Genomic DNA, 72,089 nt, shown 5'->3' with positions numbered 1-72,089 from the left:
AATGGATTTCCTTTCATGCTTGTTACCCTGTTATTTAACACAGGATTCTGTAAGTGGCTGCATTTTGCCAGCTCCATAAATGGCATTAGCCCTGGAGCAAAGTGGACCATGCCAGATCCATGTAGTTTTGATGCGACCCTGATGGTGGAAGCCCACCATTTCCAGCATTTCAAAAGGCCGGTGGGGTCCCTCAATTGTTATGATTGACTAATGGTATGGAACTGGTATTGACAATAGGGCAACAAGAAAAAAAATCCCCCCATACGCTGGCTGTGGAAGACGGGCACTGCTGCCAAGGCCCCACAGCACAGCCTCTGCCACCTGAGGGAACAGAGATAGGAGGGGAAGAACTGGGGACTGGCTCAGCTGTTTCAGAGTAAAGGAGAGAGATCCGGACAGCCACATCCCAGTTCAGTCAGTCGCTCCATGACCAAGGCATAGTCTAAGGAACCTGCCCGAGATCTCAAGACAGCTTCCCCAGCTCTGCACTACATGGGGCTAAGAACTCAGTCCATCGGCTCTGCATCAACCTCAACTCTCATCGTCCTTCTCAGAGCGAGTCTGTAATGAAATGCTGGTCTAATGAGTAGTCAATTTTTAATATCAGAAAGCACTCCCGTCTCTTTAAATGCTTACAAATCGTGTGATGTACTTAACACAGGGCAGGTTTATCCTCAGGACAAGGCTATGACCTACCTTGAATGACACAGTTTCAACTGTTTCCTAGGCCTGAGTACTATTTGCAAAATGCTTTAAGGACTTCCTTATAAACAGAGGCTGGAAAGCCAAGATAAGCTCGTGTTTATAGCATTCAAAATCTCAGCAAATATTCTAGCTTGTGAATGATGAATTGGCAAGATTTCATTATCTTCCTCAAAGAAAATGAGAGGTATTGGGTCCTACACAAACCCTACACAAGTCCTGGGAACTCTGATAGTAAAAAGTCTCCCGGTATTTAAAGGGCTATATGTGGAGAAAGGTCCAGACTGTGAGGAAGCACACATTTAAAGGAAAGGGACTTCCCTGGTGGTCCAGTGGTTAAGACTCTGTGTTCCCAATGCTGGGGGCCTGGGTTCGATCCTTGATCAGGGAAGACCCAGCACAGCCAAATAAATACAAGAAAAAATAGAAAATACCAGCAATTCCTCTGAAATATGTTCTGTACCTTGTCCCCCAGGGAAGGAGCAGTTGTCTTCATCACATACAATGTAGTGTGTTCTACCTGTCCTTCTGATAGGGGGGTAAAGGACTTAAATCTGAGGTTTATACTCATCATCCTTTTCCTGCCCTGTTTAGCATTCTTCTACCATCTCTTGGAACTCCAAGTCTCTAGAACTCCTTTGGTTTCCAACAACCAGATCTTTTTCCTCATCTTCCTCACATTCATGCTTTCTTGTATCCCATTCTGCTCTTCTAAGGGAGCTTAGGATACAAACAACGATCCAGAGTTTGATGACATTATTATTCAACAAAGCATGGGGAAACACTTTGTTCTCTCAAATGGAGGGGACATAAAATATCTATGGAGAACAAGTTAGCAACAGCAGGTGATGTCATTTGGCCTAGCCACACTCTTTAATAGCACACTTTCAGGCATATGACAAGATATTAACACATGTATGAAACTGTTCATGCAATACTGCTTCTAATACTAAAATATAGAAATCAACCCAAATGGCCAGGAAAAAAGAGGGGTTGTTTTATTAAATTATAGTTTATCCACACAGTGGAGTAACCTGGCTTCCATAAAAGATCAATGAAGTTTCTTCATGTACTGACACGTAATGACGTCTAAAGAAATAAATAACAGTGTATCATAGTCCCTGTACGGCTGTACTATTTGATTTTTTTTTTTTTTTAATGCAGAGGGAGTGGAGCACTGATTTTCCTTGCTATCTAATCTTTCGGTCTCAGAAGAGTCACTGTAACAACTGCCAAATTGTTCTATTCAATATTCCCTATCTAAATTGAAAAACTACTATAATGATGCAAACACAAGCATTCCCAAGCATTATGCATGGTTCCAGGAAGATCAGAGAGCCGGGCGATTACTTCTCAGGTGTTCTCTACATAGAATGAGTCTAGGCTGATGCTATCTAGGCAAGTTCTACATCACTCATCTTCCCTCATCTGAAGCAAAAACATCTCCTAAAAGTAGAGAAGGAGAAAACAGCTAAGCCTAGGAGATTCAGAAGTGTCCACACATAAGAAGAAAAGTTTGAAATGATAAAGTCAAGGGAGGGAGGAGATCTCAGCGAAATGTAGGTTCTGATTTACTGGATTTGAGTTTGGGCCTGCGGGGCAACATGTCTCACAAGCCTTCAGGTTATGTCAGTGCTTCTGGTCCTCCTATCTTGAGTGGCAAACTTTGTTACCATTGTGTACTGCATGTAAACACAGTCAGTAATGACTTCATTAAGTTTTAAATATTTCTGTTCTTGGTGTTTTATGCAACAGACATCCTTGCTCAATAATACACAACAATTGGAGAAATAAATTGAGGTTTCTGATTGCCTGGGAATATATAATTTTTTCCTTTTAAAACAGTGGATTATCAGCTCAAGCTAGCCAAAAATTTGCAGTCCAGTAGGTTTTCAGAAATATATGTATATGCATGCCTGTATGTTCATTTGATACAAGTAAAATAACTCTGAAAGGCTCTAGAAGAATAACAGGTTTAACACTGAGTACCTGGGAAACATGAATAGCATGTGAACTTTATTATATTTCCTTTTAATGCCTCTTGAATTTGAGTCATATAAATACATTATTTATTAATGAATAATTTTTTAGTTATTTCAATGACCTCTTGAAACTGAAAAAAGAAAGGAAGGAGAATTCATGCATATCTAGACCTACAACAAGCTTTTCCATGAAAGACATGGTGCTGGATTGAGTGCCCAATTTGAAATACCTTCAAATCTACATACAGAAGCAAATAAGTGTCCAATGGTTGCATAATCAGTGACTGAGAGTTTTGTATTTTTTATAGCTTTTTGAAAAATACTTGTTAGAATTATATAAACAAAAAAATATTAAATCACTTTCTAAAGAAGGATATAATGAAATGATCCATCTAGAATGGATCCACAGGAGAGACCATTTTTAATACTTTCTTCCTATGATTACATCCATGTTGACATATAGTGTGTTTACACATCTATTTATAAATTCAGGAATTGTACACATGAAGCATCAGCTTCTTGCTTTGATGAATTAGAATTATGCTCATCTTACATCACTCCCATCTCCTCCCTTCATCCACTTACAATGATCATATCACTATTGGGGGAATTTACATGATTATATTCATGACTGTAAAGAATATGTTTTCTTCTCTATTTCTTATTCTGTCAACTGATACAGTCTCTCCTGAATCCTCACTGTCTTATGAAAACATTCCTGCCTCCAACCCTTTAGCAGTCTCTCTACCATTGTTCCTCCAAACACGGGGGACACCTCCAAGGTGATAATATTTACATTCTGTTTTCAATAAATCATAAATATGGCTGAGCACTGACGAATTTATGCTTTTGAACTGTGGTGTTGAAGAAGACTCTTGAGAGTCCCTTGGACTGTAAGGAGATCAAACCAGTGAATCCTAAAGGAAATCAGTCCTGAATATTCATTGGAAGGACTGATGCTGAAGCTGAAGCTCCAATATTTTGGCCACCTGATGCGAAGAGCTGACTCATTAGAAAAGACCTTGATGCTGGGGAAGATTGAGGGCAGGAGGAGAAATGGACGACAGAGGACAGGATGGTTGTATGGCATCACCGGCTCAATGGACATGAGTTTGAGCAAGTTCCAGGAGATGGAGAAAGAACAGGGAAGCCTGGTGTGCTGCAGTCCAGGGGTTGCCAAGAGTCAGACACGACTGAGAGACTGAACAAGAACAATGTCCATATTTTACCCTAAAAGGTACACATTGAAATTTCATGCAGTGTTCACTTAATCATGCCCATAAAACTATCATTCACTGTATAACCAAATAACATATTTTATTTCTTGAACAAGTTTTTATTTTTCCTAGCAGCCCAGGTTTCTTATTTTCCTTCCATTACTTAACTTTTTCATAATTTTAAGACCTCATGACTTTTTCCCAGTGTTTTCATTCTTCCTCTGTAATATCCAGTCATATCTTTCCAGTCTCTTCTATCCCAGCGCCTGGCTGCTGCAATCTGTACCACAGTCTAGGCTTGTAACACAATTCTGTTCCTAAACTTACCTTCTGCCTTTTTTTTAAAGATTTTTTTGTGGATGTGGACTATTTTTAAAGTTTTATTGAATTCGTTATAACATTGCTTCTGTTTTATATTTTTGGTTTTTTGGCTGCAAGGCCTGTGGGATCTTAGCTCTCCGACCAGGGATCAAACCCACACCCCCAGCATTGGAAGGTAAAGTCTTAACCACTGAACCACTGGGGAAGCCCCTAAACTTCCTTTCTTGTTGTCCTGGGTTACATTTGAGCAGGTCTTCCAACAAGAGGAAAATCTGGCCAACAGATTTTTCCAGCACCTACAATGAGAAACTCCTCAGCCTATCAAGGGCATTTTGAGGAAAAGGACTCATTAACATAAAAAGCCAAAATATCGTATTTTATGCTCTTTTTTTTTTTTTTGCATGCCACCTAGATAGCAATGCAAAAAAAAAAAAAAAGCATAAAATATGGTATTTTAGCAACAGGATTTCCCTGACAGTTCAGTTGGTAAAGAATCCACCTGCAATACGGGAGACCTGGGTTCAATTCCTGGGTTGGGAAGTTCCCTTGGAGAAGAGAAAGGTTACCCACTCCAGTATTCTGGCCTGGAGAATTTCATGGACTGTATCATCCATGGGATTGAAAAGAGCCGGACACGACTGAGCAACTTTCAAGATAGCAATATGCCTTTTTGAGATGATCCTTAACTTGATGATTCTAAGACAACAATGGAGAACTTAATTTTAATTTAGTTATTTAACTCATGCCAGTTGTGACTTATTCTGTTTCATATTGAGTGTACTTTATTTTTCTTTCCAGAATTATTTGACAGACGTTCAATAGAACCTCTTTTTTATATAATAAAGAGCGCTTAATTGTCAAAGCAGTAAAATATTATCCATGGACTAATGATTAAGATTTTCCTATATTTTAGTTAAGGTGCTCTGATTCTGAGACGCTCAGTCTATTTCCTGTGAGTCTATGAAATGGAGTAGGGAAATATAGTTGGAATGATTTACCAACTTGATTAACTTTTTCTTCTTTTTGACAAAGTACTGTGTCATGATTATGTACAGCCCTGATTCCATTTAAATATCTGTGTGACAAATATTCTGCAGAGAGAAAAGAACAGGACTTGAGTAATAAGACTAACTCACCATACACAGAAGTATGAAATCCTCAGAATTAATGTAATGCATAAAAGATAGACAGTCTAACTTTTACTTCTCTTATAATGGTTCAATTTATATCAAATCCTACTCTTTTTATGCAGAGGTCGATGTCTTGAAGACATTTGAGGTACAAATGGCTTATTTTATTCATTTTAATTTTAAAAAATCTGACCTTGAAAACTTGTTTACAGAGCTCACAGTCCTACCTTTTATATTTGGTTAGTGAACATTTACTAAATGGTTAGGATGTATAGGTTTATCTGGTGCAGTACTAGGTTCTTGGAAGAATAAAAAGACTTAAAATACTAATACCTCACTCCTAGAGATTTTATAGAAACATAAATGTGAATTTGAAACAACAACAAAAATATTCAAAGCAGGGACTTCCCTGGTGGTCTCTGATGGCTAAGACTCTGTGCGCCCAATGCACAGAGGCCCAGTGCACAGGCCAAAGTTTGACTTCTGGTTGGGGAACTAGACGCCACATGCCACAACTAAGAGTTTGCATGTTTCAACTAAGATCCAGTGCAGCCAAATAAACAAATAAGAAATAAATAATTTTTAAAATATTCAAAACAGTTAATAATCAAGGGTTATATTGTATGGCACAAAGGACTGTGTGGCACTTAGTGAAATCTGAAGAAAAGAGAAATGAGGGCTGGGGTACCCATGTACAGCTTAGTGAACAACGATGGGATTGCAGAGTCACCTGTGGGTTATTTTGATACAAACACTTCATGCCAATTTATTGACTATGAAATACAAACTTTTCCCCTGCATCTGGAACACTATTTAACTTCTTGGGGTATGTTCTCAGTTTCTATGTGTGATGGAAACAAGATAAAATGATTCATGGTTGCTTTGGTAAGTTGACTCTAAAAGTCAATATTTATGTGTGTATATGACTTTCAATAGTTCCTGTCATTCTGACTAAAATTCATGCAAGTAGAACTCTTTATTCTCTTCAAGCACCTTGGGCTCAGAAGGCAAGATCGTTTTAGGAGATGTATTAACAGCATCCTGTGACTAGCCTAATGCAATAGAGACGTCATCACTCAAGGTGTTCCAGGTAGGCTTAGTTTAAATATTAGTCCTGTGGCCAAGAATTTATGATAGAGGATATTTCACTTAAAGAAATAGGTATTTCCTGGAAACTTTGAAGACTGAAAAGCAGAAGCATTGAGTTAAACAATAAGAAAATGCCAGTTCTGTAAGTCAAAACGTCAGCAATTTTCTATGGTTGATCAGAAGGTAGGAGACTCTTCCAACAGTGTTCTTCTGGTAGTCACCACTTACAGATCAGACACCATCCTCCTCCCCACAGAACTAAACCTATAAAGGAAAGGCCACTTTTATTTCTAAAGCTGGGGGCTGATAAATAATCTCTGGGGCTATCAAAACAAGAAACTGACCCTTTGTAAACTCCATGAAGTTGCTTTGAGGTTTCCTTTGTAGATCTCCTAGCTAAGAATAAATAGGTTAACAATGTGTATATTCAGTTTCAATAAATTGAATAAAATTGCTAATTCTGGGCCTTTTAGACTCTCATACAGGAAATAAGGAAACGAGTATAGAGACAGAGATATCTGTCAGCCTTGACGCAGAGTTCTTAAGACAAAGAGGAATAATATACTGCGGTCTATTCAAGCTTTGGCTTCTCCACAGATCATTACAACCAAGATGCCAATTAACACTAATGTGACAGTGGCTTGTGTGACGTGGACAGCTGGCCACTCAAAAATACACAAGGACCACCTGCTCATATAACATAGGCCACCACACAGGCACCAGATGGTGACAGCATTTGAGTGTTATTACTATAGTCACTTTCACCTCAGCTCTCTATTTGAACTGGACATTTAGGAGGAAGCTGTAAAATTTGCGTTTGATTTTTAGAACAATATGGTTCTCTATAAACCTCACATGGATGACTTACTTGAGGCCAAAGGATCATCAATGGGCATCAGAGGCTCAGTAGAAAGTTCTGCATCATGTGGCAGTTAGAAGCAATTGGCTTAACCAAGATGTATGGTTCCTGCTGAGATACCCTTCTGGAAAGCTTGGAGAAGAGAAATGCAGAAAAATTATCGACAGGGAAAAAGCGGCTTGAGATGCTGGAGGTGGGGGTTGGTTAAAAAAAAAAAAAAAAAGTGAAAAATGGTTGTCAGAAGAGAAAAGTGCCAAAGTAGCAAGAGAAGCCAAAACATGCACAGTTTTTGGCTGCATATCCCAAGCCCTTGAAATTTGCTCCCGGCTATACAGATTTTCAAGGAAAAACATTCTATAAACGTTTAGACATGCTTATAGCTCACCAAAAAAAAAAAAAAAAAGATGTAAATACAACTTTTTTTTTTTTTTCAATAAATAGGCACTAGGACATTGAAAGAACATTCAAGAGTTCAAATCATTTCCACAAACTGGGAAATGTTCTGGGAAACTTATGATGTCCCAAGCTTGGCAGAATAGTTATGAGGTAAAACCTGGTTAGGGCTTCCCTGGTGGCTCAGCAGTAAAGAACTCGCCAGCCAAGGCTGGAGACGTGGGGTTTGATCCCCGGGTCAGGAAGATCCCCTGGAGGAGGAAATGGCAACCCACTCCAGTATCTTGCCAGGGAAATTCCATGGACAGAGGAACCTGGGGGGCTACAGTCCATGGAGTTGCAAAAGAGTTGGACACAGCTTAGGAACTGAACAACAACAAAAACTTGGTTAGCAAATTCTGGAAATAATTTGTACTTTGGACAAAGAGAAATCCATGGTTGTATTTCATAGGGAAGAAGAGCCTTGGGATAGCATAACCAAATCCTCAGTCAAGTTAACAACACTGTCTAAGGAGCTAGGGATCACATGTAAAATTGTTCAGCAAATTATAAAACAATCAAAAGAACAAAGAGATTCCACTAATGTTACTGCATTACAGACTGATGTGGTCTCCACTTATCCATGAAAAAATTGAATTCCATTTCCCTAACAACATACGTAATCCTTGCTGAAAGAGCAGCCAAATGTCCAATAAGATTTCCTGAATTTCACAAGGCAGCAAATTTAGCAGGTGGTCCTAAGTCTATAAATCAAACTGTTAAGGTTTCTTGGGGGTGAGAGGGATATGGGTTCCCAACTTAGGAAAACAGGATCAGTATGGGAAAAAAAAAGTTGGAAAAAATCTAGAGAAAACAAAGGGAAAGAACAAAGAAAAAATATTGGTAAAATTTTACAAATACATTTCTCAGTATTATGTCAACCATGTTTACCAAGCAGCACAATTAATACAAAATATTCTGTACTAGAGTCCCTAATTATTATTCCACACAGGACAGAACACCTCTTCGTTATCCCTTTTTGAATTGATTGTGTACATCAAACAGTCGAGATATAAATAAAATATGCCTGCATGCATAATACCCTCACATTAAAGCTGGAGGCAATTAACCTATGATTTCTCATTAATTAAATTAAAATAACCTTCTAAAAAATGCCTAAAATCAAAACAGCTTTCTTTCAGTTTAGATTTTCTCCACAGTGATGCAGAGAAGCTGTTTACCAAATTTATCACACCAATAAAAAAAAAAAAATGCTGTTTCTGATTTTATCCCAGGCTTGTCTCTAGCTTTCTCCTGAGGTTCCAGTCTCATTTAGCTAAATCTGATTACAATGTCAGGGTTTTACTTTTTTCCCCTCTGTGTTTAAAAATACCTGTTGTCATCAAGATGTTTTTTTCTTATTGAATTGTCCAAACAACTTCTCCCTGAGTTGGATTCATATCAGATAATGGAAAGCTGCACATTATTTGGTAAATCTGCTGAATTTAGAGAGTTGAAGCACATAAATGAGATAGGAGAGGGCATAATAGGGCCTGAGTCCAGGGCAGCCCTCAGCAAGGCTGGGAAGTTCTCACTGACTCCCTGTTCAAGAGACGCAGGATCGATCCCTGGGTAGGGAAGATCCCCTGGAGGAAATGGCAACCCACTCCAGTATTCTTACCTGGGAAATCCCATAGACAAAGGAGCATAGCAGGCTACAGTCCACAGGGTCAAAAACAATCAGACATGGCTGGACTCACACATACCCACACACACACACACACACACACACACACATACACAAGCTCTTTCCAATTCTCCCTCTCATTCCCTGATTCCGAAGTTACACCAAGTTGTTAAGTATTCATATTTCAAATTTCAGTAGTCTCCCCTCTACAGAATATTTTCATTATAAAACAGGTATAAAAGGATATGTTTCACCAAGGAATATATCCTTAATAGTAGAACATTTTTGCTTTCCTTTTCTATGAAGTCCTTTGCCGTATCCCCTAAAATCCCACTAGATTGAGAGACTCCACAGTCACAGATCGACCCCACCTACAGCCTGGCCTTCTGAGTATACAATCGGGTGCTAAAATGTTTCTTAAATTTCATGCACTGATTGATCAATCCCTTTTCCAATGGGCAAAGTATACACATATTTCCACTTTTTCTCATTTCCTGAGAATCTAACACAGTGTTTTCTCATGGTTCAGTTCAGTTCAGTCACTCAGTCGTGTCCAACTCTTTGCAACCCCATGAATCGCAGCACGCCAGCCCTCCCTGTCCATCACCAACTCCCGGAGTTCACTCAGACTCACGTCCATCCAGTCAGTGATGCCATCCAGCCATCTCATCCTCGGTCATCCCCTTCTCCTCCCACCCCCAATCCCTCCCAGCATCAAAGTCTTTTCCAATGACTCAACTCTTTCCATGAGGTGGCCAAAGTACTGGAGTTTCAGCTTTAGCATCGTTCCTTCCAAAGAAATCCCAGGGCTGATCTCCTTCAGAATGGATTGGTTGGATCTCCTTGCAGTCCAAGGGACTCTCAAGAGTCTTCTCCAACACCACAGTTCAAAAGCATCAATTCTTCAGCACTCAGCCTTCTTCACAGTCCAACTTTCACATCCATACATGACTACTGGAAAGACCATAGCCTTGACTAGACGGACCTTAGTTGGCAAAGTAATGTCTTTGCTTTTGAATATGCTATCTAGGTTGGTCATAACTTTTCTTCCAAGGAGTAAGCGTCTTTTAATTTCATGGCTGCAGTCACCATCTGCAGTGATTTTTGGAGCCCCCAAAAAATAAAGTCTGACACTGTTTCCACTGTTTCCCCATCTATTTCCCCTGTCCTCAATAAATGATGCTGTGCTGAACTGAGTTTAAGCCTGGGTTCATTCCTTTCCCCCAGTCAGCTCCCTACTTCCACTACCACAGGCTGTTAGTGACAGCCCTTGTCTTCAGGACCCATGGATTAGAAGTGGTGGGAATGTCTTTCACTCCAAGTCACCTTTTTTTAGACGACTCATTGGAAAAGTCCCTGATGCTGGGAAAGACTGAGGGCAGATGGAGAAAAGGGCGTCAGAGGATAAGATGACTGGACACCATAAACTTGGCAAACTCCAGGAGATGACGAGGAACAGGGAGGCCTGGTGTGCTGCTGTCCATGGGGTCTCAAAGAGTCAGACACGACTGGGCAGCTGAACAATAACAACAACAACTAAGTCCTTTTATTGATTTCTTCATGAGCTGCTATCATTTTTTCCTGCAAAAGATTGGACTACCTTTTTCTTGATTCCAACCACCACAGCCTAATATAGACACATTACTTTGCCTTTATAAACTTAAAGCTTTCCCAGAAAATTCTCTATTTCCTCTTAACAGTCCCTCTACAATATACACAACTTGTACTCCTTAACAATAATTCTTCCTTCAGCCTTGTTTTGCCCTTGACCTCTTCCTCACACACCTACAGCTGTAAAGCACACAATGACCATTGTCTATTCAGCAAACATTATCACCTTCCCACCTAGTAGAGCCATGGATTTTGTGTTCTAAAGGAGGGATAGTCTGTATTCTTACAAAAGAATGGCCCCTCCTCTGCTCTCTGATTGGTCTAAACTAGCCAATGGTCTAGGGAAAGGCATTTGACCCAGTTTCTGTCCCCAATGAGCTCTAAGGGAAAGTTGCTGGGGAAGATAATAAAATCCTAAATAAAATGGCAAAGCTTCATAAGGTCAAAATATTATGCCTCAGTCTCTTCCTTATGGCTTGGAATGTGACTGTAAGTTTGTGATGTCTAGAGCTATACCAATAGGTAAGTATAATAGATCAAAAGAACAGAAAATCTCAGGTCTCCATGGCATCACTGAGCTGGGAACCCACTCTTCAAGACTTTTGGCTAAAGAATAAGAAGTTTAGATTGAATATTTTTAATTTAGTTGAAAAGGATCAAAAGAAGTTATTTTACTATATACGGTTGAATCTGCAAGAGTGGTTCTTCAATGCCCGATTTGGGAAACCACTGGCACAAAAGACCATGAGTCCTCTGAATACTATGTAGCTTCATGATAAATTCTTTAGGAGGCTGATAACATGCAGGATTTAATGTCAGGGTACACACAATCTCCAACCCAACAAAGGCATCTGAGAAATTCACTAAGCACATATTTAAACAATTGGATCTGTCATGTGTGTTCTGAGAAGTCCCTAAAGAAGTAGAAACTTGACAGGATACAATGGCATTGGAGAAGCTATTATAGTCAATTCTATGAATCAGGTACCCTGATTCCCCAAGGCAATCTTTACAAGAGCAGGTCAATGGCTTGTGTTTAAGGCTTTGTTTTAAAAATGATATGAGGGATTTGAGAAAATGGTTCCCTTTTAGTTACAATACCTTTTAATAATACATTAAAATTAGACAGGTGCTACTGATACAAAGGTACATTTTGACAAAAGCGAATTTTATGACAAATAAATCTTAAAATGAAGTACTATTTCAATTTTTACTGCAGACCATCATAAATATAATGAAAAAGCCTCGAAAGGCCTGAAGTATGAAAGTAATGTGACTGAGATCTGTACATATGATTTTTAGTCACTTCAATGTAGTCATCTTATACATGGTGTGAGAATGTAGTTGAAGTTTGATTCTCTTCCATGAAGCAGTCCAGTTTTAAAACACCTTTTATTGATAAGACTATTCTCCTCCCCATTGATTATTCTTAGCTTCTTTGTCAAATATAAACTAACGATATATACAAGGGCTTATTTCCAAGCTTTTGATTCTATTCCACTGGTCTCTGTGCCAGTACCATACTGGTTTTTTTGGTTTGTTTGTTTTTTGTTTGTTTGTTTGTTTGTTTTTTACTATGGTAGTTGTTTTGCCTCTGTTTCAGCCTATCAGTAGTGACTTTATCAGCTAGGAATGCCTGAGGGCACTGGGGACCATACTATTTGTAGTGAGACTGCACAATGTTGTGACTGGATCACTCTTACATTTTTTATTGTGATTATAAGACACATTTCAGCAACAACCACCAGGGAACTTGGAAAAAGCAATCCACCAATCCTTAAGGGTTATTTATCTTTTTGTATGGTGGCAAGGTGTGTATTCGAGATGAGTGACTTTGGAATGGATGCTTTGACATGTTTGTGAGTTGATTTTCCATATTGATATACTTTGATTCTCTTCTTCTTTTATCTTTTGTGAATCTGCATAGGTTTTTGCCTTGTGGTTATCATGCATGCTAAGTCACTTTCAGTTCAGTTCAGTTGCTCAGTCATGTCCACTCTTTGCAACCCCATGAATTGCAGCATACCAGGCCTCACTGTCCATCACCAACTCCCGAAGTTCATTCAAACTCACATCCCTTGAGTCGGTGATGCCATCCAACCATCTCATCCTCTGTCGTCCCTTTCTCCTCCTTCCCCCAATCCCTCCCAGCATCAGTTTAGTTATGTCCAATTCTTTTGTGACCAGAGGGACTGTAGCCCACCAGGCTCCTCTGTCCATTAAATTCTCCATGCAAGAATACTGGAGTGGATTACCATTTTCCCCTCCAGGGTATCTTTCTGACCCAGGGATCAAATCCATATCTCCTGCATTGGCAGGAGGGTTCTTTAACCACTAGCACCATCTGAGAAGCTCCGTGGTTATCATGAGGCATATATAAAACATCCTTTACATTTAATGTCTAGTTTACATTGATAAAATCTTAACTACAATCACATATATACACACACATACTACATACACATACATACAAAAACTCTACCCTTTTGCCCTCTCCCATAATTTTATGTTTTTGGTATCATAATTTACCTCTTTTTATACTGTATATTCATTAACAAATTATTGTAGCTATGGTTATTTGGGGGCTTCCCTGATAGCTCAATTGGTAAAAAATCCACCTGCTATGCAGGAGACCCTGGTTTGATTCCTGAGTCAGGAAGATCTGCTGGAGAAGGGATAGGCTACCCACTTCAGTACTCTTAGGCTTCCTTTATGGCTCAGCTGGTAAAGAATCCACCTGCAGTGTGGGAGACCTGGGTTGGGAAGATCCCCTGGAGAAAGGAAAGGCTATACCCTCCAGTATCCTGGCCTAAAGAATTCAATAGGCTGTATAGTCCATGAGGTCACAAAGAGTCAGCCACAACTGAGTGACTTTCACTCACTCACTCACATAGTTATTTTTAATACTCTTGTTCTTTCATTCTCATAATAAAATTAAATGGTTAACACTATACCATATTACAATATTAGGGTATTCTGAATTTGCTTATTTATCTATCTTTACCAGAGTGCTGTATATGTTCATGTTTCATGTTACTAATTAGCGTCCTTTCATTTCAACTTGAAGGACTTCTTTCAACATTTCTTGTTAAAGCAGTTCGAATGCTGATGAATTCCCTCAGCTTTTTTCTGTGGAAGCCTTTTATCTCTTCTTTATTTATGTAGGATAGGTTTGCCAGGTAAAGTAGTCTTGGTTGACTTTGTTTTTCCTTTCAGCAATTTGAACACATCATCTCACTCACTCTTATCCTATAAGGTTTCTACTGAGAAATCCACTGAGAGTCTTAGAAGAGTTCTAAATTATGAGATTTTTTCTCTTGCTGCTTCAAAGATTCTGTGTTTGATTTTTGTCAGTTTTATTATAAAGTGTCTTGAAGAGTATCTCTTTAAGTTGCCTTTGTTTGGTGACTTATGAGCTTCATTAACTGGATATCCAAATCCCTCCTCTGATGTCAGGAGTGCTAAGCCATTGTTTCTCTAAATAAGTTTTCAGCCTCCCTTTCTTTCTCTTCTTCAGAACTCCAGTAACTTATGAATTGGTCTTTTTGATGGTGTACCACAGATATGATTTTCTTCAGTCTTCTTCACTTTTTTTCTTTGCACTCCTCTGATTTACCATCGGGTGGAGAAATGGGGGTGTGTGTGTGAGGCATGCAAAGTACTGCTGCTGCTGCTAAGTCGCTTCAGTCGTGTCCGACTCTGTGCGACCCCAGAGACAGCAGCCCACCAGGCTCCCCCATCCCTGGGATTCTCCAGGCAAGAACACTGGAGTGGGTTGCCATTTCCTTCTCCAATGCATGAAAATGAAAAGTGAAAGTGAGGTTGCTCAGTCGTGTCTGACTCTTGGCAACGCCATGGACTGCAGCCCACCAGGCTCCTCCATCCATGGGATTTTCCAGGCAAGAATACTGGAGTGGGGTGCCACTGCCTTCTCCAATGCAAAGTACTAGAAGTGCCCATAGACCAGCTGGGGGATCCACAGATGAGGTGTTTCTAGAGGCTCATTAGCAGGCTTCTTCACAGGATCCCTGACACAGTTAGGATTTGTGTCCATTTAATACCCTCCCACCCAAGAGTTCTGTGTGCTAATTTCCCCACCTCCACTTGCCCCTCGGCCATGTAGCTCACAATTCAGCACTCTGGATGGTGTGGAAGAGCAATGAACCTTTTGGCAGCATGTTGCCAGAGACAAGAGCTGAGGACGGTATTTCTTGGCCCTAAGTTGTGCCACCTAGAGAGAGTGGTGACACAAAGTCAAACTATTCCTTCTACACATTCCAGTGTGTCCTAACTTGTATTTTTTGTTCCAATGGAGTACTGGAGCTTCTTCTATGGAAACTTGGACTTCCACAAGGACTCTCTGTGAGTGACTAAGTCAGTGAGCTCCAGGGACTGACAGAGTGTCAGGAAGCATTTAACAGGAGGCTTCCTGTGTGCTGTTTTGGATCTGTCAGGAATTCTCTCTTCCTTATTAATTCCTGAATATTCAGGAATACCCTCTTCCTTCTTGTGAACCATATGGTAAAAGTGATTGTTTACAACTCTCTCTCTTTAATATGGATCGCCTATGCTTTGTAAGTCTGGAATTTTAATCTTTATCTTTGCTGAGAATAACTACCTTGTAAGACAGTATATGGATCACAATAAACTGTGGAAAATTCTGAAAGAGATGGGAATACCAGACCACCTGACCTGCCCCTTGAGAAATCTGTATGCAGGCCACGAAGCAACAGTTAGAACTGGACATGGAATAACAGCCTGGTTTCAAATAGCAAAAGGAGTACATCAAGGCTGTATATTGTCACCCTGCTTATTTAACTTCTATGCAGAATACATCATGAGAAACGCTGGACTGGAAGAAACACAAGCTGGAATCAAGATTGCTGGGAGAAATATCAATCACCTCAGATATGCACATGACACCACCCTTATGGCAGAAAGTGAAGAAGAACTAAAAAGCCTCTTGATGAAAGTGAAAGTGGAGAGTGAAAAAGTTGGCTTAAAGCTCAACATTCAGAAAATTAAGATCATGGCATCTGGTCCCATCACTTCATGGCAAATAGATGGGGAAACAGTGGAAACAGTGTCAGACTTTATTTTGGGGGGCTCCAAAATCACTGCAGATGGTGACTGCAGCCATGAAATTAAAAGACGCTTACTCCTTGGAAGAAAAGTTATGACCAAACTAGACAGTATATTCAAAAGCAGAGACATTACTTTGCCGACTAAGGTCCGTCTAGTCAAGGCTATGGTTTTTCCTGTGGTCATGTATGGATGTGAGACTTGGACTGTGAAGAAGGCTGAGCGCCGAAGAATTGATGCTTTTGAACTGTGGTGTTGGAGAAGACTCTTGAGAGTCCCTTGGACTGCAAGGAGATCCAACCAATCCATTCTGAAGGAGATCAGCCCTGGGATTTCTTTGGAAGGAACGATGCTAAAGCTGAAACTCCAGTACTTTGGCCATCTCATGGGAAGAGCTGACTCATTGGAAAAGACTTTGATGCTGGGAGGGATTGGGGGTGGGAGGAGAAGGGGATGACCGAGGATGAGATGACTGGATGGCATCACTGACCCAATGGACGTGACTCTGAGTGAGCTCCGGGAGTTGGTGATGGACAGGGAGGCCTGGCATGCTGCGGTTCATGGGGTTGCAAAGAGTCAGACTCGACTGAGCAAATGAACTGAACTGAACTGAACTGAACTGAAGACAGTATATATGCCCACACCATGTTGATTAAAACCCCTTTGCTCCATCAGAGCTCTGGTCCCTGTGTCTCTCTTTCTCTCTCTCTCTCCCTCTTTCTCTTTTTCAGGCTGATCCCCTGGAGCGCAGAGGCTCTCTGAGTTCACTTTCCTGCCCGGGCTTCTAAGACCCTCCCAAGAAGGCGCTCTGCACCTTCACCCCATTGAGAGAGCACCTGAGGCCTTCGTAAACAGAGCAAGCCCCATGCAGGGGCTTTATTGGCTTTCTGCATAAACCAAGGAATATCAGCCTCTTTCTCTCCTTTACTTTCTTATCATCAACTCCGGACCACCAGGTTCTGGTCCATTAAAAGACCTCAACAAGTGGCACCCGAATAGGAGCCTGGTACACTTGGCAGATCGGACAGAGTGACCTCGAAGGCCTACTGAGGCCGGTAAGTACTAACACATGGGTCAAAGGCTGGAAAGCCCATCATTTTTCTACTTTACTTCATCACTTATTTAAAGTTCAGGGATCTACTGAAACATATGCTGATTTTTTATCTAGATTAGAATTGCTATTTCCCGTACTGTAATTCGAGAAGAAGCCAAAAGGCAACTAGAGAAATTACTTGCTTATGATAATGCAAATCAGGAATGCCAAAAAGCTATAGCTCCAATTCGTGAGAAAGGGACTATTATTGATTATTTGAAGGCTTGTTGCAATCTAGGATTATAAACTCAAAAGATGCAAATGGTAGCTGAAACAGTAGCTGCTGCCTTAAGAAAGGGAAAAAAAGAATGCTTTACATGTGGAAATAAGAACCATTTAAAAAGGGACGGCCCTAAGAAGGCTAAAACAAAAAAAAAAAAGAAAAAATATATAAAAATAAAAAACCCTCCAAAAATCTGCCCTCGCTACCATAGAGGAATACATTGGGCCAAAGATTATAAGTCTAAATTTGACACTGAAAGAAAACCTATTCCAGAAAACTCCAAGCAGGGACCCCCCAGGTCCCCTTCAACAAAAACCTGGGGCAAATTCCATCTTTTACCTGAAGCCCTCAATATCTGGCAGTGTTGCCATTGATATACCAGCTTTGTTTTTAGATAATATGAAGTTAATGAGCTCTATTTAAATTCAAATTCACGTGAACTGAAAAATATTAAATATATATAATGTTTATTTAAATATAAATAAAATTTAAATATAATTGTTTGCTAATCTAATTAAGACATGTCTTAAGTCATCAACATTATATAATACTTTTATTATGCCTAGGTTTAAGGTAAACTAAATTTGTCAACAAAAAGGTAACTCTCTCTCTCTCTCTCTCTCTCTATATATATATATATATATATATATAATGAGATAAAAACTTTTAGATAAACTCTATTAAAATAATTATATTTTATTAGAATAATCTGTTATTATAATCTAAAATAGTCTCTTAGGATTGAGATAACTTAAATTTATAGAGTCGTACTAAACTAAATGATAAAAGTTTATTAAATAGCTACGTCATTTCCAAATAAAACAAGATTTTAAACCATTAGTTACTAATCATTAACTTCCTCTTATAAAAAGTTTTTCTTACAGAAAAACTAGAGATTTTAAACTATTAATAAATATATTATATAATGTATAATATATTGGTATATATAAATATATTTTTATATATAATTAATATATATTATAATATGATATAATATATTCACCAATATATAAAATGCTAATATACAAGACACTTCATAGTTGCTAAGAAAAAGTAAGATATATGCTTTTAATAAAAAGATATAAGGTATGACAAACTCAGATATACATTTCACATTTTTCCTGGGGGCCACTGCTCATTTAACAAACAACACAATTATTAAAGTGAAAGTGAAAGTAAAGTCGCTCAGTCGTGTCCGGACTCTTTGCGACCACATGGACTGTAGCCTACCAGGCTCTTCCATCCATGGGATTTTCCAGGCAAGAATACTGGAGTGGGGTGACATTTCCTTCTCCAGGAGATCTTCCTGACCCAGGGATTGAACCCGGGTCTCCCGCATTGTAGGCAGACTCTTTACCGTCTGAGCCACGAGGGCAGTCCTTTCCCTTCTCAATTATTAAAATAACCTGAAAATATGACAAGCCTATTTAGACAGAGCAGTGGCCCCTCACGAAAGAGAAATTATAGGCGGCTAAGAAACTTATAGATATACAACTAAAATTAAAGCATATTGAAGAATCTTGTCCTCCTTGAAACTCTCCTATTTTTGTCATTAAAAAAAAAAATATCTAACAAATGGCGTCTCCTAAGAGACCTTAGAAAAGTTAATGCATCCATGAAACCTATGGGTAGATTACAACCAAAAATCCTATCACCTACCACTATTCCTTAAAATGGACATATTATTTTATTGATTTACAAGATTGCCTTTTTAATATACCTTTACACCCTTTAGACCGAGAGAGATTCACTTTCTCTCTCCCTTATCCTAATCATATTAGACCTCATAAACGGTATCAATAGACTGGACTGCCACAAGAGATGATGGATTCTCCCACCATGTGTCAGTGCTACGTAGCCAAAGCCCTTGAGCCTGTGAGAAAGCAGTTTCCTAACTTTCTTGTTATTCACTATATGGATGGTATATCGTTTTCGGCTCCATCTATCTTAAAAACTGAACACGTTTGATATAGCTCAACTATGCTTTAAAAACTCTAGATTAATCATTGCCCCTGAAAAAATTCAAACCTCTACACCTTACTATTACTTGGGGTTCGTTGTTAACAGACAACGCATTACTTCCCAACTAACTCAAATTCGTACTGATAAATTGTCAACCTTAAATGATTTTCAAAAGCTCTTAGGTGATATTAATTAGATTAGACCTTCTTTAGACATGGCTAATTATCAACTGAATAACCTATTTAATACTTTAAAAGGAGATCCTGATTTAAATAGCCCTCGTTCACTTTCTCAAGAGGCAAGAAAGAAACTCTATTTGGTGCAAAATAAATCACAAAAACAATTTCTTACTCACATCAAACTAGATTCACCTCTAGAATTGTTTATACTCCCCTCTCCTCATTCTCCCACAGGACTTCTTGCCCAACAGAACACCTAGTAAAATGGATCTATTTTAGAAAAATAAAGTCATTTACACCCTACCTTGATTTAATTGCTCTAATCATTATCAATCGAAAAAATAGGACTGAAACTCTAATTGGCTGCAATCCTCATAAAATTGTAATACCTATCAATAAATCTCAATTTGAGAACGCTTTACAAACTTCTACCAATTTCCAAATAGCTTTTCTGAAATATTTTGGAGAAATTTCATTTCATTATCCTTCTGGTAAGCTGTGGAATTTCTTCAAAAATACTGAATTTATTATTTCTCATATTATCAGCTCACAGCCTATACCACAGGCCAAGGTTTTTTATATAGATGAGACTGAAAACGCCAAAGCTTCATTCTGATCTCTTAAAGAATATAGTCTTTTATACGAAATTTCATTCTGCTCAACAAAATAAATTATATGCTCTTATTTATTTGCCTACATCCTTACCCCATCAATATAGTCTCTGACTCTATATATTCTGTTTTTGTATTAAAAAATATAAAAACCTCCACCATAAACTCCAATCAACCTATTATTCAACAACTCTTTTTCAAACTACAATCTGTTGTTAAAAACCACAATTCTCCCATTTATATTACACATATTCCAACACATTCTTGTCTTCCAGGCCCCGTGACTTATGATAATGAACAAGCTGATAAACTGGTTTCCTTTGCTACTCCAAAAGAACAGCACGCTCTGTTGCATAACAATGCCGGCTCCCTACACCAGCTATAGAAAATCCCATACCGCCAGGCTAAAGAAATTATTAGTAATTGCTCTACTTGTAGACCCCTACATCTTTGACCCATCACACAAGGTATTAATCCTCGTGGTTTACAACCTAATGAACTATGACAAATGGATGTAACTCATTGCCCTGAACTCTCTCCATTTTCTTTCCTACACATCTGTATAGACACAAATTCCTCTTTTATCTGGGCCGCTCCTCTTCATAGTAAAGCTCCACAACATGTTATATCCTGCCTATATTTCTAGACACTTAAAACAATTTTTACAATCTTTTCCTATTATACATATACAGGTATTCCTTGTAATCCACAGACACAAGACATAGTCAAACAAACACATCACACATCAAAGTTACAAATAAAAAAATTTTTAAAGGGGGAATACACAGGTATACTACTGTCTTCCTTATCTAAAGCAGACTTTACTTGATTCCAACATACTTTCTAAACCTGTAACTATTGTTAATACAGCTTTATTTGTTTTAAATTTTTGAACCTCTTCTTAAGATTCAACCCAAGGGGGCCCCCGGCATTCAAAATGGAGATGAAACAACAAGAACCCCAGAAGAAGAAATTCCAATATGGGCTATGTCTGCTCTAAAGATCTCCAGAAAGCACCACCCTCGGCCGCATCACCCTGATGATCTCCCCACTTGGGGACAAATAAAAACCCTTACTAATCAAGCTGAAAATTTGGTCTCTCAACAGGGATTGCCTCTGAGTACTAAATACATTCTCCTGACAATGGTCAATCTTTTGGTCTGTACCTCCCCCGACTCGAGCTCAGACTAATACCCAACCCCCCTCTATTCCAGGTGGTCAAATGGACAGAGAGAGAATCAATCGTTTCAACAAATGACTCTATACATATGCCTTCTTCCTAGTACGTGAAAGGGCCCTCACACCCTGGACAGGAAAGAAAACTAATTAACATTTCTTTAGGCTATGAAGTCCTTCCCTTGTGCATGGGCCCAGCAAAATTGTGCATAAATGTCAGCCGTTAAACTTGGGCTTTCGTCCTGCCTCCAAAAGAAGACTTTCAGACATTGCTTGGATTATTTACTGCCCTTTCTTTGTCTGTAAACCATGTTTATACTACTTTAGGGAAAGAGTTAGCGAAATATTTAGGGAAAGAACAAAGAACATTATGCAAAGGGTTTACTTATAAAAACTTTACTTATCCTCCCATTCGTTTGGACAAATGTCAAAGCAAATCAAGAAAATCAATGTTTGTGGCTAATCATACAATTGTTGATTGGGGACCCCATGGTATGTGGTTACCTGATTGCTCAGATGATATTAACAACACTGTGTGTGATATGGAAGGTCACTGACACTATAATGGAACATGACTATGACAAAAGACTTCTTGAGTGGCTTGACGGTGGATTAGCCCCACCTCGACCTAAGATCGTCCATGATAAACAGAGTGGGCCTGAACAATGGGACATTTAGAAACTTGCTGTGAGCACCAGAGCATGGAAAAACTTGGAACTTGGACCGGACATTTCATAGGGACCAGTTGTGGCCATAGGAACTATTTCTTTCACTATAATCAGCCATATTTTATACAGGCCTGTGTCCCACTTCCTTTTGTTATAGCCATAGAAAATTTACAATTTAATAAGACTTTTACGGTCTGTAACTTGTATTAATTGCAAACTATATACTTGTCTTAACTCTTCTGTTTCTTTAAGCTACTCAATTTTGTGTTCAGTTCAGTCACTCAGTCGTGTCCAACTCTTTGAGACCCCATGAATTCCTGTTCAATTCAATCATACTGCCTACAACTGGGAAGAAATCAAATTTCATTTACAAAATATACATGATAATGCCTCTCTGAATGTACAACTACTGCAAAAGAAAATCTTTAAAACTTTTTCTAAAATCTGCCCTCTTCCCCTAATTTGGAAACTTTAGCTGAACAAGTTATCCGGGCTAGACCCACGAAGATGGTTTCAAAGTATTACCCACAGTATCAGGTCTGGAACTGTAACTTTGGTGATTGTCTTGATAATTATATTTGTTGTTTACCATCGCCTTTCTATATGGTTGGTTAATACTAACCAAACTCATTTGGTCAAGACCTTTTTTACAAATATAATAAAATAAGGGGAATTGTCAGGAAGTATTTAACAGGAGGCTTCCTGTGTGCTGTTTTGGATCTGTCAGGAATTCTCTCTTCTTTATTAAGTCCTGAATACTCAGGAATTAAGAGGAGAGGCAAACCTCTCCCAGGACTGAGGAATCCAAGCATTTCCTTCATTAGTGTTTCTATATGGTGATAAGTACCCTCTTCCTTCTTGTGAACCATATGGTAAAAGTGATTGTTTACAACTCTCTCTCTCTTTAATATGGATTGCCTATGTTTTGTAAGTCTGGAATTTTAATCTTTATCTTTGCTGAGAATAACTACCTTGTAAGACAGTATATATGCCCACACCATGTTGATTAAAACACCTTTGCTCCATCAGAGCTCTGGTCCCCGTGTCTTTCTCTCTCTCTCTCTCTCTCTCTCTCTCTCCCTCTCTCTCTTTTTCAGGCTGATCCCCTGGAGCGCAGAGGCTCTCTGAGTTCACTTTCCTGCCCAAAAAGTGAAGACCCTAAGACCCTCCTGAGAAGGCGCTCTGCACCTTCACCCCATTGAGAGGGCGCCTGAGGCCTTCGTGAACAGAGCAAGCCCCGTGCAGGGACTTTATTGGCTTTCTGCCTAAACCAAGGAATATCAGCCTCTTTCACTCCTTTACTTTCTTATTGTCACCTCCAGACCACCAGACCACCAGGTTCCAGTCCATTAAAGGACCTCAACACCAACGCATGGGCCAACAGGGGTTGGAGCCAGCTAACAGGCTACTGAGGTGTCTGCAGGTGGGACTCGGGTCTGTCTATTATTTGATGTGCTGGTAGGTAAGACTTCTCCCAGACTCCTTGGCATACAGTGCTGGATCCACAGTGCCTGGCTCCCTCACAGGCACTTTTGTCCATGGATAGAAGATGAATTTTTATTGTTGAGGGAGAAGAGACAAAAATGAAGGACTTCTTGGGCTGCCATGATGCTTCTGCTGCATGTGTGCTCAGTCATGTCTGACTTTTTGCAGCCCCACAGACTGTAGCCTGCCAGACTTTGTCTGTGGGATTTTCCAAGCAAAATATGGGAGTGGGTTGCCATTTCCCACTCCAGGGGATCTTCCCATACCAGGGATTAAACATGAGTCTCCTGCATCTCCTGCACTGGCAGGCATATTCTTTACACTAGCACCACCTGGGAAGGCTTATGACCATTAGATTTTAATTGACTTTCTGTGTTTATCCTCCTTTGGGAAAAGAATGTCCTGACCATGCAAATATAAGTGTTTCAGTTCAGTGTCAATTATATATCTTGCTACACATATCAAATAACTCAAGTCAAATCTAAATAGTGAGCACATACAAAAAAGTTGTGAACATAGATGAAAATAAGGACAAATAGTGCAGCATAAAGGAAAATAAGAGCTTGGGCTTTAGAATCAAACCTGGAATTAAGTTCTAGCTGTGCCAGTCTATAAGCTGTGTGATTTCAACAAGTCACTTGATCTCTCAGAAACCAAGTTTTTTCATTCACAAATCAAATATTAATAGGGGACTGTTGGGAAATTAGCAAGGATGCATTTTTAACCCAAGTGTCAGTAGTGATCACCCTTTCCTTTCAAGCTGTGATCTCTGAAAACTCCAGTCCCTGGGATGCTTTGAGTCACACAGGGTCTTTAACTCTACAGTCCTCTCTCCTCAATTCTTGTTTCTGATAAATCTTGATCTTTTTCACATTCTGCCTCCTCTATCTCCCTCTTTTTTCAAATTGTGTCACCTCACTGAGAGCACAATCTGTTTTCTCTGATTTTTCCCAATCTTCCAAGGCATTTATGCCTAGAAGACACTGTCAGAGTACTTGTGCATGTGTAGTCATTCAGTCGTGTCCAACTCTTTGTGACCCCATGGACTGTAGCTCCCCAGGACCCTCTAACCACGGAATTTTTCAGGCAAGAATATTGCAATGGGTTGTCATTTCCTCCTCAAGGGGATCTTCCCAACCCAGGAATCCAATCCAAGTTTTCTGTGTCTCCTGCACTAGCAGGCGGATTCTTTCCCTGCTGAGCCATCAGGGCAGCCTTGACAGAGTATTCAGGGACTTAAACATAAATATTAGAAATGTTGTGGGTTACTTCCCATTCCCAACCAACTGTCCTACTAACGTTGCTCCCTCTCTTCACCTTTTCTTCATATCTCCTTCTTTAACTCCCAGCCACCAAAATTTGCTTTATATCATTTGAAAATCAGTGTATCAGCTTTGCTTCTCACTCCCAAGAACATTCTTGTTATGCCCAGAAAGGCTGATTTTAAGAACTTGGTGGGCAGCATTTAGAGTAATGCTTACTCTCAGCTACATTCCTAAAATTCCTGAAAGAGCAGACATTCAATTAGTGCAGTGGTTACCATTGTGTGTATAAATCCCCAAGGTAATGACCTAGAAATGTTATTCTTATTTGAATATGCAAATTCTTTTATCTTTGTTAAAAATCTGGCCCCATTATTTTATGCCTGCCCCTTACAAATCACCATTCTGGAGGCCACAGAGGGTAATTTGATGCTTTTGGTTTTTAGAGTGCTGAAAAAGTACTCACCATCATTATATTTTAAATTAATTATATATCAATAAACACACCTTTTTTTCCTTGCTTTGTTCCAACAATCACCTGATTTTCTGTGTTGGTTGTGTTCTGTTGTTGTTGTTTGGCCACTCAGTTGTGTCCAACTCTTTTGTGACCAGATGGACTGTAGCCCACCAGGCTCCACTCTCCGTGGGATTCTCCAGGCAAGAATACTGGAATGGGTTGCCATTTCCTCCTCCAGGGGATCTTCCCAGCTCAGGATTCAATTCCACGTCTCCTGCCTTGGCAGGGGGATTCTTTACCACTGAGCCACCAGGGAAGCCCATTAATTGTGTTCTGCTTTGGTCCTTAGAATATCACCTCTCTGTGCTCTCAGCCTTCATGCTCCTCTTGCCTTGCTGACACCATCCCCACAGCCAAGGTGTATCATGTAACAGAGGCTTAGAAAAACAGTACATTATACTCCATGGCTTCAGGTCAAAAACAGGTCAAGGATGGACACACTACCAAAGTCAAGTGAATCAGACCAAATGAGACAATTCTAGGGACTTTTAAGAAAGTCAACCACAATAGTTAATGCTATGTAGCAATTTGACAGGAATGAGGGGTGCCCAGATATCTGACCTAACATTATTTGTGTGTGCCAATGAGAATATTTCTGGATAAAATTCACATTTGATTGGTAGACTGAGTAAAGCAGAATGCTCTCCCTAAGATAGGGGGCCTCATCCAATCAGTTAAAGGCCCGAATGGAACAAAAGGGTTTATCTTCCTCTAATAAAAGAGAATCCTTCCAGCCAGGCTGCCCCTTTGATCTCGAATAACAGCTTTTCCCCTGCCTTTAAACCTTAATGCTAGCTCTTACTGAGTCACAAGCTTGCTGGCCTGTGGACTGGAATGAAACCATTAGCTGTACTTCAGCTTGCAAACACACCCTGCACATCTTGGGACTTGCCTGCCTCATGTGAGCCAGTTCATATATATGTGAATCATTTCTCTGGAGAATCCTAATACATCAACCCTACAAGATGAACCTTTTATAGATACATTGTTGCTGTCAAACAAGTAGATAATTCTGAATATAAAGCCAACACAGGAGAAGCCTGCACTGAGAAGTAGAAAGAGAAAAATATCCTTATGGCCTTTACTTGAGCCCTTGGTCAAGCAAAATTTGAAACCAACTCTATCTCTGGATTTTTTTCTGTTACATAGTAGAATAAACTTCCTTTTTGCTTAAAGGAACTTCTCAAAATTCTCCAAGCCAGGCTTCAGCAATACACGAACCGTCAACTTCCAGATGTTCAAGCTGGTTTTCGAAAAGGCAGAGGAACCAGAGATCAAATTGCCAACATCTATCAGATCATTGAAAAAGCAACAGAGTTCCAGAGAAACATCTACTTCTGCTCTATTGACTATGCCAAACCCTTCGACTGTGTGGATCACAATAAACTGTGGAAAATTCTGAAAGAGATGGGAATACCAGACCATCTGACCTGCCTCTTGAGAAATCTGTATGCAGATCAGGAAGCAACAATTAGAACTGGACATGGAACAACAGACTGGTTCCAAATAGGAAAAGAAGTATGTCAAGGCTGCATATTGTCACCCTGCTTATTTAACTTATATGCAGAGTACATCATGCAAAATGCCAGGCTGAATGAAGCACAAGCTGGAATCAAGATTGCCGGGAGAAATATCAATAACCTCAGATAAGCAGATGACACCACCCTTATGGCAGAAAGTGAAGAACTAAAGAGCTTCTTGATGAAAGTAAAAGAGGAGAGTGAAAAAGTTGGCTTAAAACTCAACATTAAAAAATGAAGACCATGGCATTTGGTCCCATCACTTCATGGCAAATAGATGGGAAACAGTGGAAAGAGTGGCTGACTTTATTTTGGGGGGGCTCCAAAATCACTGCAGATGGTGGCTGCAGCCATGAAATTAAAAGACGCTTACTCCTTGGAAGAAAAGCCATGACCAACCTAGACAGCATATTAAAAAGCAGAGACATTACTTTGCCAGCAAAGGTTCATCTAGTCAAAGCTATGGTTTTTCCAGTAGTCATGTGTGGATGTGAGACTTCGACTATAAAGAAAGCTGAGCACTGAAGAATTGATGCTTTTGAACTGTGGTGCTGGAGAAGACTCTTGAGATTCCCTTGGACTACAAGGAGATCCAACCAGTAAATCCTAAAGGAAATCAGTCCTGAATATTCATGGGAAGGACTGATGCTAAAGCTGAATCTCCAATACTTTGGCTACCTGATGTAAAGAATCAACTCATTGGTAAAGGCCCTGATACTGGGAAAAATTGAAGGCGGGAGGAGAAGGGAATGACAGAGGATAAGATGGTTTGATGGCATCACTGACTCAATGGTCATGAGTTTGAGTAGGCTCCAGGAGATGGACAGGGAAGACTGACTCTCTGCAGTCCATGGGGTTGCAGTCAGACATGACTGAGCAACTGAACTGAACTGAGGAACACTTAAGAGAAGATCTACTCCCTTAAGAAATGTTTAAGCTTATATTACAGTTGACCCTTGAACTATTCAGGGGTCAAGGGCACTAGCCCCCTGAAGTTGAAAATCTGATTATAACTTTTGACTCTCCACAAACATAATTACCAGTAATCTACTATTGACTGGAAGCCTTACCAATAATATGAACTGTTGACTGATACACATTTTGTATTACATGCAATATATGTATTATGGACTGTATTTTTATAATAAAGTAACCTAGAAAAGAGAAAACATTATTAAGAAGATCACAAGGAAGAGAAAATACATTTATGGTACTGTACCATATTTGTTGATATGGTAAGTTTGTGTCATCTTTTTGCAAGATGAATCATCTGTCAGTATCTAAATTAATATTGCCTTATATGATACAAAACATTATATGCTATATGTATTACTAACACTAGACATTAGACATTAAAAGATAATGTGAAAGAGAACTCAGATTTTGGAGCCCAACAAAATAAAATCACCTGCAATGCAGATGTGAGTTCAATCCCTGGGTCAGGAAGATCCCTGGAGGAGAAAATGGCAATCTATGCCAGTATTCTTGCCTGGAGAATCCCATGGAAGGAGAAGCCTGGTGGGCTACAGTCCATGGGGTCGCAAAGAGTCGGACATGACTTAACAACTGAACAACAATAAGTAACAATTCATGCATTAATAACAGCATTTGCAGCAGCAGTATAATTACTTTATAATAGCCTACCCTAATCAACGAAATTGTTTCACAGTAACCTAGCCTGTACACTAGTGAATGAATCATTATAGTATTTTTATGGGTAACACTTTACCACTGGAGTAAGTCTCTTCCCCATGCATTAGAATAAATGACCTGTTTCTCTGTTTGCTAATCCCTACTAGTTACTGCTTCATAGTGTTAGACAGGGCAGGACTTCAAATGTGTTTCTCATGTGGGCTTAGAGAATGTGAGCGTTGAAAGACATCTACTCCAGGATCTTCCTCTGTGCAAAACAGAAGAAATACAGTGTATCACATTTATAGACTGTACTAAATACAATCAATATCAGAGGAGTAATATGAGCGATCTTCTTTTAGAAATTTCATCTTGACAATGGGGTTGGTAAGATAGTGAAGAAAGAGGGACTGAAGGAGAGCAGTAAAGATGCTTTGCCACAGTTTAGAGGAGAGAGATTGTGGGTCTTACATATCTAAGAAAGACATGATGGGAATTTACAGTGGGTCAAAATTAAGGTGCTAATGGCAATAAGGTAAGGAGCGGAATAGATGGCAAGAGTCAGTCAGAGATGCTGACTACGACATGAAGATTGGTGATTTTGGGACTATGGTGCCTGTAGTTAAGGCAAGAAGTACAGGTGGAACAGAGGATTTTTTTTTTTTTTTTTTTTGAAGAAAGGATGGCATATGACACATTTGATTTTGAACATGTTGCATTTGAATTTTCTTCAAGGGATCCATGTGGAACTTTCCAGAAGGAAGTGTAAATCTGGGTCTGGAGCTTAGAATAGAGATTGGAAATGGTCATATACATTTGGCAGCATATGGTCCATTCTAGCCTTTCCACTTTGAATATTACTTGCAATAAAGAAAACATGCCAAATAGAATGTGCATTTCTTTCTTTCCATGATCCCCAAAATAGAGGTTATCTCGTTTTTTCTTATTCCTCACAACATACTGAATTTCTGAGAGAAAGAAAAGAATCCCCCAAGATTACATACTAAGTGATTTCATTTATATAACATTTTTGAATAAATGGAGACCAGATTAATGGTTTCTAGAAGTTGGGGAGGGGGTACTGGAGGGAGGTAGGTGTGGTTATTAAAGGGGTAACATGAGGGAGTCTGTGGTGATGGAACTACTGTGGATCATGACGGTGGTGGTGGTACCCACCAACATGCACGTGTGATATTTACATAATGAAACATACACACACATGCAAGTACAAGCAAAATTGGGCAAAAGAAATGAAAACTGATGGATTGATCAGTGTTATCAGACTTGATCGTGATATTGTATGTTCATTTTCAAGATGTTACCACTGGAGAATACTAGGTCAAGGGTAAATGGGATCTCTGTATCACTTTCTATAACTGCATGTGAATCTACAACTATCTGAAAATAAAAGTTGGGATTTTTTTTTTAAATAATGAGGCAAGATTATTTTGAAACAAAAAATAGTACTTTCTCCTTATTTTTCCTCCATTTGTTTCCTTGATTTAGGAAACATTTGTGGCAAGCTGGTAGAGTCAATAGGATTTAAGGAGAAAAAATACTCCCAAGTCTAAAAATAATTTGCCCTCATTTAGATAGAATAGAGTGAGGGAATTTGAGAAGAAAGCAAAGAGAAGAGAGAAAGAGACAGACTGAAGAGTTCTGAGACAATACTGGACAACTGAGACAAGAATCAGGGATGTTTCAACAAAGGTCCTTGTTAGTATGAGCACACTGCTTGAGGAATCAAAAGTTACATGACAATTAAGCCATGGTCCACAGACCACTCAACCTTCTCTAAGGTGGGCACAACCTATCTCTACCCTATGCCAGCTGTCCTCACTACCAGTGGCCAAAGAGGGCACTTCTTGGTCAGCAGTCAACATCTTAATCAGAGAGTGTGCAAAGTAATGAGAAAGCACCGCCAAAAGTTCCAGCATTTCTATAAACCAAACAAGGGAGTCTCAGCCCAGCTGCATGTCTTTCTGTTTCTTTAAGCATTCATCATGGGTGTGTGCCAGTCATTTCAGCATGTACGACTCCTTGTGACACTGTGGAGGATAGCCCCCCAAACTCCTCTGTCCATGGGATTCTCCAGGCAAGAACACTGGAGTGGGTTGTCATGCCCTCCTCCAGGGGATCTTTCCAACCCAGGGATCAAACCTGCATCTCTTATGTCTCCTGCATTGGCAGGTGGGTTCTTGGCAACTAGCACCAGCTGGGAAGCCCAAGCATTCATCATAAGCCTATGCTGTGCTGTGCTGTGCTTAGTCGCTCAGTCGTGTCCGACTCTTTGCAACCCCCTGGACTGTAGCCCACCAGGCTCCTCTGTCCATGAGGATTCTCCAGGCAAGAATACTGGAGTGGGTTGTCATACACCCCTCCACGGAATCTTCCCAACCCAGGGGTTGAACCCAGGTCTCCCACATTGCAGTCAGATTCTTTACCAGCTGAACTACCAGGGAAGCCCTCATAAGCCTGTAGAAAGCCTATTATTTTTCTATTGTTCCATCTGCTTTTTGTCGTGTAAACCTCATTTCAACAGTAAATCCTCCTTTGCTGCTGCTGCTAAGTCACTTCAGTCGTCCAACTCTGTGCGACCCCATAGACGGCAGCCCACCAGGCTCCCCAGTCCCTGGGATTCTCCAGGTAAGAACACTGGAGTGGGTTGCCATTTCCTTCTCCAATGAATGAAAGTGAAAAGTGAAAGTGAAGTCGCTCAGTTGTATCGGACCCTCAGCGACCCCATGGACTGCAGCCTTCCAGGCTTCTCCGTCCATGGGATTTTCCAGGCAAGAGTACTGGAGTGGGGTGCCATTGCCTTCTCCGAAATCCTCCCTCAGAGGATTCCTTATAAAACTGGAGCTCAGCAAAGAGACTTCTTTGCAGTCACACTGATTTATTTATACACATATAACTTCCAAAGCACAGGGAAAATGTATTCTGTTTTCTGATACTCTATTTGGGGGGCCTTTTACCTATTTTAAGTCACATTATTCTCTATAAGCACCCACCAGCAACTACACTTTCCTCTGATTTTGTTTTATTTTGATTTCCCTCAACACTAACTTATATGTCTGGTTATTCTTGGAATTATTTTTTTTCTTTGTTATGAAATCTGAGATGTCTTGTATTACTTCTACATCATCAGTGAGTTCCTCTTTCCTGACAAGAATTGGTTCCAAAGTTTTGCATGTTACAACTTCTGTCTTCTTGGAGAACAAAGTCTCATCAAGGCAACTGAAGAGTTTATCAAAACCGTGCTTTCGGCAGAGTAAGGCTTTCAGCAGATGTCTGGAGAGTTCACGTTTTCCTATCACAACTAGATCATGTCGCTGCACCTGCTTTATAATCTGTGTGAGAAATACATCACTCCCTTCCTCTCACAGCCCAGCCCCTCCACAGTGATACTACATCTGTTTCCTTCTCAATTTACCCTTAACCAGATGTTCTCAACTGTGTTTCCAAAATCAGGTTTATTAACGTCAGTAGGAAACTTTGATATTCCCCAGCCATTGCTGGGAGTATTTTTCTTGTCAATGTTTTATGTCATTCTCATTGCCATTTATGGTATTGGTGATTGTTATGAGCACCTGTGTATCATTTTGTGGTTTAAAAAAACCACAAAATTTATTTTATTACTCTATGCAATAGTAGGTAGGTGCCTGCAGTCATAAGTGTCAATCATAGCCTTCTTATTTACTTTTTCCCAAGAGTCAATAAGCCCTCCCTCCTCTAAAGGAGAAAGCTATTGACACATCATAGCTGTAATTATTGATGATATCAAAATGTAATAGAGTTTTTTGAGGACATTTTCTTCTTTCCCCTCAATTTTCACTTTTTAAAGGCTTTTTCAAACAGTTTGGTGAGGGCTCCTGTTAAACATCTTCTTTTCAGGCAATTGCCCAATGAGTCAGAATGGGCTGAATTTCATAAAATGATAAGAAGGATCATTCTCATCTGAATCACTGTTCAACTTGTTTGACAGTGAGCATACAAATTTAAAAGAGAGAAAAAACTTTCAGTGGCACTCGTGGTAAAGAATCAGCCTGCAATGCAGAAGACATGAGTTCAATCACTGGATCGGGAAGATCCCCTGGAGGAGCGCATGGCAATCCACTCCGGTATTCTTGCCTGGAGAATCCCATGGACAGAGGACCCTGATGGGCTATGGTCCCTATGGTCACACAGAGTTGGAAATGACTAAAGTCGCACACACACACACGTCAAATGAGTCAGAATGGCCTGAATTTCATAAAACGGTAAGAAAAACCATTCTCATCTAAATCATTGTTCAGCTTGCTCAACAGTGAGCATGCAAATTTAAATGAGAGGAAAAAAAGCTCAATTCTCCTTGTGGCTCAAAGTAACTGATTCTGAGAGAGACAAGATGAAGACAAATTGTATTACATGAGCGAGGCAGGAATGTTTTCTTCTTTTAACTGCACCACACAACTTCCAGAATCTCAGTTCTCTGACCAGGGTTTGAACCAAAGCCACAGCATGGAAAGCTCTGAATCCTCACCACCAGGCCACCAGGGAACTCCCCAAGAATTTTTAAATAAAAATGTTTTCATTGTTTTTGGCTCCCTTTCTGTGGGTTTTTTTGTTTGTTTGTTTACATTTTGCAGCATGCTTTATGTTGTTGCTGCTGCTGCTGCTAAGTCACTTCAGTCATGTTCAACCCTGTGGGACCCCATAGATGGCAGCCCACCAGGCTCCCCTGTCCCTGGGATTCTCCAGGCAAGAACATTGGAGTGGGTTGCCATTGCCTTCTCTAATGCGTGAAAGTGAAGTCGTTCAGTCGTGTCTGACTCTTAGCGACCCCATGGACTGCAGCCCACCAGGCTCCTCCATCCATGGGATTTTCCAGGGGAGAGTACTGGAGTGGGTTGCCATTGCCTTCTCTGATGCTTTATATTATGTTACTCAAAATGTAAACAACAACAACAACAACAACAAACCCACAGAAGGGAAGCCAAAAACAATGAAAACATTTTTATTTAAAAATTCCTGGAGGCTTCCCTGGTGGCTCAGAGGGTAAAGTATCTGTCAGCAATGAAGGAGACCTGGGTTTGATCCCTGGGCCGGGAAGATACCCTGGAGAAGGAAATGGCAACCCACTCTGGTACTCTTGCCTAGAAAATCCCATGGACGGAGAACCCTGGTAGGCTACAATCCAGGGGGTTGCAAAGAGTCTGATATGACTGAGCAACTTCACTTTCACTTTCAATTTATGAGTAACAACATCCTTGTCCAAGCTCCTCACAGATGTTAATGATCCAGAATGATAAGCTTTCATTAGAATCTCCACTCATAGCTGCTTCGTATCATTCCAAAAGACAACCCCATATATTCTAGTTCAGTGCTTGTGTATATAACACAAAGTGATTTTTGTAGTTTTGCTTCGATTATTCATATGCTTGTTTTAAACGGTATTTAAAACAAAAACTAAAAAAAGACTATTTTGTTAGCACTCACAATCCCATAACAGGTGTCTCTTTTGATCCTGTCATATAGCAGTAGGGGTACAAGTTGTAAAATGAGGACCTTGGTGACATCTCGATATGGGGGATTGTTTTCTTCCAAGGAGGAGAGTCCCCTTCAAGAAAGTCACAGAACAGCTAGATGACAGGAAACTCAGTAGCCTAAGTAATCAGACAGCTAAGATGTAAATCTTACTTGGCAAGTCCAAGTCACCTGCTTTCACACATGGCCAAAACACAAGCAGAGGAGAGAAACAAAAAACTGAAAAATATAAAGATGAGAAATGTAAACACAACATACATTCTGATGAATGAAAACCAGGGGAAGCATCAAAATCAACAGTGAAGTGCAAGGCAAGAAATACAACCGCAGGATTGCTAGAGAAGAAAAAGAAAAAGGAAACATAAGAGGGAAAAATACCAGAGAGGCAACAAAGCCACGGTAACCTAAGATTCAGAACATAACACTGTTTTAATATTTAGTTAGTACTCTTTTTAACTGTATAAAACAACAATAACGTATAATGTTAATGGAATTTAAAGTATATTGTGACATGGAGGCAAACTAAATATCCACCAACAGATGAATGAGCAAAGAAGATGTGGTATATATATGTACATATATATACAGTGGAACATTACTCAGCCATAAAAAAGAAATAATGTCATTTGCAGCAACATGGATGGACCTAGAGATTATTATATTAAGTGAAGTAAGTCAAAGACAAATACCGTATGATACCACTTATATATAAAATCTAAAATAAGATATGAATCAACTTATTTATTAAAAGAGGGAAAAAAAAAAAAAGCCAGACTCACAAACATAGAAAACAGATCTATGTTTGCCAAAGGGGAAAGGGGGTATGGGAAGGATAAATTAGTAGATTCAGATTTGCATATACAAACTACCATATATAAAACAGATAAACAATAGGATCCTACTGTATAGCATGGGGAACTATATTCAATATCTTGTAATAAACCATAATGGAAAAGGATATGAGAAATCACATATTGTAAGGAAGAAAGAAATATGCAAAAATATGGCAAAATTACACAAATAATAAATAGAGTCAAAGTAATCTAAGATTCTTTTATTATTTAGGAGAAAAGTAAAAGTTTTATTAACATTAAAACTTGATATCACAAAACCTCACTAATTTCTAGGAACAATCACTAAAAGAATAGCAAATAAGTATAGACTTCCAAATTAATAAGGGATTGGTAGAAGAAATTAAATGATTTGAAAAAATACTCAAGTCAAATGAAAGAAAGGGAATAAGATCAGAGAAAAAGCAGAACAAATCAAAAGCAAATAGCAGATTTAAAATCAACTGTATTAAGATGCACATAAAATGTAACTGGATTAAAAACTTTCAATTAAAAGACAGAGCCTGTTAGCCTAGATATAAAATGTATGGTGTTTTAAAGAGATATCTAAAACATAAGAAAACAGAAGGGCTAAGGATATAACAAGATATACCATGAGAACATGGTATATCAAAAGCAATGAGGTAGCATATAAATACCACACAAAATAAAAGAAAGAAAAAGCCACTAGCGAAGCTAAAGAAGCTCCTTTATAATGATAAAATATTCAATTTACCAGGAAAATATACTAATTCTAAAATATAGTCATCTAATAGCATAACCCCAAAACAAAACAAAAAGTAACAGAAATACACAGAAAAATTAATTCATGATGAAAGTTTAAAACATGATTAAAATTAAGGAATCTTAATATACCTCTCAGAAGAACCAGACAGAAATCAGTAAGGATGTTGCAGATTTGAACAACACAGTTAATACACCTGAATCAGGACCTCTCTAGTGGCTCAGTGGATAAGAGTCTGTCTGCCACTGCAGGGGACATGGGTTTGATCCCTAGTCTGGGAAGATCCCACATGCTGTAGAGCAACTGGGCCTGTGCACCACAACTGCTGAGTCTGCACTCCAGGGCCCGGAAGCTGCAACTACTAAAACTCACGTGCCTAGATAGAGCCTGTGCCCGGCAACAAGAGAAGCCGCCGCAATGAGAAGCCCACACATCTCAACCAAGGGTAGGCCCTGCTCTCCACAACTAGAGAAAGCTTGCACAGAACAACAAAGAACCAGTGCACTCTAAATGAATAAATAAAAATTTAAATAAATAAACCTGAATCAGTGGGTGATACAGAACAGCCAACCTCAAAAACTGCAGAATATACTTTCTTTTCAAAAACACATGAAACAGCTTTAAACAGAACAATATACTCCACCATAAGAATTACAATCTCAGAGTATATTCTCTGATCACAGTGTAATTATGCTAGCAATTGACAAGCAAAAGATATTCTAAAATCCCCCATATAGAACAAATGGGTCAAAGAAGAAATCATAAAGATAATCAGAAATTCTTTGAACTCATGGATAACTAAACTAGTATATGTACAAACTTGTGGAACTAAGCGGGGGAAATAGGATTTAAAAGAAAATTTCATTTAAAAATGGCAATAACCTTGCACAAAAATTTTTTAAAATTTAGATAAAATTGACAAATTATTAGGAAAGCATAACTTAAAAAGCTGACATAAAAACAAATAGAATGTCAAACATCCCCAAAAAGAAAACTCCAGGCCTAAATGGCTTCACCAACAAGTTGTTCTAAATATAAGAAATAACTCTAATCTTATAAAAAAAATCTTCCAGAGACCAGAAAAGGAGTCACTTTTCAAGTAATTTTCACAAGGTCAAGATAACCTTGGTCCCAAAACTCAGCAAGCAAAAATTGCAGGCCAATCTCACTATGAACAGAGTTTCAAATATTCTAAATAAAATATTAACAAATTGCATCCAGCTATGCAGAGAAATAATACAAGAGGACCAATTTTGACTTGCCCCAGGAATTCAAAGTTGTTTTAACGTTAGAAATCAATGTCATTTAGTACATTTACTCAATATTATGATGATTTGCACAGAGGCAGAAAAGGCATCTGATAAAATTCAACATCTTGTCAAAATAAATATTAGCAAACAACCGAAAAAATAATCAAGTGTTGTATTTAATGATGAAACATTAAACATTTCTCTCTCAGATTGGGGACCAGGACAAGAATGCCATTGTTATTTCTACTCAACATTATGCTGGAGGTCTTAGCCAGGGCAGTAAGATGAAAACAGAATGAAAGGTAAATGGATTAGAAAGAAACAAAACGTTCACTATTCACATATGATATGTATGTACATGTGCATGCTCAGTCCCTAAGCTGTGTCTAACTCCTTGCAACCCCATGGACTGTAGCCTGCCAGGCTCCTCTATCCATGCGACTTTCCAGGCAAGAATACTGGAGTGGGTTGTCATTTTCTTCTCCGGGGGATCTTCCCAATCCAGGGATCTTCCAGAAATATGGTATTATTTCTCTGCATAGCTGGATGCAATTTATTAATATTTTATTTAGAATATTTGAAACTCTGTTCACAGTGAGATCGGCCTGCAATTTTTCTTTGTTGATCCACATTGGTAGGTGGATTCTTCTACCACTGAGCCACCTGGGAGGCCCTGATATGTATCTGTAGCAAAATCCAAAAGATTCCACCGATAGTTAGATTAATGAAGATGTAGCAAGTTAAGTCCAAGTTAAGTCCAAGTTAACTGAAGTCCATGGGGGTCTCGAAGAGTCGGACTTGACTGAGCGACTTCACTTTCACTTTTCACTTGCATGCACTGGAGAAGGAAATGGCAACCTACTCCAGTGTTCTTGCCTGGAGAACCCCAGGGACGGCGGAGCCTGGTGGGCTGCCGTCTATGGGGTCACACAGAGTCGGACACGACTGAAGTGACTTAGCAGCAGCAGCAGCAGGAAGTTAACCTGATTCAAAATCAACGTACAAAAATCAACTGTGCTGATAGTGTTCTGTTTCTTTACCTGGGGGGGATTGCTACATGTGCATTACGTTCTTAGTGACTTGTTAAGGTACATACATGTTGTGTGCACTTTTTTATTCACTCTTACCCATTGCTAGTGGCTCAGAAGGTAAAGAATCTGCCTGCAATGCAGGAGACCTGGGTTCAATCCCTGGATTGGGAAGATCCCCTGGAGGGAAGAATGGCAGCCCACTCCAGTATTCTTGCCTGGAGAATCCCATGGAGGAGCCTGGTGGGCTACAGTCCATGGGGCAGCAAAGAGTCAGACACGACTGAGCGACTAACATTTACACTTTCACACCCATTACTAGCACCCTAAAGGTGTCTTAGCCTTCCTAATAGGTCCCACCAGCTTGATAGTGAGGAAGAAGGCAGGTAGCACTCAGCCAGAAAAGCAACAGTATACCTACACGAAACATTTAAAGCCTTACTTTATGGACAATTCTGATGCTCACAAGCTGGCTTAATTCCATTCTTATTTTACTGTTTCAGTTTCTTTTTAAAGCCATCATCTCCTTTATATTGTTTACAATAGATCCTGTGAAACTATCCCAGAAGCTATTTGTCCATCAAATCATTTCCCTTCTAGACATTTTACCTTAAAATAGACATTCACCTGACAATTCTATGTACTTATCTTTCCATCAAAGAGATCTGTACATTATACTTTGGCCCTTGATGTGTTGATCTATACATTAGCCTTTCCTTGAAGGAAAGGGTCATTCAGAAGGAAAGAGCAGTTTGATAAAGCCTGTATAGCAAGTCACTGTAAATAGAACTGAAACGTTTTCTTAAAGACAAAGTTGAACAATTTCTTTTCAACCACTGATCAAGGGATAAAAAAGAAAATAAGCTGGATATAAATTTGTGGGCACAAACAAGAACAATTTGGTTCACTTATTGTTAGTTGCACTGCACATTGTTAAAATCCACTGGAAACCCGGAGAGCCATTAGCAAAGTCACAGGATCCCCGTTATCGGGCCTAAAAGCAGAATAGAGAAGCAGGATTAGGCCTCATGTAGGGATATGGTTTAGAACTCTGGCAAAACTCCCATGCTCCTGGGGTACCTGCTCCCTCTTACAGAAACATCATGCACTTTAAAGGCCTGGACCACTTTTCATCTAAAAAAAAATACCATCCACTACTGCATGGTTATTGTAATAACCTATACTATGTGTTCATTAGTCTTTAAAAATACAAACACTGACTCTTTGCCTTACCTGTTATGTCACAAAAAAGCATAAACGAATCTGTCAAGCAACAAAAGAATTTTGTTAAACATCCCAAAACGAATCTGTTATTATTCTGCCTTTTGCGGGGGGGAGAGGCAGGGGAGGGGAGTCAGAAAACACAAATTCATATCATTTTCTATTAGCCAACTAAAAATAGAGGGTAAAATGTAATTTCACTAGAAAAATGAATAAGTACTTGAAAACCATCACATTCTATAAAGGTCTAGCTTTTGGAAACTGTAACCCTGTCATTAAATTATTTCCCCAAATCCATTCACACAGTCATGTGCTGAGTCTAAGAGGAGGAGGAAAGATCATTTTTTTCCCCAAATTTGGTATCTGGCTTTCTAAAAAAAGACAAAGGCACATTTTATCATCCTGGAAAAAGTGACTTCAGTGAAGCAGATAAAGTGTCTAATAAGGCCTAATTATCTCATGTTGTGATTCTTTTTAAATCACTTTTAACCTCAGGAAGAATTTTAATTATCTTGTATAATAAAGTCTTTCCTTATTTCACCCCCTGTAGGAGAAAAGACATATTAAACCTTATTTTTGTCAAAAGATAAGAGCAGTATTAAGTTTAAATTGATGTCATTATGAAATATTCGGTATCAGGATTACAAATTTCAACTTCAGTAATTATTCGATTGGTCACAAAAGGACTATCATTCCACCACCAACTCCTAGAAAGAGGCCATCATTGCTATAGCAGGGCTGTAATACACCAGGGATGGTGGATGGGAGAGAAAAATGTGTTTTTTTCTATTCTAGAAGAATCTTGTGAGTCCAAGGTTAAATTATTGAAGCAGTTTGGGAGGTACTTTTTAATATGATTTTCAAAAAGTTTTCTCCTCATTATCAACCCTTTAATAAACACTTCAAAGTTTCTGTGAGCTTCTCTATTGGGAAAAATAATATTAATTCATGAGTTCTTCTTCCCAAACATATACTCACTCCTCTCACTGGGATTCAAGAACTCAAGAAGGAAATGTTACGCAAGGCCTGCCTATGGAAAGACAAAGTTTCCTTTCCTCTTTGTCCTGTTTCCCCTACAAACGGAGCCGTTGCCTGATGGCTACAGAGCCTCCATCTTGCCATGATTCTGCAAGAGGGACAGCCTCTGAAACTCAAGGAGGGCCTCAATAGCCAAGTATAAAGACAGCTGAGCTTCTGAACTGTGGTGTTGGAGAAGACTCTTGAGAGTCCCTTGGACTGCAAGGAGATCCAACCAGTCCATCCTAAAGGAGATCAGTCCTGGGTGTTCATTGGAAGGACTGATGTTGAAGCTGAAACTCCAATACTCTGGCCACCTGATGTGAAGAACTGACTCGTTTGAAAAGACCCTGATGCTGGGAATGATTGAAGGCGGGAGGAGAAGGGGACAACAGAGGATGAGTTGGTTGGATGGCATCACCGACTCAACGGATATGTGTTTGAGTAGGCTCCAGGAGTTGGTGATGGACGGGGAAGCCCGGTGTGTTGCAGTCCATGGGGCTGCAAAGAGTTGGACACAACTGAGTGACTGAACTGAACTGCTTCCATCCTAATCCACACAAAATAACAATGGTGAGCACTGACTAGATGCTCGGCTCAGTGATGGACCCTTCCCAACTCATTTATCTCAAGCACCTTCCCAACAGGGCTTCCCTGGTGGCTCAGATGGTAAAGAATCTGCTTACAAGGCAGGAGGCCTGGGTTCAATCCCTGGGTTGGGACGATGCTCTGGAGAAGAGAATGGTCACCTACTCCAGTATTCTTGCCTGGAGACTTCCATGGACAGAGAAGCCTAGCAGGCTACAGTCTATACGGTCGCAAAGAGTCGGACACGACTGAGCAGCTAATACACACACATCTTTATGACTCCACTCCCTTCCCTAATGCAGAAACAGCCTAATGGTTCAGTGGTTTCTCTGGGGTTATGGGGGTAGTGGTGATGGAATCTGAACTCTGTTTTCACTTATAGAATCTGCTCATGTAACCGTCACAGCATTTGGAATGCATTCTTTCATTTTGACAGAAGGAAGGTGGCTGCTTTCTTCCCTTCTATAAGGATGTATAATTTGTATATTCATGATGCCCTGGAAAAGCATGAAGTTTTTCATTGATTTGTATCTTTATGTAGTGATCCCTGACCTTTGCCACAGATATGTACTAAGTTCAGTTGAGTTCAGTTAAGTCGCTCAGTTGTGTCCGACTCTTTGCGACCCCATGAATTGCAGCACACCAGCCCTCCTTGTCCATCACCAACTCCCGGGGTTCATTCAGACTCACGTCCATCCTGTCAGTGATGCCATCCAGTCATCTCATCCTCTGTCATCTCCTTCTCCTCATGCCCCCAATCCCTCCCAGCATCAGAGTCTTTTCCAATGAGTTAACACTTCGCATGAGGTGGCCAAAGTACTGGAGTTTCAGCTTCAGCATCATTCCTTCCAAAGAAATCCCAGGGCTGATCTCCTTCAGAATGGTTTGGTTGGATCTCCTTGCAGTCCAAGGGACTCTCAAGAGTCTTCTCCAACACTACAGTTCAAAAGCATCAATTCTTCAGCACTCAGCCTTCTTCACAGTCCAACTCTCACATCCATACATGACCACTGGAAAAACCATAGCCTTGACTAGACAGACCTTTGTTGGCAAAGTAATGTCTCTGCTCTTTAACATGCAATCTAGGTTGATCATAACTTTTCTTCCAAGGAGTAAGCGTCTTTTAATTTCATGGCTGCAGTCACCATCTGCAGTGATTTTGGAGCCCCAAAAAATAAAGTCTGACACTGTTTCTACTGTTTCCCCATCTATTTCCCATGAAGTGATGGGACTGGATGCCATGATCTTCGTTTTCTGAATGTTGAGCTTTAAGCCAACTTTTTCACCCTCCACTTTTACTTTCATCAAGAGGCTTTTTAGTTCCTCTTCACTTTCTGCCATAAGGGTGGTGTCATTTGCATATCTGAGGTTATTGATATTTCTCCCGGCAATCTTGATTCCAGCTTGTGATTCTTCCAGCCCAGTGTTTCTCATGATATACTCTGCATAGAAGTTAAATAAGCAGGGTGACAACATACAGCCTTGACGTACTCCTTTTCCTATTTGGAACCAGTCTGTTGTTCCATGTCCAGTTCTAACTGTTGCTTCCTGACCTGCATACAGATTTCTCAAGAGGCAGGTTAGGTGGTCTGGTATTCCCGTCTCTTTCAGAATTTTCCACAGTTTCTTGTGATCCACACAGTCAAAGGCTTGGGCATAGTCAATAAAGCAGAAATAGATGTGTTTCTGGAACTCTCTTGCTTTTTCCATGATCCAGCGGATGTTGGCAATTTGATCTCTGGTTCCTCTGCCTTTTCTAAAACCAGCTTGAACATCAGGAAGTTCACGGTTCACGTAATGCTGAAGCCTGGCTTGGAGAATTTTGAGCATTACTTTACTAGCGTGTGAGATGAGTGCAATTGTGCGGTAGTTTGAGCATTCTTTGGCATTGCCTTTCTTAGGGACTAGAATGAAAACTGACCTCTTCCAGTCCTGTGGCCACTGCTGAGTTTTCCAAATTTGCTGGCATATTGAGTGCAGCACTTTCAGAGCATCATCTTTCAGGATTTGAAATAGCTCCACTGGAATTCCATCACCTCCACTAGCTTTGTTCGTAGTGATGCTTTCTAAGGCCCACTTGATTTCACATTCCAGGATGTCCAGCTCTAGGTGGGTAATCACACCATTGTGATTATCTGGGTCGTGAAGATCTTTTTTGTACAGTTCTTCTGTGTATTCTTGCCACCTCTTCTTAATATCTTCTGCTTCTCTTAGGTCCACACCATTTCTGTCCTTTATCGAGCCCATCTTTGCATATGTACTAAACCTCATATTAAAAGTCATGCTACAGAATTCAAAATGGGCAGGTGGCTCAGCAGTAAAAAATCCACCTGCACTGCAGAAAACACAGGAGACTCGGGTTCCATCCCTGACTTGGGAAGATACCCTGGAGGAGGGAATGGCAACCCACTCCAGTATTCTTGCCTGGATAATTCCAGGGACAGAAGAGCCTGGCAGGCTATAGTCCATGCAGTTACAAAGAATCAAACACAACTGAAGCAACTGAACACATTCACAATTCAATTACATCAAATTTTACTTAAAGGAACTCATCTTGCCTTTGGCTCACTACACTAGAAGTCTGTGTCTTATTCTGGTCAGATCCTATGGGCAGCGCACAGGGGATGGGACAGAAGGTCAGCTTCATGCATTTAAGGGCCCAAACTCTCAGGGGCTCTGACATCTTGTAGTCACCTCAGGTGCCAACCTCCAGCCTGGGGTCTTGCCAAGAAAAGTAAGAGCTGACAGGAAAAGGTTTTCTGAGTCAGGCAGAGAAATACCCAAAGAGAAAAAGGGAAGAACTGGCTGACCAGCTAGTCAGTTTTGTTTACCTTTGGTATACACAGTAATATAAATTAGATGAAAAACTGTTGTATCAGGTATGGATATTCTATGGCATGGACTGAAATTTCATTTTTTAATGTGATTGTTTCTTTTTATCGTGTGTCAATTTTATTAACCATTGTTTAGTCTGTATTTGTGCTGAGACCCTTTAAATGCTCTCAAGAAGAAAAGAGAAGTTAACTATTATAATTAATAATCAATATTAATAATATTATTGAATAATAATATTGAATGTTATTGAACAATAACATTCAATACTACTATTAATGATATTGAACATTATTGATATTTAATAATAATTTCAATATTATTATTCAGTATTATTGAATAACAATATTCAATACCCTGGAGACACCTGGGAGAAGAGCGACCTGCAGGCAGTCCTCTCATACACTTTCTATTCCAGTGGGAAGACCGGTTATTAAACAACGATATGCATTATTAACTGTGATCTCAGTGAGGCCTGTGAAGCACAGCTACAGCCAGAGGAGGTGGCCTGGTCCTGGGATCAGGGAACGCTTCCTGGAGGAACTGACACTTAAGTCCTGAAGGATGAGGGGATTTTTCTGCTAAGAAGGACACAAGTAGGGAAAGGAGCTATTTGAAGGCCCAGAGGTAGGAGTGCAGATGGTGCAACTGAGGAAGGAGCCAAGGGCTTGTGCAAATGTGATAAAGAGGACCAGACACCAGCAGGAGATGGGATTCCTGAACAGTTCATATAAGGCAATTGAGGGCCCACAACTGATCGTAAAACATTATCCAAGCATCAAGGGCTTTGTCCAGAACAACCAAAGCACTGTCCTCCAATCCACTTCTTTTAAAAAAATCCAAAGCATCAGGCGCTCTGCAGAAGTTGTCCAATGAATGTCAGTCGGATAATGAATCAATTAATCAAAAATGTAAGCTGTATGTTAAATCTACCTTTCACACAGGAGAATCTGTGCTTTGGTCCATTTGCTGCAATATTGCAAAATCATATAAGTGTCTGGGCTTCTTGAATTTGAAAAGGCAGCTTAAAATAATTATTGAATTCTGAGCCTTTGTTCTCTCAGATTAATTCCCAGTGCACCATACGTGCTCTTAACCAGCTTTTCTGGTTTTCTGTCTAAATAACATCGGTACCTTTGTATGGAATTAGTCAAGGCTAGAGTTGGCTGGACCCAGGTGTCATCTAGCCCAGAGTCCTCAATTTGCTAAAGAATCTGAGACCCCAAGAGAAAAAAAAGGCCACAGAGCCAAGCAGAGCTGAGCAGACTCTGATGCCCTCAGTCTGAGCCAGGTCTCCTAAGGGCATCAGTCTCTTCATCTCTCCTCTTCATCTCTCCTCTTCATCTCTCTCCACTTTATCAGTTAATCACTTAGTGACCAGCTCCCAAATAGCACCACTAGGATTCTATTCCAAGAAACTACACCATGAATTTTTATAACAGAAATCATCATTTCATTCTGTATTTTATACTTTCATTTGTTTATGCATTATGCATGTTGAAAATTATGTTTTAAACTGTTGAAAGTCCACTTTCTGGGAGACCCAATAAACTATGATCAATATGAAAGACAGTAAATGCTAACATTTGTAACTAATTCATGTTCATCTTCGGTGTCCTGGTTGCAGTGATTCTAAATGGAGTCTTTTGCTCTATGAAAATCATAGCTCTGCCACTTGCTAGCTGTGTGATCTTTGAAAAATTGCCTAACATCTCTGTGCTTTATAATCATAGGGCCCATGAGAGGGTTGTGGAAGTCTTAAAAGGGTTTATGTATTAAAATGGTGCTTGGCATATAGTAAATACTCTGGAAATGCAAGCATTTATCTGTCTGGATAAAAAAATTCAACTAACCATGGGGTGGTCCAAAGTAAGGCCTTAACAAAGACAAGGCCTGTCTCTGAACACATATCATCACAGAGGTTCACCAACAGTTGATTTCAACCTTCCATGAGTTTACTGGGATGTCCTATAAAATCAAGTTCAATTTGAAGATGATTCTCCCACTGTCCCTCTTTGTGATTATTTTCTTGCTGACTTCCTGAATCTTCATATGTTATCTTTTCTCATTCAGGAAACAGTGATGCACTATTTTGCAAGAATGGTACTAAACATACCTGAAAATATCACAAACCCTGTTGAATGTTTTCTAATGATGCTGTTGAATTTCTCCAAACAATGAGAAGTCCATCCTTGTGCTTCCTGATCCTGCAAGCAAATGCACATTTTTCTTGTCTTAATAAGAGATCCTCATTCATCCAATAAAAAATATGCCCTGAGAACATATTGTTACTGTGTGATTGTTGTTTAGTTGCAAAGTCATGTCTGACTCTTTGTGAGCCCATGGACTGTAGCCTGCAAGGCTCCTCTGTCCATGGGATTTCCCAAGCAAGAATACTGGAATGGGTTGCCATTTCCTTTTCCAGGAGATCTTCCTGACCCAGGGATCAAACTGGCATGTCCTACTTGGCAGGCAGATTCTTTACCACTGAGCCACCAGGAAAGCCCAGATTCTCTGCCAGGTGCTAGGAATACAGAGACATTACCTGTATTCAAAGGAATCACATCATTCCCATTTTTGTTCATTTATTTCACTTCCGTCCACAGAGGACCTACTGGGAGCCAGGCCCTGCTCTTGGGAACAGTGTCTTGGGGTGAGTGAGACAACACAGACCTGCCCTCGTGGGGCATAAGGTCCATGGAGGGAAGCAGATAATAAACAGGGAAGCAGACAAAGAAGGACGAAATTACAAACTGAGGAAAGGCTTATGAGGGCAAATAACGGGTTAAAATGACAACCTTCCCATGCCTCCAAGCAAGGAGGTCTGTGTAAACAGAGTGGGTGGAGAAAGCCAGTAAGGTCTAGGGCGAGGCCAGCTCAGGAGCCTGCTGTACAGAGAACAGAGGAAAAGATGGCAAAAGCCTAAGAAACAGTGAGTGAAGCCCTAGGAGGGAAACACCTTATGGATGTTCAGGTAGCAGAGCAGCCTCGCATGGCTGGAGTGAAGGCAAGATGGGACCAGCCGAGACTGGAGAGACGAGCGGGGACCACAGTGTGAGCGACATGATAAGCCATGGCCACGAGTGCAGATGTTATTCTTTGGGCTCTGCTGGGTCTTCATTGCTATGTGTGCTCTTCTCTAGCTGGGGTGAGTGAGGGCTACTCTCTGTGAGGTGGGCTTCTCAGTGCTGTGGCTTCCCTTGTTGTGGAGCGTGGGCGGGCTCTAGAGCACATGGGCTTCAGTAGTTTCTGCACATGGGCTCAGTAGTTACAGCTCCCGAGCTGTAGAACACAAGCTCGATAGGTGTGGCATATGGGCTTAGCTGCTCCACGGCACATGGGGTCTTCCTGGATCAAGGATGGAACCTGTGCCTCCTGCATTGGCAGGCGGGTTCTTTACCACTGAGCCACCAGGAAAGCTTGTGGGTGCTATTCTTAAAATGCAACAGGAACTCATTAAAAGATCAGAAGAAGTGATGTGCAGTTTACGTGTTGCAAGATTCTGCCGGACACTGTCGGGAAATGCCACTGAAGGAAAGCAGAGAAATTCTGATTCATTTAGAAGGAGAACTGTGACCTCACTGATGAATTGAAACTGCAGGTTGAGGAATAGGGCAGAGTAAGGATGATGGCCCTGCCTGTGGCTCAGGCATATAAGAGAATTAGGATGAAAAAGATGAAGGAGGAACTAGTTTCATGAGAAAAAAATATCTGTTCAGTTCTTTTGGTCTTAAACAAAGATATCCTCTTATAAATAATTACCTTACAGGAGTTAAGTCCTAACAGAGCTTCCTATCAGCATTCCAGAAAGCTGCTGTGTGGGACACCCTCATTCAGGCTGAATTAAAAACAAGAGAGTGTTGCTCTCATCACTGGATCACTTTCTGCTCGGGACAATGGGCCTCCATTATCAAATGTGTCTGAGGAAGTGACCCTAGGAGATGATAGTAGCCCAGTGAAGCTTCACATCCCCTCCTCCTGGCCTGAATTCTGCTTGGTACCAGTGTTGCCTGTCCACAATGCAGCTCAGCCTTTCAGGAATCTGATGCTAGACATTGAAATGGACAGCCATCTCAGATAAGAGTACTGTGTTAGCTGACATGAGGTGCGTCTCTGTAATTAATGTGGCCACCCCAAACGACTAGCCTGACTGAGTATACATGAAGTGAGGAGCCTGAAGCAAGGTCAAGGAACGCAAATGATTAGTCTCACTCAGTCATGGAATTCAAATCCCTCTTACCAATGACTGGTTTCAGGATGGGCATGTGACCCAACCCTAGCCAACTTCAGTGGATAAAAAACTGAGAGCTTTAGGGGAGATGTGTCTTGGTCCCAAGGAGGAAACACAAGAAGAGACAATCCTTTCTTTGTCCCCTGGACATCGCCATATCAGGAACCATATCAGCCATATGACTCATCATATGATGAACAGCCATCGTCATATCAGGAGCCGCTGTCGCTATCTTTGAATAAAACGAATGCCCAGAGGAAGACAGAACCCATAGGAGACTCACAAGTTTTGCAGGAGTCCCTAACTCCCTTGAATAGGCAGGAGTCCTTCCTATTTCAGGAAGCGTATATCAGGGCTTCTCTGATAGCTCAGTTGGTAAAGAATCCACCTGCAATGCAGGATACCCCAGTTCAATTCCTGGGTCAGGAAGATCTGCTGGAGAAGGGATAGGCTACCCACTCCAGTATTCTTGGGCTTCCCTTGTGGCTCAGCTAGTAAAGCATCTGCCTGCAGTGCAGGAGACCTGGGTTTGACTCCTAAGTTGGGAAGATTCCCTGGAGAAGGGAAAGGCTACCAACTCCAGTATTCTGGCCTGGAGAATTCCATGAACTGTACATGAGGTACCAAAGAGTTGGACAAGACTGAGCCACTTTCACTTTCTTCCTATTTCAAGAAATCATCAAGTTCCTCGTTGTTAAACCACTGTGCGTAAGGATTTTCTCTTGAGGACACTAATGCATCCTTACTTACATAAGCCCCAATCCTTGGGGAAATGATCAAACCACTTCACATTCAAAGTCCATGAGAAAACACCTTCTCAAGGGTTCTACTATATTTTTTTTAGTGCTGTACTTACCTAATTTTGGAGAAACATGTAAATTCTCTCAAAAGCTTACAAATCAAGGTAAGCAGACAGAAGGTATTTTTCAAAGAATTAAAGTACTTTTTAATAACATTTTCCATGAAACAGCAGAACACTTTTCAAAAGAGAAGTAAATGGAGGAAATTCACAAATTTCAATTCTAAAGAAAAGGTGAAATCATAAAAGTAAGAACATGGTGAAGACTGTACTTTAGTAAATAACCCCTGAAAAACCAAAATAAAAGAATCTACAATAAAGGAGGCTTTCTTTCTCTCTCTTCTTGATTTATTAGCTACTAAGTCAGATGAAAAGCAGAAATGGTACTATTGAAGTTGAGAGGGCAGAATTGTTTAGAGGACACCTCTGATGTTGTAACATCAGGGAATTGTGTGAGCATCAAAAATATCTTTGGATGGCAGATTTTGGAGGGAGAAGACTTATTGGGCTTTGTGGTCCTCACATCCCCAAAAAAGTAAGTCACAGGAGCAGAGACAGATTAGCATGGATTGCAGGATCACAGAGGGTATAAGAAAAGAGTTATATTTCTTGTGCAGCTGAGCACCAAGGACTCTGAGAACAGAAAGACCTAGACCAAAGTCAGCAACACGGTTAATGGGAGAAGACTGCCACTGCTCAATTTCACTGCCACACATCATTGGACGTCCCCAAAGTCCATTCCTTAACAACTACCTCTCTGGGAGGACATTTCAGCTTGAGTTCTGTAAGTCAGTCTACACAATTCAGACTCAAGTTAGTCTAACTTCCTGATCATTTACAAAAAGCTTGGCTTAGATGTAAATATTAGGGTAAATAAATATTTTTTCCAATATTTAACCTCTAACACACATAAAATTTTTCAGATTTTTCATCCTCCAGAAAGTGAGCAGGCCTTTATGTTTTTCCTCTTGAAATTAAAAAAAAATTTTTTTTCAACTCATTCCCCAGTTCTATACTATTTGTAGTAACAGCAATTTATTCTTTGAGAAAGTTTCCTGCTAAACTTTGTCAAATGGACCCACATAAGTACTCATGTGTGTATAAATATACATGAAGATGTGATTTATTGTAAGCTAAAGTATGAAGAGATTTACCTAGCAAATAAATTCAGGGATGTCTAATCACTTTACAGAATTACCCATTATGAGAGTTCTTTAAACACTGAGTTTCTGTGATGAGTTTTTATAAAACCATTAATTCATAAACATCAATATACATAACTTGGCACTGCCCTCTCAACTCGATGCTCCAGCTTAGCCCCAGCCCTTTAATGACATGGAAAGTGAAAGTCGCTCAGTTGTGTCCAGCTCTTTGCCACCTCATGGACTGTAGCCCGCCAGGCTCCTCTGTCCATGGAATTCTCCAGGCCAGAACACTGGAATGGGTAGCTCTTCTGTTCTCCAGGGGATCTTCCCAACCCAGGGATCGAACCCAAGTCTTCTGCATTGCAGGCAGATTCTCTCCCATCTGAGCCACCAGGGAATGATATGGAATACACAATAAAACCTCCATCACCCATGAAACTGACAACTGTCCTTCAAAGAGAGCTAAACGCATTTGACTTTCCCCCCACAGGCAGAGGTAACAGTGAATATGACCAAACAATCTAGACTATGAGAAATAATCCACTGTCAGATTGCGTGTGTGTGAGAGTGTCTGACTCTTTGTGACCCCGTGGACTGTAGCCCGTCAGGTTCCTCCGTCCATGGGATTTTTCCAGGCAAGACTACTGCAGTGGTTGTCATTTCCTCCTTAGGGCATCTTCCCCAACCCAGGGATTGAACCCATGTCTCCTGCATTGGCAGGCAGATTCTTTCCACTGAGCCACCTTGACTTTTTCCCTTGAAACCGTAACAAAATCACAACTGTTCTCTCCCAGAAAAAGCAACGACAACCAGCATGCCATGTGACTGCTCTGGAGCAGAAATGAGATGAGACTTGGCTGGGGGCATCTCTCTCTGGAGGGATATCTTGTTCCCCACAGTGGGTACCACCCACCCTAACTGCCAGCCTGTGGGAAACGGAAGTCCCTGTGGTCTGCATTCAGAGGCAGCGATGGCGGCCATGCAGAGGAGGTGCTGATGGGGAGTCTGCTGTGAGTCAGCTGTCTTCAAGTCCTGCAGCTGCATGGGGCAGAGCAAGGACACGGCCCTCTGGACCCAAGACCGGAAGGACCCCCTCCCAAGGCCAGTGGGACTTGTGACACCGCCACAGGGCAGCCAGCTGTGCCCAACAGAGCACAGGCCATCTGCGAGGACACCCACAGAAATGCTGAGAAACACTCTGAAGGAGACTCATTTATACAGAAGGAGTTAGTGGGAGATCTTACAGCAATTATGGAGTCAGCCCTTTCCACTCGGCCGTTCTCCTTGTCTGAAATGTTCTTCCAGACAGACACAGAGCTTGTTTCTTTACCTGCTCTGGGTCTCTGCTCAAATACCGCCTTATCAAGAAGTTCATCTCTGACCACCTTTCTTAAAATGGCAATACACCCACACACAAAACACCCATCCTGTACCCCAGCTTTAGCTTTTCCAGTGCGCTCTCACAGTCTGACATATTGCATACTTTATTGTTTGGCTCTTCCCACTGGAAGCTCTGCAAGGGAGAAATTTATGTCTACTTTCTTTACGGTTTTATCCCTAGTACTAGAGCAGTTAGCAGTCAAGAGTAGGCCCTCGATTATTCTCTGTTGAATAAGTAACTAAATCTATCCCACACTGTGGTGCAGGCTCTCTCATTTCTTTGTCTTATGCCCTTTCTCTGCCCCAGTCCAGCCACCGCAAGCCATGTCTTGAACTTTGTCATCACCCACCTGTTCCACCCCCAAATCTCTCCTCCACTGATGTATGCTATTTCTCCCGCTGTAGACATTCTTCAAACTCATCACGACACCTTTACTTTCTTCAAATCACCAACTCTGTTCTTTAAACCAAACACTTTACTTCTGTTGGCTCGGCTCCCACTGAATCTCATTTTGATGATGTTTCCTTCTGGCCCAACCCAAGGTTGGCCCCACCCTGCACTTATGCATGACTCATCCTATAGCTGAGCATTACTGAAGAGAGTCACACAACACAGGGATCGGCCAATTAGATGAAATGCAATGGCTGGCCTCACAAAGATCCTCAGAGCTCTCACATTAATTCCTTTATTTTATTAGATAATCTCTCCTCCTCCTTTACAAAGAAAACAGAAGCTGTAAAATGGGAAATCCATCACCTTTTCAAAAGCAAGCCCACAGGCTGACTCACCTCTCACACATTTGATTGACTTTCTGATCAACTTGAATCCCATTCCCACTTATCTTCTGAGGAACTTACAGTATCAACTATCTTTTGTGTATCTGTCTTTTTTCCTGAAATCTTTTCTTAGTTTGCTAGGGTTGCCTTTGCAAAGCACCGCAGACTGGGTAACATAGAAATTTGTTGTCTCACAACTCTGGAAATCAAAAATCAGAAAAGGTCGGCCAAGTTGATTCCATCTAAAGGCTTTGAATTACATTCCATGCCTCTCACCTGACTTCTAGTGGTTTGCTGGCAGCCTCGGCATTCTTTCGCTTGCAGAAGCATTACTCTGATTTCTGTCTCCATCTTCACATGGTGTTCCCCTGTGTACATCTCTCCAAATTTCCACTTTGTGTAAGGACAACAGTCATATTGGATTGTTGTTCAGTCACTAAGTCATGTCTGACTCTTTGCAACCCCATGGACTGCAGCACACCAGGCTCCCCTGTCCTTCACTATCTCCTAAAGTTTGCTCAAACTCGTGTCCATAGAGTTGGTGATGCTATCTAACATCTCTTCCTCTGCCACCCACTTCTTCTCCTGCTCTCAGTCTTTCCCAGCAGAAAAGATGAGTTGGCTTCTTTGCATCACATGGCCAAAATATGACTCAGCTCTTCACATCAGGTGGCCAAAGTACTGGAGCTTCAGCCCTTCCAGTGAATATTCAGGGTTAATTTCCTTTAGGGTTGACTGGTTTGATCTTGGATTAGGGCCATCTTACTCCAGTGTGACCTCATCTTCACTTAATTAATTACATTTTCAATGAGCCTATCTCCAAATAAGGTAACATTCTGAGATATTGGGAGTTAGAACTTCAACACACAAGTTTTGGGAGAACCATTCAACCCATAATAGACCTACACCCTTCTGTCGTCTTTTAAACATGCTTAAATCTCTCCCTTTAACAAAAATCAGCAGAGCCCAGATTCCATTCTGAATACTGACCCTTTCTCTACTTTTCTCTGACACAGACATATTTCATTTCATTGTTTTCTTTACCCAATGTCTTGGTTTCTTTATTTCCCATCCTCTCCTAATCCACTCCCAACAGCTCTCCAGTGGCTCCCATAAATGTCAACAATGGCCTCCTGGAGATAACACAATGGTTATTATTACTTTAATGCCCAGCTTATTCAGTTCCCCAGAACCGTTTGACAACACCGAATAATGCCAACCTCCTTAAAACATCCTCCCGCCCTAGGGATTCAGCAGTACCATCGCTACCATCTTCCTACACATTCTTCTACTTCCACCCCAAGCTAATCATCTTCTAAACAGCCTGTAAGCAAACCTGCATGAGATCTTTCAACTTTGCTCCTGGGTCCTCTCCTTTTTACACTCTATACTCTCTTCCTAGATGATCCCATACATACTTATGACAGAGGTTATCTCCCAAACAAAGGGAACTTGGAAACTGATATCTCCAGCCCAGGTCTCTCTTTGATTGCCAGACCTATGAATCCTACTGCCTTCTTGCTTCTTCTTGACATCCTAAACTTTTATCAACTTCACACTTCTAAAATTGAACACAAAATCCTCACTCCATCACCACCACTAACAGCAGTCCTCCTCTTGCATTCTCTGCAGGGATGAATTCAAACATTATGCAAACTCAACTAAAGGACCATATGTCAAAGCTATTATTTCTTCCTTTAACTTCATGTTGTTCTCAAATTAGATTGAGTTCAAAGTACTTATTAAGTGTCTAGGATTGGATTATTCAAAACATTCTACATGCAAAAGTTCACTAACTTTTTTAACAATTCTGTACAGTAATTTTATCTATTCACATTTTGCAGATGAGGAGACCAGGCTTAGAGAAGTTAGTAACTCCCTCAAAATGACCCAAATAGCAATTGATGAAGCCTTGTGTCAATCTACATCTGACCTCAGAATTTGAACCCTTAGCCACCTGACTAAACTATCACAACCACAGTATACATTAAATCCATCAGAAGAAAGCAGAAAGCCATGTTTAACCCCAGTTCTGAGGAATGAGAGAAAATATGGATAGAGAACTGAGCAAATCATGCTGTATGAGCAAAGTGAAGACTCTAGTGACCCAGACATATGAAAGAGACAGCAGAATCCATTTCCACGGACTCAAGTCCCTACTGCAGACTATTATACAGAGATGACTGTATAACATAGGGTCACAAAATTGAATTTCTTGAATGCCAGCTTAAAAAAAAGTTGCAACTTGAACCTCTAAGCAATTGGAAATCAAGGGCAAAAGCAAATGGTCATAAAAAGAGGAGGATAACCCAGTCTGTTTTTGTTTCCACTGCCCTTTCTGACAGCACTCAGATCTCTAAGAGCCATCTGGGTTCAGAGGCACAGCGGGGACATACACTCTTCCTTCCTGAGTTCTAACTGATGAGCCACGGAGGGGCACAAAATGTCATTTTGCCAATCACCAGGCATTAAAACTGGTCAGGCTTTCTAGAGTAAATTTCTAGATACTTGATAAGACAGTAAAATTAATTAGAATATGTGCTTTGTTGGACCCAGTTATCTTTTCTCTTATATGTTATGGTACTTTTTCTCCATCAAAGATCTATGCCAGAAATTAATCTGGAGAATAAAAGATGAGGCTATGGGACCATCGTTCCAGGAAATGGTGATGATGAAGACTGCTCCTGTCCAGCTTCCAAAACACCTTATTCTTATATCATGACTGCATCAGGAGATGAACCAGTTGCCCCATAGGAGAACTGAGGTCATCACTAACTGGAATACCTAAACTGGGTCAGGAATTTGCTGAATACTGGAGACACACAGAACAAAAGGATCCTTATTCTCACTGAGCTTACAGTCTCGGGGGAGACAGACACAGACATACACGTTGATACTGATGAGGACTCATACTACACAATTCACTATGACAGATAAGTTAAATTAAAATGTATTTGGTTTTTTGTTTGCCACAGGCCCTGATGTGCAATTTTGAAACTTGATTCATTTGCAAAGGTCCTCAAGCAAGTGATTTAATTTCACCAAGGTGTAGTCTCCTTGTTTATCAAATGGGAGTGATAATAATAAATGGGGAGTTTTATAAGCATAAGTGAGATAATTTATGTGAAAGTGCTTGCATTGCACTTGATACATACTAAATATTAAAATATGTTAGCTATTGTTACTCTCAGAGCCTCTTAGGAGTCTGCCTCTTTCCTGCTATGGGATATAGAATCTGATTGGTCAAATCGTTTTTAACTGAAACCACACTGATAATGTCTTGCGCTGAAAGTAAATGCTTACAAAAATCTCTTACAGGCACCAAATAATATTCTGGAAGTAGGAAAAGAAGATGACAGTTTTTAATCTAGGAAGGGAAATAGAATAGATACAGATATAATTTGAAATAGACATAAATGTATAGACCACGGTGGGAGCTGGACTTGGTTAAGTGTGGGCTGGAGATAGAAAAAGCTAGATGGAGAATGACCCGCATTACAACACTGGAGTGACACTCATCTCAATAATAAAAAGCCTTACCTGGATCTGCAGGCCGGAAAGAAGCTCAGGAGGAGGCAAAGGAGAAGACCAATCAAAAGAGAAACACTTCAGTTTCACCCCAGCCTCCTGGTTAGTAGAGACAGCATCCAGCCAACATCAATCTAGGGGAAAAAAAAAAATTGCACATGTTTCAAGGAATGCTTCTATTAAAGGCACTATGATCTTAGCTGCTTGATACCAACTTCAATACAAGATGCAAGAGACACAAAACAGTCCTAGATTTCAAGTGGTTAGTATTTCTTTATATCTCATTGCTGTTATTTGCCTCAGCCTGAACTGAAAACTCACATACACACACACACACACAGATGCCAAAAAAAAACTGCACATGAATGTTTTCTAGAAGCTTATTCATACTTGCCAAAACCTGGAAGCAACCAAGATGCCCTTCGATAGGTGAACACAAAGAGGTGAGGGTGAATAACAAGATGAGTAGATGAAAATGTGGAAGGACCTGAAATGCATATCACTAAGAGGAAGAAGCCAGTCTGAGCAAGCTGCATACTACAGTGCACAGACAGTACAGTTCTAACCAGATGACAGTCTGGAAAAGGCAAAACTATGCAGGTGACCGAGCCAAACTTGGGTCCAGTCACCCGTGCACAGTAAAACCAATCTGCTGACACCAGGTTGTGATTAAAGAAAGTGCAGTGTCTATTGCAGGGCTCCCAGTAAGGAATCCAGGTAGCTAACGCCCCAAACCCAAACTCTCTGATGGCTTCCAGGGAAAGATTTTTAAAGACACAGAGAGGGAGAAAGGTGTGAGGTGTGTTATCAATTCATGGACATTCTCCTGATTGGCTGACGGTGAGGCAATCAGGAGTCAACATCATCAGGCCTTCTGGTTCCAGCTGGTCTGGGGTCTATGAGCTTGTGGGCAGCATAATGCTAACTTCCTCCGCCTGGTAGGGGCTTCAGTATCTGCAAAGCGGCTCAAAGGACATGACTCAGAATATTATCTACAGCTCTAATGGCTAAACCATTATTTTTTTATCTAACTTGACTGTTTTCCTCTGTTTCTGCATTTTCTCACATCTTCAATAAAATTTATTCTTTGGAACTTGGAGGCCTAGGGAGCTAAAGTTATTCTACAAACAAGAGGCAGGCAGACAACGGACATGGTGTGGGGCAGGGAGCAGTGTGTCTCAGGAAGGTCCCATAGGGTTTGCTCAGTTATATGGAGACAGTAAAAAGATCAGTGATTGCCAGGGGCTGGGTGAGAGGTAGGAAATGATGAATAGATTGGAGTGTAAAGAGTTCCAAGGGGGTAAAACTATTCCATACGATATTATAATGGTGGATGTGTGTGTGTCAGTCACTCACCCCACGAACTGTAGCCTACCAGGCTCCTCTGTCCATGGATTTCCCAGGCAAGAATACTGGAGTGGATAACCATTCCCTTCTCCAGGGGATTTTCCCGACCCAGGGATCATACCTGGGTCTCCTGCATTGCTGGCGGATTCTTTATGTCTTTACATACTTGCCAAAATTTATAGAACCAACACTACCAAGAGTTAGCCCTAATGTAATCTATAGATTTAAGGAGTGGGGAGCCGGAAACTGGGCTTCTGTCTTCCCTCACTCTTTGCTATTTTGAAGAAAAAAGAGAGTGCCGATTTCTTTTCAAAACACCAACGGCAAACTAAACCATCCACGTGCTCCTTTTTGACAGAAAGGAACCATGTGGAAAAATCTCTCAAGCTTGAAAGGACTTATTCTACTCAAAGCCCAAGTCTCAGCCTGGGAGCCCTGGCCTTTTCTGGCAGAGGTGAGGGATCCAACTAAATCAAACAGGGCGCCAAGCCTGCGTGAGAGGATGGGCTGAGCTGCTCCAGACACTGCTTGGAAACCCAGGACAGGGGACCTCATGCAAATTTCCAAACCTTCCCTTTCTCCCTCTTCTGTGTAGAGAGCATGTTTTAAAAAGATGTGTAAGATCGTTCTACCCGCTCCAGCGCAGGAAGCTACAGATGAGACTGCTCTGTGGTAAAGGAAGTGGTTTCTGGAAGGCCATCTACAAAGAGGACTGTGTGCCTCACACGCCCTCTTGTGGCCACTCGGAGATAATGCAATTAGGAGATGCTTCGGATTGTATTCTTAAAGTTAGGGAATTTCACCCGTGGTGGATTTATGTCAATGTATGGCAAAACCAATACAGTATTGTAAAGTAAAATAAAGAAAAAATTAAAATTAAAAAAAAGAATTAAGGATTTGGGAAGTTTGTCTTTCCGTAAATTATGCTTGCCTCGAGTCCTGTGGAAACCTATAGAGCTATTTTTCCTAAAAGGACTGTGACTGTCTATCCCAACTAAAGCTCTTTTGCAAAGAACAGAAAGTATCAGCTTTTTCTTTAAAGAACACATAATGATTAAGGAGGTTGCAAATGAAGAGAGGATAACTGAATGACTGTGGGCTGTAGCTGTGTTTACACTGGCAAAACAAAGTGAAAGAAGAGACAGTTCAGATCATTTGCAGGAGTGTTCATCAGCTAAACCAAAAACAAGGTGCAAAGGAAACATTGAAGCGTGTATGTATTGACATTACATGAGTGGTGTGTTCCAGCGTTGCACAGCCTCCAGGACAAATTCTTTCCTGCAAGGTGCTATTCTGAAATCCAGCCTCCTTCTGTGGCTACAGTGCCTTGAACTGGGAGAAGGTGATGACTTTCCTTGCCTCTGGGGAGGGCAGGGAGAGTGGAGGGGCGGGGGGTCATGACACTGACCTCCCTCCCTGGGCCCTCCTTCTTCACCTGAAAACATTGCTACTGATGGCACAGAAGTTTAGCAACCCTGGGGGCTTCTCTTCCTGCTTTAGGAAAAAAAGTCTGCCTATGGTTACAAGTTTACAATAGAAGGCAACAAGATCTAAGCACTGTGCAGTGTCTGGCTAATCACCTTTACAGGCGGATATTAATGAAAGGTTGATAAAGGGAAGATTACATTAATTATTCAGTTTTTCTAATTGTCCAGAAATCAAAGTGGGTTGTCAGCAGCTAGACAAAAAATTTCCAGAACAAGGAAACATGGGGATGCGTTGGGGGATTAGGAAGCACGTAAGATTTAGGACAGGGCAGCTCGACCTTGGCACTCCCTGGCTGTGTGAGTTGGGTGATCCTTTGTCCTGTGCCTTGGGGAACACACAGCAGCATTCCTGCATTTAACAACTAGATGCCAGCAGCGCCCCCACCGGTGGTGACCACCCAAAAGTCCTCTAATGACAAAACCATCCCCAGTTGAGAACCACTGCTTTATGGGGATGAGGCTGGTAGCAAAATTATTAAACACTGTGACCGATGAACTGAGAGAGATGTCTGACTACAGGATGCCATGATGCACAGAAGAACAAATAGGCTTTAGGGTTAGTAAGAAACAGGGCTCGGATTAAATGACGAGACCTTTTGTTGTTTAGTCACTCAGTCGTGTCTGACTCTTTGCGACCTCATGGACTGTAGCCCATCAGGCTCCTCTGTCCATGGAATTCTCCAGATAAGAATATTGGAGTGGATTGCCATTTCCTTCTCCAGGAGATACTCCTGACCCAGGGATTGAACCAGCATCTCCTGCACTGGCAGGTGGACTGTCTATCACTGAGCCCCCAACCTTAGGCCTCTTCCCCCCCACCAAGCCTCAGATTCATGTATGTAAAATAATAATAATAAAACAGTAGTAATAAGAATAATGCTGTTGAGTGGTTAAAGGAAATAAAGCACATAAGGGATCTGGTCTATTATCTAGTATTTAATAACATCAGTAGAGAGCACTCTCTTTTCCTCATCTCCAGAAGTTTCTAGAAATAGAATACAGGTTCTTTAGGGGAGTTTGAGAGTCCTGGGAGCCTGTCAGAGGCAGGGTGGGAAGAGCCTTGTACTTGGGGTCCCTCGTGAATAATACCACCCTCCTTTCCTTCAGAAGGTTTCTCCCTGAAACACAGGCTGCACCTGTCCAGAAGAGGGGGGCCATTCAGATGTGTTATCTCTCAAGATAAATTATCACAAAGGTCAGGAGAACAGAGAAGAGCATTCCAGAAGCGGATGTATTTATAGTCTTTAAGAGTCCCTTGGACTGCAAGGAGATCCAACCAGTCCATTCTGAAGGAGATCAACCCTGGGATTTCTTTGGAAGGAATGATGCTAAAGCTGAAACTCCAGTACTTTGGCCACCTCATGGGAAGAGTTGACTCATTGGAAAAGACTCTGATGCTGGGAGGGATTGAGGGCAGGTGCAGAAGGGGACGACAGAGGATGAGATGGCTGGATGGCCTCACTGACTCGATGGACGTGAGTCTGAGTGAACTCTGGGAGCTGGTGATGGACAGGGAGGCCTGGTGTGCTGCGATTCATGGGGTCGCAAAGAGTCGGACACAACTGAGTGACTGAACTGACTGAACTGAAAGGTCCCTCTTTGGTCTCTGTTTTCCATCAGAAAAGTGCGAAGTCATCCTTTTAACATGCATAGCAAAATTTCTATACTCTGATGTCAAGGAAAGCTGCTTGGCAAATGTGAAGGAGGGGATGTCTGCTGTGTTACTTGTGTCTGACACACACTCCTTCTGGAAACAACGAATGCTTCATTTTCAGATTCATGCTATAATGTTTCATGAAAACCTTAAGTAGCTCTGCGGAAACATCTCCATTGCCCTTCCTGTTCCTTACAGTTTTAATTAAATCATTTATTTACTGCTTACATAAATTACTTAAAAATAAAAAGATGTAAAAATGACAAAATACCCACACAGTGACAATCATGGCATTAGTCATTTATTCTTGAGTTTCATCCCATTAAAGATTAATGCTCCTTTTCCCAGAACCCCTGGACCCTAATCTGGTCACATGCCTGACTGTCTTCTCTCAAACATTCAAGACCCCTTGTTGAAACAGGGAGCCTGGAAGAGGACTGAAACTCCTTATTTTTTAAATTTGGCCCAAGTCATCAACACTGCCACAAATTATTCTAGATGAAGTTATGTAAAATTAACAACTTATGACTTTTATTGACATACAAACATGGCAAGTTCATATAGTTTAAGTTAAAATTCTATCTGGATTTTTCTTACAATTCTGCTCATCCAGTGTAACTTTCCTCATGGAATTTTCCACAATAGCTGCTGCCCTGGAAAGAACTCCCTTTCCTAAGGATGCCTACCTCTCAGTAGTATTGTTGTTGATCCCTTATTACACCACTTTGGGGGTATTTCCCATAGAAAGGGTATAAACTGAGGAATTCAGCTGGGAGAGAGCTGTGTTTGATTCTTGAGTCTTCTAAGTACTTACTGGGTGACTGAAAGTGAAAGTGTTAGTCACTCAGCTGTATCTGACTCTTTGTGACCCCATGGACTGTCACCCCCCAGGCACCTCTATCCATGGAATTCTCCAGGCAAGAATACTCGAGTGGGTTGCCAATCCCTTCTCCAGGGGATCTTCCCGATCCAGGGATTGAACCCTGGTCTCCTTCATTGCAGGCAGATTCTTTTCCATCTAAACCACCAGGGAAGGCCTGATGGATGACGGGATCAGCTACGTGACCTGCCTAAGTCTCAATTTCCACACTTGTAAAATAGTTCTTTTAAGTATTGAGATAATGAATTTAATATTTTACATAGTATCTAAATGTTTAGTAAATGGTCATTCTAAAAAATGACTGGTAGCCATATAAATGAACTCCTAATGCCATGCCTTAGTCACTGCAGCCTCCTGATGTGTGTTCAATACATAACAATAACAGCAACAGCAGATAATAACTTAATCTGATAGGTGTTTACTCTCCCTAGTACTATGCTAAGCATTTTCCCTATATTTATCTCATGTAAGCCTCACAACAACCCTGTGAGGTAGATGCAGTTACTATCACATTTTAGAGATGATGAATTTGAAGCAAACAGACATGTGAGATTTGGACTATAAAGAAAGCTGAACCATAGTCAAATCAATAAAGCTAAAAGCTGGTTCTTGGAGAAGATAAATAAAATAGACAAACCATTAGCCAGACTCATCAAGAAAAAAAGGGAGAAGAATCAAATCAACAAAATTAGAAATGAAAATGGAGAAAGCACAACAGACAACACAGAAATGAAAAAGGATCATAAAAGACTACTATCAGCAACTATATGCCAATAAAATGGACAACTTGGAAGAAATGGATGGATTCTTAGAAAAGTATAACTTTCCAAAACTGAACCAGGAAGAAATAGAAAATCTTAACAGACCCATCACAAACACAGAAATCAAAACTGTAACCAGAAATCTTCCAACAAACAAAAGCCCAGGACCAGATGGCTTCACAGCTGAATTCTACCAAAAAGTTAGAGAAGAGCTAACACCTATCCTATGCAAACCCTTCCAGAAAATTACAGAGGAAGGTAAACTTCCAAACTCATTCTTTGAGGCCACCATTACCTTAATACCAAAACCAGACAAAGATGCCACCAAAAAAGAAAACTATAGGCCAATATCACTGATGAACATAGATGCAAAAATCCTTAACAAAACTCTAGCAAATAGAATCCAACAACATATTAAAAAGATCATACATCATGACCAAGTGGGCTTTATCCCAGGGATGCAAGGATTCTTCAATATTTGCAAATCAATCAATGTGATACACCACATTAACAAATCAAAATATAAAAATCATATGATTATCTCAATAGATGCAGAAAAAGCCTTTGACAAAATTCAACATCCATTTATGATAAAAAAAAAAAAAACCTCCAGAAAGCAGGTATAGAAGGAACATACCTCAACATAATAAAAGCCATATATGATAAACCCACAGCAAACATTATCCTCAGTGGTGAAAAATTGAAAGCATTTCCCCTAAAGTCAAGAACAAGACAAAAATGCCCACTCTCACCACTACTATTCAACATAGTTTTGGAAGTTTTAGCCACAGCAATCAGAGAAGAAAAAGAAATAAAAGGAAGCCAGATTGGAAAAGAAGAATAAAACTCTCACTGTTTGCAGATGACATGATCCTCTACATAGAAAACCCTAAAGATGCCAGCAGAAAATTACTAGAGCTAATCAATGAATATAGTAAAGTTGCAGGATATAAAATCAACACACAGAAATCCCTTGCATTACTATACACTAAAAATAAGAAAACAGAAAGAGAAATTAAGGAAACAATTCCACTCACCATTGCAAAGAAAAGATAAAACACTTAGGGGTAAATCTACCTAAAGAAATGAAAAACCTATATATAGAAAACTATAAAACACTGGTGAAAGAAATCAAAGAGGACACAAATAGATGGAGAAATATACCGTGTTCTTGGATTGGAAGAATCAATATAGTGAAAATGAGTACACTGCTCAAAGCCATCTATAGATTCAATGTAATCCCTATCAAGCTACCAACGGTATTTTTCAGAGAATTAGAACAAATAATTTCACAATTTGTATGGAAATATTAAAAAAAAACCTCGAATAGCCAAAGCAATCTTGAAAAAGAATGGAACTGGAGGAATCAACCTGCCTGACTTCAGTCTATACTACAAAGCCACAGTCATCAAGACAGTAGGGTACTGGCACAAAGACAGAAACATAGATCAATGGAACAAAATAGAAAGCCCAGAGATAAATCCATGCACCTATGGACACCTTATCTTTGACAAAAGAGGCAAGAATATATAATGGAGAAAAAACAATCTCTTTAACAAGTGGTGCTGGGGAAACTGGTCAACTGCTTGTAAAAGAATGAAACTAGAACATTTTCTAACACCATACACAAAAATAAACTCAAAATGGATTAAATATCTAAATGTAAGACCAGAAACTATAAAACTCCTAGAGGAAAACATAGGCAAAACACTCTCTGACATAAATCATAGTAGGATCCTCTATGACCCACCTCCCAGAATAATGGAAATAAAAGCAAAAATAAACAAATGGGGCCTAGTTAAGCTTAAAACCTTTTGCACAACGAAGGAAACTATAAGCAAGGTGAAAAGACAGCCTTCAGAATGGGAGAAAATAGTAGCAAATGAAGCAACTGACAAAGAATTAATCTCAAAAATTTACAAGCAACACCTGCAGCTCAATTCCAGAAAAATAAGCAACCCAATCAAAGAATGGGCCAAAGAACTAAACAGACATTTCTCCAAAGAAGACATACGGATGGCTAACAAACATAGGAAAAGATGCTCAACATCACTCATTATCAGAGAAATGCAAATCAAAACAATGAGGTACCATCTCACGCCGGTCAGAATGGCTGCTATCCAAAAGTCTAAAGTCTACAAACAACAAATGCTGGAGTGGGTGCAGAGAAAAAGGAACCCTCTTACACTGTTGGTAGGAGTGCAAACTAGTACAGCCACTATGGAGAACAATGTGGAGATTCCTTTAAAAACTGGAAATAGAACTGCTGTATGACCCAGCCATCCCACTACTGAGCATACACACCAAGGAAACCAGAATTGAAAGTGACATGTGTACCCCAATGTTCATCACAGCACTGTTTACAATAGCCAGGTCATGGAAGCAACCTAGCTGTACATCGGCAGACGAATGGATAAGAAAGCCATGGTACATATACACAATGGAATATTACTCAGCTATTAAAAAGAATGCATTTGAATCAGTTCTAATGAGGTGTATGAAACTGGAGCCTATTATACAGAGTGAAGTAAGTCAAAAAGAAAAACATCAATGCAGTATATTAACACATATATATGGAACTTAGAAAGATGGTAACGATAACCCTATATGTGAGACAGCAAAAGAGACACAGATGTAAAGAACAGACTTTTGGATTCTGTGGGAGAAGGCGAGGGTGGGATGCAAATAGCATTGAAACATGTATACTATCATATGTGAAATAGATTGCCAGTCCAGGTTTGATGCATGAGACAAGGTGCTCAGGGCTGGTGCACTGGGATGACCCTGAGGGATGGGATGGGGAGGGAGGTGGAAGGGGAGTCAGGATGGGGAACACATGTACACCCATGGCTGATTCATGTCAACGTTTGGCAAAAACCACCACAATATTGTAAAGTAATTAGCCTCCAATTAAAATAACTTAAAAATAAAAAAAAAAAACAAAAAAGAGCTGAGCACCAAAGAACTGATGCTTCTGAACTGTGGTGTTGGAGAAGACTCTTGAGAGTCCCATGGATTGCAAGGAGATCAAACCAGTCAATCCTAAAGGAAATCAGTCCTGAATATTCATTGGAAGGACTAATTGCTGAAGCTAAAACTCCAATACTTTTGCCACCTGATGTGAAGAACTGACTCATTGGAAAAGACCCTGACGCTGGGAAAGATTGAAGGCAGGAAGAGAAGGGGACAACAGAGGGTGAGATGGTTGGATGACATCACTGACTCGATGAACATGAGTTTGAGTAAACTCTGGGAGTTGGTGATGGACAGGGAAGCCTGGTGTGCCGCAGTGCATGGGGTCACAAAGAGTCGGATGTGACTAGGTGACTGAACTGAACTGAGATCAAATGAACAGGACATGGAGGAGATAGGGCAGGAACCAAGGTCATCTGACATCAGAGTCCATGATCTGTTGGGTGATGGCCTAGATCTCTTACAAAGGCCTTACAGACTTCTTTCTACTTTAAAAGAGTCCATGATGCCAATGGGATATTCTTGAAGCACTGTCATTTTTACTCACTTAACTAATCAATCTTCCCACTTTTCTTTGTCCTATATGATATTTCATTAGGGTTCTAAGTAGCTAGAGATTTTTGTCTACATGGCTGGGCAGGACTAAGTTATGGTTAAAATTAAGTGTTCAATTTATCTGAATAATCTATCCCTCAGATGTGAGGTGCCATGAGGCACTCAAAAGGCACATGAGAATACCACACCATCCTTGGCTGCAGGTACCCATAGCCATATTATATTAAAAGACTAAACTTTATCTTGAGGAGGCGGTACCATGGAAGACTCGAACATAACTGAACTTGGAAAACCATTTCAACAAAAAGGGGCACCACGTAAGTGCCCCTGTGTGCCCAGCCAGCACTTCATAAGGTGCTGTGGAATGTAAACAAAAGTACAACATGACCCTTGACTACAAAGACCTCATATTCCTATGAAAAGAGCAACACTCACAGTGTAATTAGATGCAATGATGCAATGATGACTCTGCAAGTCAACATCATCATTCCTTTAATGAATAGAGATTTAGAACCAACCACCTTGCCAAGCCTGTGCTGGAAGCTGAGATAGGGTGAACAGGTCAGGCCTGGCCTGGCCCTGTGAATTGTACAATCTAGTGGAATACATAACAGATTTTGTGAGAAGGATAGAAAATAAAGTCACAGTTTAGAGAGCTCATAGAACAATAGAGTAACTGGAAAAGGCCTCTTAAATGAGAGCAGGATTTGAGTTTGGTCTTCAGCAAAGGAAGGTAACATGTCACCCAGTGACTTAATTCCTAAACTTGATAATCAACACAAACATGTAATCTGATATTATTATTTTCATAATGGTGATAAAAGACATACAGTGGAAATGATTACACTTACACAAATGCATTCATGTTCACATCATTCTTCACAGCACTGTCAGCTTTGCATTCTTATTTCTTTTACTGAAAGAACTAAGGCAGAAGTAACCTCAAATCTGAAAACACTCCTGGAAAAGATTCTTAGAGAACAATGTTAAAAAGCCAAAGCGCACCAGTATAGTTAAAATTGAGGTGTTTTCCTTTCAATTCAAAACCTCAATTTTCAGACCTTAATATCTTGGACTTTGCAATCAGAGTCAGTGGGAAGTTGGTTACAGAGCATGGTTACTATGAAGAAGGGGCTGCTGATAGCATCCTTCAGAAGTCTGACTGCGCCCTTCATCTTTCGATGGTTAAGAAGCAATCCAGAGAAAAATATGCTGAGGGGTAAATTGCTAACTCAATCGAGGTGAAAGACTGGGGTAGGTCAAACTGTAGGTTTTTGGGTTTTTTTTTTTTCCATTTTCTTTAATACTAGTCAATAATGTGAGTAAGAAGCCCAGCTATATTTTTCCCCCATACAGCGGTTCAGTAGAGCTTTCCACAATGTAATTCACATGGTATCAGGGATTATCTTTTTATCTGCAAACTAAACAAGATGAAATTATGTCAGCCCAAGTCTCTGCAGACAAAATATGTCAAAAAGGTAAATGACATAATTTATATTTGCATTCCCTTTGCATTTTTAATATTGTAATAGTCTTTGCATTTCTAATTATATTTGCATTTAAATATTGAATTCACTTTTAATTTCAGGGGTAAAATGATATAATAAGGAATAGATGGACATGAGACACTTCCAAATTCTTGTCTTTGCCACACCTACAGTTGAAGACTTCTTTCCTTCTCATGATTCTCGCAAGTATCCCCAAAGCCCAGTATGAGAAAATTAAGGTCCAGCTGATTATTAACACGGACCTCTTACTATTACTCAAATTATTTTCTCCTGCCATGTGAAGGCTTACCAGATGGCACAAGTGGTAAAAAAACAAAACAAAACAAAACCTGCCTGCCAATGCAGGAGATGCAAAAGACGTGGGTTTGATCCCCGAGTCAGGAAGATCACCTAGAGGAGGGCATGACAACCCACTGCAGTATTCTTGCCTGGAGAATCCCATGGGTAGAGGAGCCTGGAGAGCTACAGTCCATCGGGTTGCACAGAGTTGGACATGCCTGAACACACGCATCTCATCTGGGAGCAGATTACACACTTTTGCCCTGTGATGTCTCCCTGCAGGAGGCAGCATATGTGCCTTTGCCTCCTCACCAGGCCTGCCTGTGTGAATTGATGCAGAAGTTTTGAATCCACCAGCACAGCCCCTTGTACACTTGCCCTCTGCCATGAGAATGCCAACCATGTCTCACGGAGAAACTGCACCTTCACCCTGAATCCAGCAACGAGAAGACATGAGATGGTCTATACCACTGAGCAGACCAATGGCCAGCACCAGACTGATTCCCATGGCCCTAGGCGGATCCAGTGGGCTCCATCAAACCTGGGCCCTGGTTCACCCCAGTATCCACTGGTTCCAGCAGCCCCAGGCAGCTCCCCTGCCCCAAAGTGACTTCCATGTCATTGGACCCCAGTGAGTCCCTGCTGCCCCAGGACTACAAGTGGCTCCAACATTCCTGACAGCTTCTATGGTACCAAGGCCCCAGCGGCTCTGACAAATCCAGGCCCTTGACTCACCCTAGTATCTGCTGGCTCCAGCAACCCCAAGTGGTTTCAATGAATGCCAGTTCCCTGCCCAGCTCTGGGGGGCTTCCATGACCCCAGGCAGCTCCCTGATACCTGTCTCCCCATGGACTTTAGCCAACCCAGGCCCTTGATCCCTGAGCCAGCCAACTCTCATGGAACCAGGCTCCTGACAGTTTTCTGAGAACTCAGAATTTAAAAGAGTAAAGAAATTCTGTGGGAATTATAGAATACCATTGAAAGAAAAAAAACTACCCATTATCAGAGTTCCAGACAAAGAATAGAGGGAGAAAGAACAAAGTTTATTTAAAGAAATAATAGCTAAGAGTATCCCAAATTTGGTGAGAGATTTAGACATCTGACTTTCTGAAGCTAGTTGGTCACCTCAAAATTTTAACTCAGAATAATCTTTAAGACAGTAGAATAAAAGAAAAGACATATTATAATAAAATTGTTTAAAATCAAAGATAAAGAGAATTTTTAAAGTAGCAAGAGTAAGGGAATTCCATAAGACTAAAAGAAGATTTTTCAAGAGAAATCTTGCAGGCCAGAAGAGAATGGGATGCTATATTCAAAGTGCTAAAAGAAAAAAAATGTCAAACAAGAATACTTTATCTTGGTAAAGCTATCCTTCAGAAATGAAGGGAGAATCTATGGGGAAAAAAAAAAAACAGTATAGAATCACAGAGAGAATATACTGGTGGTTGCCAGAGGGGAGAGGTTAGGAGAGGAACTGGATTGGGAGTTTGGGATTAGCAGATATAAACTGGCATATATACAATGGATATACAAGAAGGCCCTACTGTATAGCAAGTGAACTATATTCAATATCTTGTGAAAAAACATAATGAAAAATAATGTGTATATATATATATATATGTATAAATTAGTCACTCTGCTATGCAGTAACTAAGCAGTAATAACACAACATTGTAAATCATCCCCAAGAAAAAGAAAAGCAAAAAAGCAAAATGGTTGTCTGAGGATGCCTTACAAATAGCTGAGAAAAGAAGTGAAGCAAAAGGCAATGGAGAAAAGGAAAGATATATCCACCTGAATGCAGAGTTCCAAAGAATAGCAAGGAAAGATAAGAAAGCCTTCCTCATTGGTCAATGCAAGGAAGTAGAGGAAAACAATAGAATGGGGAAGACTAGAGATGTCTTTAAGAAAATTTAAGATATTAAGGGAAATTTTCATGCAAAGATGGACACAATAAAGGACAGAAATGGTATGAACTTAACAGAAGCAGAAGATATTGAGAGATGGCAGGAATATATAGAAGAACTATACAAAAAGACGTTAATGACCCAGATAACCATGAATGTGTGATCACTCACCTAGAGCCAGACATCCTGCACTGCAAAGTCAAGAGGGCCTCAGGAAGCATCACTATGAACAAAGCTAGTGGAGGTGATGGAATTCCAGTTGAGCTATGCCAAATCCTAAAAGATGATGCTGTGAAAGTGCTGCACTCAATATGCCAGCAAGTTTGGAAAACTCAGCAGTGGCCACAGGACTGGAAAAGTTCAGTTTTCATTCCAATCCCAAAGAAAGGCAATGCCAAAGAAAGGCATTGCCAAAGAATGTTCAAACTACCGCACAATTGCACTCATCTCACATGCTAGTAGAGCAATGCTCAAAATTCTCCAAGCCAAGCTTCAACAGTACATGAACCAAGAACTTCCAGATGTTCAAGCTGGATTTAGAAAAGGCAGAAGAATCAGAGATCAAATTGCCAAATCCATCGGATCATAGAAAAAAACAAGAGAATTCCAGAAGAACATCTACTTATGCTTCAGTGACTACATTAAAGCCTTTGGCTATGTAGATCACAACAAACTGGAAAATTCTGAAAGAGATGGGAACACCAGACCACATTACCTGCCTCCTGAGAAATCTGTGTACAGGTCAAGAAACAACAGTTAGAACTGGTCATGGAACAAGAGATTGGTTCCCAATTGGGAAAGGAATACATCAAGGCTGTATACTGTCACTTTGCTTATTTAACTTATATGCATAAGAGCCTCTTGATGAAAGTGAAAGTGGAGAGTGAAAAAGTTGGCTTAAAGCTCAACATTCAGAAAACGAAGATCATGGCATCTGGTCCCATCACTTCATGCGAAATAGATGGGGAAACAGAGGAAACAGTGTCAGACTTTATTTTGAGAGGCCCCAAAATCACTGCAGTTGGTGATTGCAGCCATGAAATTAAAGACACTTACTCTTTGGAAGGAAAGTTATGACTAACCTAGATAGCATATTCAAAAGCAGAGACATTACTTTGCCAACAAATGTCCATCTAGTCAAGGCTATGGTTTTTCCAGTGGCCATATATGGATGTGAGAGTTGGACTATGAAGAAAGCTGAATGCCGAAGAATTGATGCTTTTGAACTGTGGTGTTGGAGAAGACACTTGAGAGTCCCTTGGACTGCAAGGAGTTCAAACCAGTCAATCCTAAAGGAAATCAGTACTGAATACTCATTGGAAGAACTGATGCTGAAGCTAAAGCTCCAAATCTTTGGCCACCTGATGCAGGTGAAAAGACCTCATTGGCAAAGACCCTGATGCTGGGAAAGATTGAAGGTGGGAGGAGAAAGGAATGACAGAGGATGAGATGGTTGGATGGCATCATCGACTCAATGGACTTGAGTTTGAGCAAGCTCTGTGAGTTGGTGATGGACAGGGAAGCCTGGCATGCTGCAGTCCATGGGGTCACAAAGAGTCAGACACAACTGAGCGACTGAACTGAACTGTACATCAACTATACTTCAATAAAACAACAAAAATTTAAAATGTTTTTCAATCAAACATTTTAAAAGAAATAATGAGTTTGAAGATGAATAAAAACTAATGAATAAAGTTGGAAAAAAAAGAAGTGAGAGATTAATATTTCCTCAGACAAAAGTAAGGAAATTCATCAACACATTACAACATTTCTTGTAATGCCTTTATTAAAACGCTGAAAGGAGCTCTTCAAGCTGAAATGAAAGGACAATACCTAGTAACATTAAAAAAACATCAAAATATAAAACTGGTAAAGCTAAATACTTAATCAAATTCAGATTGCTCTAGTACTGCAATATAGCAGTGTGATAATCAGAAAATCACTTAACTCTAGTTTAAAGGTTAAAGGACAAAAGTATTAAAAATAACTATACAATAATCTGATAACAGATACACAATATAAAAAGAGGTATACTGTGATATCAAAAACACAAAATTTGGGGGAAAATGTGAAAGAGTAGAGTTTTTGTATGCAGGCAAACTTAAGTTGTTATCAGCTTAAAACAGACCGTTATATCTGAAAAATATTTTATGAAGGCTCATAATATATGCTTTGTAGTCATTATGAGTGTTAGTCACTCAAAGAGTCAGACACCACTGAGTGATAACATTCATAATAACTACATAGCAAAAACCGACAGTAAAAACTCAAAATATAAACATAGGGAATCAAATCATAACACTATGAAAAATTATCATTCACAAAAAAAAAGACAGCAAAGAGAAAGAAAGCTAACATCATACTCGACGATGAAAGGTTAAACACTTTTCCTCTTAAATCAGGAACAATACAAGGATGCCCACTCTCACCATGTACTTCAGTTCAGTTCAGTCACTCAGTTGTGTTTGACTCTTTGTGACCCCATGGACTGCAGCACGCCAGGTTTCCCTGTCCATCATCAACTCCTAGAGCTTGCTCAAACTCATGTCCTTAGAGATTGTGATGCCATCCAACCATCTCATCCTCTGTCACCCCCTTCTTCTGCCTTCAATCTTTCACAGGATCAGCGTATTTTCCAATGAGTCAATTCCTTGCATCAGGTGGCCAAAGTATTGGAGTTTCAGCTTCAGCATTAGTCCTTCCAATGAATATTCAGGACTGCTTTCCTTTAGGATTGACTGGTTGGTCTCCTGGCAGTCCAAGGGACTCTCAGGAGTCTTTTCCAACACCACAGGTCAAAAGCATTAATTCTTTTGGTGGTACTCAGCTCTCTTTATAAGTCCAAATTTCACATCCATACATGACTACTGGAAAAACCATAGCTTTGACTAAACAGACCTCTGTTGGTAAGGTAATGTCTCTGCTTTTTAATATGCTATCTAGGTTGGTCATAGCTTTTCTTCCAAGGAGCAAGTATCTTTTAATTTCATGGCTGCAGTCACCATCTGCAGTGATTTGGAAACCCCCAAAAATAAAGTCTGATACTGTTTCCATTGTTCCCCCATCTCTTTGCCATGAAGTAAGAGACTGGATGCCGTGATCTTTGTTTTCTGAAAGTTGAGTTTCAAGCCAATTTTTTCACTCTCTTCTTTCATTTTCATGAAGAGACTCTTTAGTTCTTCACTTTTTGCCATAAGAGTAGTGTCATCTGCATATCTGAGGTTATTGATATTTCTCCTGGCAATCTTCATTCCAGCTTGTGCTTCATCCAGCCCGGCATCTCATTTGATGTACTCTGCATATAAGTTAAAGAAGCAGGGTGACAATATACAGCCTTGATGTATTCCTTTCCCTATTTGGAACCAGTCTCTTGTTCCATGTCCAGTTCTAACTGTTGCTTCTTGACCTGCACACAGATTTCTTTGGAGGCAGATCAGGTGGTCTGGTATTCCCATCTCTTG

This window comes from Budorcas taxicolor, chromosome 14, assembly GCF_023091745.1.
Source record: "Budorcas taxicolor isolate Tak-1 chromosome 14, Takin1.1, whole genome shotgun sequence".
Taxonomy (NCBI): domain Eukaryota; kingdom Metazoa; phylum Chordata; class Mammalia; order Artiodactyla; family Bovidae; genus Budorcas; species Budorcas taxicolor.
This window is presented reverse-complemented; position numbering follows the sequence as displayed.